Source organism: Coenobita brevimanus, chromosome 34 (assembly GCF_032717465.1).
Source record: "Coenobita brevimanus isolate Jiangsu-jjx chromosome 34, ASM3271746v2, whole genome shotgun sequence".
Classification (NCBI taxonomy): Eukaryota; Metazoa; Arthropoda; class Malacostraca; order Decapoda; family Coenobitidae; genus Coenobita; species Coenobita brevimanus.
In genome coordinates this window covers 6,684,370-6,756,458 of record NC_136987.1, presented here as the reverse complement: position 1 = coordinate 6,756,458, position 72,089 = coordinate 6,684,370, and the positions used below count along the sequence as shown (strand labels likewise).

Sequence of the window (72,089 nt, the reverse complement as noted above, 5' to 3'; positions counted from 1 at the left end):
CGTACTAATCACTACCGCGATCAGTTCTACCTGTGATGGTACATCTAGTTCTATTTCCTTGACTTGCAGATTTTTCCTTGTTAACATTATAATTCCTCCTCCTTTTTTTAAGTTCTTATCTCTTCTCCATATATTGTATTCCTCTAGGTTTAGTGTATCGTTTGATATCCTTGGTGTTAATTTTGTTTCAGTTAGGCAAACAATATGTGGTTCATTTTCTTTGATATAATCGTTCATCTCTAGTAATTTAGATACTGTTGCATCTACATTTGAGTACATCAAATGACTTGGGCCTATTACCTTTCTCCTTTTTATTCCCCCCTGTTTATGTACCACTTTCGAACCTGCAGTCCAATTACTTTGTAAAAAAATGTGTTCTTCTCTTCCTCCGATCTTCCCTCATTCTTTGTTTTTGCCTCCTCCCTCTTCTCTTTTAGTAATCCAAGTTCTTCCTGAGTTAGGCATCTCTTTATCCATACATTTTTGAAATCCCCTTTTTCCATAAGTTTGTTTGCATTTTTCAGTATTTCCTCCACAGTGTTTACACTCTGGAAGGTTACTTTCAGGGGCCTTGATTTATTTCTCTCTTATTTCCCTAGTCTTTTGTGTTCTATGTCTTTACTACAGATTTCCTCTGACACTTCCTTTAGTATGTTCATTACATTTGCCATGCCCTTTTTGTCTCTCGAAATCTGGTTTCTTATTTCTTCCTCCCCTATACCAGTGATTAATATAGATCTGTTGATGTCTGCTGAATCTTTGACCAATTTTGGATTGTTTTGGATTATTTTCTTCACTTCCTTTTTAATGCTCTTTTCTTCAACTCCTTACTTTCACCATTTCAGCGTGCCTTATGTGGTTTCCACATCATTTTTGTAGCTTTGCATCGCTTCATTTACCTGGGTTATCATCTCAATATCACTATCATGATCTATCAGAGTGCTTGCCTGCCTTGTCTCTGTATCATTTCTGAACTCTTCCATAAAACTCTCATGGTTGACAACTGTACTTGACATTTCACTAATCTTCCTTCTAAGTGTACCTACCTCAACTGATAATTCATCAATAATTTTTGTGTCTATCTTATTAACTCCCTTTACTAAATTTTCATTTTCTTCCTTCTGCATGTGCAACTGTTTTTTTAATTTCATCTATTTCGGTCTGAAAAGCCTTCTCTAGTCTGTGCACTCGCTCTGCCAGTTTATTATGCATCTCCATTTCCACAAGTTCCTGGTAGAAATCATTATCCTGCTCCCTACCTTCGTCCGTTTTCTTAACTCCTTCCAAAGGTGATTTGCTAAAGATGGTGGACATCTTCTGATAATAACAGAAAGATTCTACTTACAGTTTTGCGTTCCTCTCTGTCAAGAGCCAAAACAGTCAACACACTATCAGCTGATTTGTTTGTTCGGCAATGCTGCCTACTTCGTTGTATTGTGTTGCTGGAAGAACACTTTTACTTAAACTTCTTTTTTTATATATATATATTAGAACACTACTTAGTTGGACCTAATACTGAGCTTGACTCATATAAAAATACATTTTAGGTATGGCCATTTGCGGGCCGAGTTTGACCCGGTGCGGTGTGGAACGATGCGCGACAACGTCTTCTCGTTCTCGTGTCATGTGTGCGTGTGTGTTTGTGTGTGTTAAAAATAATTCAAACAGATTTTATCCAATTTCAACGAAACTTAGTGGAAGGGTTGGACGACAGCCCATGAGGAAACCTATTGTTTTTAGAACATTAGATCAAAAGGTCAAGGTCACAAGGTCAGGTCAAACACGGACCTGCCAATATTAACTTAAGAAGTTTTTACCCAATTTTGACCAAACTTGGGGGAGGGGTTCAAGGTTAAGCAAGAATGAAGTTATTTTCAATACTTAGAGCACTCAGTCAAAGGTCAAGGTCAAGTTCGACCCGTGTGTGTGACTGTTAGCAAAACAACTCATACGGTTTTGATCCAATTTTAACCAAACTTGGTGGACTGAGTGAATGTCATCAAAGAAGTAAACTTACTGTTGTAGAAAACAATAGGTCTTAGGGCAAGGTCACCTCAACGTGTTTATACTGTACAAGTTATATTAAACTTTGGAGGTGTTAAGGGTCAGGCAAGAACAAAGGGATTCAAGTTTGAGAACTAATCAGGGTCCCAAGGCAAGATGAGAGTTCGATCCGTGTGTTTATGTTTAACTAAATAACTAAAAGTGTTTCGATCTGAGTTGGATAAAACCCAGTGGATGAGATGAGGATCACCCAAAAGGCTTTTTTTTTTTCATTCTTTTTTTTTGACAGTTGGTCAGTCACATGCCAGTGTCAACTTAAACAGTTTCTAGTCAATGCAGGCTAAACTTTAAAGGGCTAGGTTTAACCCGCCCCATCCCGACGTTTTCTGGGCAGTGGTACGCCCCAGTCCCGACATTTTTGGACCTTTTTTTTTTTTGGCTCAAACATCCGCTTTTGGTGAGAAACATCGAAAATTCATAGAGAAATCGCTTACCTGAGGTTTAAAATACTCGATTTAGGAACGAGTACTTCCTTACCTGACTGGGTTTTCTAACAGGCTGGCTCCAAAGAAAACGAGTTCTATGGGAGGGTAACTATTTTATCCACTCATAAACAGTATTTATTTACTTGGTACGAATTTATATGTAGTACAAGAGTATATTGGTTTTCAAACAGTAATATAGGCATTATAAGCATTGTTTCACTCACTAACTCATCACCATTCATGACCTTTTTTTCCCCACATTACCTAATCATCATTTCTGACTATTTCTTCCTCTAATGCTATGTAACCTTTGTCCTCCACATTGTCATCGATTGGGGAATCACTCTGGCCCTGAATGTCTTTATTAGCCAGGTCACTGGTAACCGGTGAATTGCCGAGACAATGGCGTGTAGGGGGGGGGAAGAGGTTATGCGGTGTAAGGCATTGTCCCTGCTTGGCATCTTGTAGAGGAATAGAGGAAGGTGTCCCGTGTATACGTGCCAAAAATCACTCGCGAAATCACTCGCGAAAATTGAAAATTGTGCAAATTAGGGACCTTGCAATGTTGCTGCGTTAATTCACGTCGCCGGGACATGAGTGCACATCATGTGTGGACGTTAATTCACGTCACCGGGATGGCGCGGGTTAAAAAATAGATATGGAGGGTCAATGTTAAGAACAATTAGCCAAAGGTTTAAGTCACAGGGAGAGAGAGACAAAAGTAATAGTCACTAGGCAACGTCAGGGGAGGCGGTGGCTCACTCGGTAGAGAGGTGGCTTGTGGTTCTACCAGACCCAGGTTCAAATCCCCGTTGGAGCAGGGAACAGTTTAAGGATTTGAATTTCATGTAAAGCAGACTTTACCGATCTACCAGAAGACCCGCCGACATGTCGTAAAAATACCCCCGCTAATACCGATACACCAGCCCTGTATGAGCCAGCCCTAGCATGTATTCAATACGGACGGTGGGTGTTAGCGCCGAAGTGGTGACATGTAGAGGTGTATGATATGTTGGAGGACTACTGGGCCTTGGGAGCAGGCTGTGAAGCCCATGCCCAGAGTCGGACACATAAAAAAAAAAAAAAAAAAGAACCAAGGTTAATGTTTAGGCAGGAATGAAGTTATCCGATTTTTCGAGTAATCTGTCGAAGGTCAAAGTTACAAAGAAAAGTCATATATACGGCCCTGAGACCATCTGGTGTTCGACGATGTAGGGCTTCCTGATTGTTCCTTCTTCTTCTTCTTTTTTTTTTTTTTTTGCTATATGAAGCATCTTTCCTCTACATAATGATGTCGCAGACCCGGCTACCAGTGAAAGGGCGGGCTTGTCAGTGTAGGACTTATTTGTCCGATTCTCTTTAATATATCTGTTTATTAGTGTTATTCACATACTCCTTATTTCTCCAGCAAAGCCTACTGGTGTCACTCCTTTTATCTGAATAAATTTTGAGGGATGCGGGGGTTACATTGTCAGCTGAGGTGACTGACGGTACAATCGACTGATGAGATAGTTGACTGATGGCTGTGCAAGAATAATACAGGTAACACTGTATTGTAATTATATGTCGATGAAGCTAATGAAGGACAATGGTCACCTCGAATTCAAAACCCGTATTCTCGTCGGTTAGGGAAGTTCTCTAATACCTCTTTCTAAGTGATTTACTTTCCCTATTACATCTTGCCGTCTTCTGTGTTACTAAAATCAGTCTGACATTACCATATTCTGCATAAATACCGTACACAACGATATTAGCCAACCATATCAAAGAATAAATGGGTAAGGAAGATGTGTTAGGGAGCTGCCTTAACCGTCGGAATACGAGCCTTGGTGTGGCAAAAGGTGCAAAAAAAAAGACAGCAAAAGTAAATGATTGACACTCTATTTGTGAACTGCCTTTTCTGTGCTAAATATGACACCCTCTCCCTTAATGCATGCAGAGTGACGGTAATCTTCCAATCAGAGAGAAAATCACATCTACTTGTAAGCTAAATACACATTGCTCCCAAATAAATAGAAAAAAAAAAAAAAAAAAAAAAATTGAAATTAAACGACAGAGGAAAAATATGGCTGTGAAGATTACAAATAAAAATTAAGCTATATTTGCCTATATATATATATATATATATATATATATATATATATATATATATATATATATATATATATATATATATATATATATATATATATATAAGTTTCTATCGTGAAAATGCAAAACTTTTGGCCACAACTGTTTTGTCATGCCAGTATACAAAATGTCAATATGTGGGTATAGTTTTCATGTGAAATATTCCTCGGCTCTGAAATTAAGATACTAAACCGTGGATGTATTGCACGTGTTTTTTTTGTTTTTGTTTTTTTTTTCTACCTGACAAATTTCAAATCTCTTTCAGCCCCACTGATGGTCAGATGTAGCTTGAGGGAAGGGTTGTTCTGACTAGTAACCAAGGACTAATTTCTGCCTCATAACTAAGGCTCATCAAATTTCAAATTGTGGGAGTGGCCCGGCTCCGTCAGGTAAAAAAACAGATCATTATACGTACATCAGAGCCGTCACAGTGGTACAAGGAGGCCTGAAGCGATCATCAATTAAGCGACTGAAGGGACAGAGACCATATATATATATATATATATATATATATATATATATATATATATATATATATATATATATATATATATATATATGCAAACTAACCACAGGAGAAATGAAAGGAGCGACAGAGAGTACTTTCGTATATTACATCTTCAGACAGAGTGAGACAGAAACGTAAAGGGTAGAGGTCTTTTATGCACACCCGCAGCAGGTAGTGGCACACAGAACAATGGATGACCTGAGTTTTTACCTGCAGCTTAACTTATGGTCACCTGCAGCAGGGAGTGGAACACAACAAAGGATGACCTGAATCTAAAAATGCATGTGACAAAGGAGAAGGGATTAGGAGGGGAGGAAAGGGGAGTGGGGGGGAGGAGGGGAAGGGGGAAAGGGAGAGGGGGGAGGGAGGAGGGGATAAATACTGCTGCTTAACTTAAGACCTAGAGGATTAATGCTTGGTGTGTCCCACACAGGTGTGACTACACCACCAGGAGATGACAGGGAACAATAAACGTGTTAGTCTGGGGGATACTGCTTTAAAATTAATTCAGTTAACAATTTATCACACTTAAAATGACCATAGCTCATGTTTACATTCTTTTCATATGTGCCAGAAATTAGACAAGATTCTATTACATTTCTTTCATCTAAGCTTTTTGATCTTGCTAGAATCTTGGAGCCTGTCCAGTCAATATGGTGATCACTGGATGCTTTGTGCTGAAATAAACCACTTCTCTGTTGGGCTGTCCTTACGCTGTATTTATGTTGTGAGATTCTAGTTTCCAAATCTTTTCCAGATTGTCCTATGGAAAATTACAGCTTTTACACGGGATTTTCTAAACAACGCCTGAATTACTGAAAGGGCTGTTCTTGTTGAGGTTTTATTTTATGGTGTTCTCATATTTGAATACTACTTGTACATTGAGTTTCCTCAGTATGTGAACAACATCAAGAAAATTTTCATGGAAGGGGAGGACAAGGGTTCTCTGAATGTTCTGGCGATCTGACTTATCAGTTTTTCCTTCAAGGAATCGTTTCTTGGCTGTATTGTGGCACTGAGTTAGTATGCTTTGTGGATATTTTAGCTTCTTTCCAATATTCTGAATCATTTTTAGTTCATCATCTAAGAATTCTGGGTCTGAAATTCTATATGCTCTTAGGTACATGGATATGAACACAGATCTTTTTACATTAATATGATGGTTTGAATAGTAATGAACATATGACAATATTTGTAGGTTTTCTGTATACCGTAGTCTTCAAAACATTTTGGTCCCTGATAACTTTTACATCCAAAAATGGCAATTCATTATCCATTTCCATCTCATGAGTAAACTTAATCGACGGAGCTAACGAATTTAACTGCAGGAGAAATTCATCAATGGGACGACTGTTAGGCCAGAAGCACAGGATATCATCAACATATCGGAGCCAAATTATGTTTTGCTCCTTTATGGAGGTCAGTAAATGTTTCTCAAAGTATTCCATGTAAATATTTGCCAGAACTGGGGAGAGGGGATTACCCATGGCCATACCAAATTTTTGTGTGTAAAATTTACCTTCAAAGGTAAAAGAAGAGTTCACAATGCACAATTTAATTAGCTTGATAATGTTTTCAGAGGGAATACCATCAGTGTTACTACCCAGAATGCTTGGCAGGAAAGTTAAAACATCATCAACAGGGACATTTGTGAATAATGATTTAACATCAAAGCTGACTAATTTGTAGGGGTACATGACATTTAGAGATTTTAACTTTCTTACCAAATCCTCATTGTTTTGTACAAATGAATCAGATATAGTGCCTACAACAGGGGACAACAGTGTTACAAGCCACTTAGAGAGCTTGTATGTCGTAGAGCCTACAGAGCTCACAATTGGCCTGATGGGGTTATTTGGTTTGTGAGTTTTAATCAAGCCATACATAAATGGTGCAGATGGATTTTGCACAGAGAACTGTTTGATCAAGTCATCCCTTCCTCTTAGCCAGGTCTTGATTTCTTTATGGAATTTACTACTTTGTTTTTCAGTTGGATCACTTTTTAGTTCACTGTAGGTGTTGGTGTCATGCAACAGTTCACTCACTTTTTCCTTGTAGTCACATTTGTTCATAACCACTACAGCGCTGCTTTTCAGCTGTAGTTATATGCAGGGAGTCATCTTTTTTCAATTTGTCCAAGGCATTCACAAATCCATTGCCAAAACCAGAGAAGAAACAAACAGCAAATTTAAAATTTCGGACACCAAGAAACAGCGTATTAGAAACATACTAACACCGGAAAATCAACACATTGTTTTCTCTCACTGTTATCAAGTTCTCACCAATGAAACTATTAGTGTGAAACGTAAACATGAACAGAAATTAAAAGGACTTATTGCAAACAGTTATTGGAACATACATATGAATCCAGATTGCGTCATAAACCTGTCATCTAAAGAATTAGGTCGGGATACCTTATGTGTCCTAGGTTATGGTTTATCGTTTTCTTATGGCAAGAAGATAAACCTAGTGCAGGTTGGAAAGTCCTTGTTTCAATTGGAAAAACAATCAAGTGAAGATAGTGAGATTATTCGTGGCATTTTATATGGGGCAATGTTTAGGAAAAATAACAACTGTGCTCCTAAAAGATTTGTGAATGGCTTGGACAAATTAAAAAAAGATGACCCCCTGCATATAACTACAGCTGATAAAAGCAGCGCTGTAGTGGTTATGAACAAATGTGACTACAAAGAAAAAGTGAGTGAACTGCTGCGTGACACCAACACCTACAGTGAACTAAAAAGTGATCCAACTGAAAAACAACGTAAAATATTCCATAAAGAAATCAAGACCTTGCTAAGAGGAAGGGATGACTTGATCAAACAGTTCTCTGTGCAAAATCCATCTGCACCATATATGTATGGCTTGATTAAAACTCACAAACCAAACAACCCCATCAGGCCAATTGTAAGCTCTGTAGGCTCTACGACATACAAGCTCTCCAAGTGGCTTGTAACACTGTTGTCCCCTGTTGTAGGCACTAGATCTGATTCATTTGTACAAAATAATGAGGATTTGGTAAGAAAGTTAAAATCTCTAAATGTCATGTACCCCTACAAATTAGTCAGCTTTGATGTTAAATCATTATTCACAAATGTCCCTGTTGATGATGTTTTAACTTTCCTGCCAAGCATTCTGGGTAGTAACACTGATGGTATTCCCTCTGAAAACATTATCAAGCTAATTAAATTGTGCATTGTGAACTCTTCTTTTACCTTTGAAGGTAAATTTTACACACAAAAATTTGGTATGGCCATGGGTAATCCCCTCTCCCCAGTTCTGGCAAATATTTACATGGAATACTTTGAGAAACATTTACTGATCTCCATAAAGGAGCAAAACATAATTTGGCTCCGATATGTTGATGATATCCTGTGCTTCTGGCCTAACAGTCTTCCCATTGATGAATTTCTCCTATTCGTTAGCTCCGTCGATTAAGTTTACTCATGAGATGGAAATGGACAATGAATTGCCATTTTTGGATGTAAAAGTTATCAGGGACCAAAATGTTTTGAAGACTAAGGTATACAGAAAACCTACAAATATTATGCCATATGTTCATTACTATTCAAACCATCATATTAATGTAAAAAGATCTGTGTTCATATCCATGTACCTAAGAGCATATAGAATTTCAGACCCAGAATTTTTAGATGATGAACTAAAAATGATTCAGAATATTGGAAAGAAGCTAAAATATCCACAAAGCATACTAACTCAGTGCCACAATACAGCCAAGAAACGATTCCTTGAAGGGAAAACTGATAAGTCAGATCGCCAGAACATTCAGAGAACCCTTGTCCTCCCCTTCCATGAAAATTTTCTTGATGTTGTTCACATACTGAGGAAACTCACTGTACAAGTAGTATTCAAATATGAGAACACCATAAAATAAAACCTCAACAAGAACAGCCCTTTCAGTAATTCAGGCGTTGTTTACAAAATCCCGTGTAAAAGCTGTAACAAATTTTCCATAGGACAATCTGGAAAAGATTTGGAAACTAGAATCTCACAACATAAATACAGCGTAAGGACAGCCCAACAGAGTAGTGGTTTATTTCAGCACAAAGCATCCAGTGATCACCATATTGACTGGGCAGGCTCAAGGTTTCTAGTAAGATCAAAAACTTTGATGAAAGAAATGTAATAGAATCTTGCCTAATTTCTTGCACATATGAAAAGAATATAAAAATGAACTATGGTCATTTTAAATGTAATAAATTGTTAACTGAATTAATTTTAAAGCAGTATCCCCCAGACTAACACGTTTATTGTTCCCTGTCATCTCCTGGTGGTGTAGTCACACCTGTGTGGGACGCACCAAGCATTAATCCTCTAGGTCTTAAGTTAAGCAGCAGTATTTATCCCCTCCTCCCTCCCCCCTCTCCCCTTCCCCCTTCCCCTCCTCCCCTCCCCCTTCCCCCTCCCTCCCACTCCCCTTTCCTCCCCTCCTAATCCCTTCTCCTTTGTCACATGCATTTTTAGATTCAGGTCATCCTTTGTTGTGTTCCACTCCCTGCTGCAGGTGACCATAAGTTAAGCTGCAGGTAAAAACTCAGGTCATCCACTGTTCTGTGTGCCACTACCTGCTGCAGGTGTGCATAAAAGACCTCTACCCTTTACGTTTCTGTCTCACTCTGTCTGAAGATGTAATATACGAAAGTACTCACTGTCGCTCCTTTCATTTCTCCTGTGGTTAGTTTGCATACATATCTTCACGGTGAAGTGAAGTCTCTGCAATATATATATATATATAATATATATATATATATATATATATATATATATATATATATATAGATAGATAGATAGATAGATAGATAGATATATATATATATATATATATATATATATATATATATATATACAGTATGTATATATATATATATATATATATATATATATATATACAGTATATATATATATATATATATATATATATATATATATATATATATATATATATATATATATATATATATATATATAATTTCCTGTGGCACCCTCGGGGATGCATAGGGCCTCGATGAACTCACATCACCACATCCTACCTTGTGCAAACTCCTCAAGATCTCCCCAACACTCATCTCCAACTTCCCGTCTCATTGTCCTCACCCACGTCTCTTTTGGCCTTCCTCTACCTCTCCTACCAAGTGCCACCCACCCTGGTGTACCTCGTACTATTCCCTGTCTCCTATACACATGTCCTAGCCACTTCCATCGTGAGAACCTAACATATTCATCGACCGGCTTCACTCCCGTTATTTCTCTAATTCTACTATTTGGTATCCTTTCCCACCACTTAACTCCTAATATTCTTCTAAGTGCTTTGTTTTCAAACACCAAGAATTTATTTTCCATAGTCACTGTGCTGTACCAAGACTCGTGTCCATAAATTAAGATACTCCTAACCATTACCTTATAAAGTTTGATTTTTGTATGCACAGAAAAACTGTTATTATTCCAAATATTTTTAAGCATTCCCATTGCCTGATTAGCCTTCTTTAACCTTTCCTCGAATTCAAAGTTCAAAGAACCATCCTTGGCTAAATAAGTACCTAAATATTTAAACCTATCAACTTGCTTTACAACCATACCTCCAATTACACATTTCTGCGCATTTTCCATATTCAGATTGATTATTTCAGTTTTTCCACAATTAATAACCAAACCCACCTTGCGACCTTCACTCACCAAACAGTCCAACACTCTCTGCATCTCTTCTGGCCCATCACAAATCAAAACTATATCATCTACATAATCTAAATCCAAAAGTTTCCTGTTCTCTCCCCAAAGTATACCTGCACCGGTTTCTGTTCCAACGCGTTTCATAATGTAATCAATGACCAATATAAATAGTAAAGGCGATAGAACACCACCTTGAATTACTCCGGACTTGACTTCAAACGAATCACTCAGACAACCATCAACCATCACTTTACAAAATGTGTCCTCATGCATTTTCATAATGACCCTCACAAACTCCTCTGGTATTCCATAATGTCTCATGATCTTCCCCATAGTCTCTCTCGAAACACTATCAAAAGCCTTTTCAAAATCAACAAAACAAAGACTTAACGGTACTCTCATTTCATTAACTTGCTGCATCAAATGCCTAACTATAAAGATCTGATCATTGCAACCACGTCCCTTTCTAAAACCAGCCTTTTCATCCCTCAGAATACCCTCAACCACCGGCTCCAACCTATTTAACAACACTCTACTGAAAACTTTCAAAGCTATCGGTGACAAAGAGATTCCCCTCCAATTACCACATTCACTCAGGTCTCCCTTCTTCGGAACTTTAACAACTACACCATTCTTCCAAACTGATGGTAGTAACCCCGTCACCCATATCTTATTGAATAGCTTGGTCAAGATCATTATTAATCTATCCCCCTCCACTTTAAACATTTCCGGAAATAAACCATCCTCCCCTGGTGCCTTATTATTCTTTAACTGTTTTACTGCTTTCTCAACTTCTGCAAGCCTCAACTCTCCTGTTTCTATATTTAAATCTTCCTGAGCAGACGGTATATCCTCTGCTGGTGGTATTGGTCTATTAAGAACTGTCTCAAAATGCTCTTTCCATCTATTTTTAATATCTCCATCTTTGGTCAATAAATTTCCTTCCCTGTCTCTAACTGGTATTTCCTTGCGTTTACCTGCATTACCACTCAGTTCTCTAATCGATTCATATGCTATTCTTTGACTCTGTCCATCATTTTTGTTTATTAAGATTTCAGTCTCTGCAACCTTTTCATCCACACATCTTCTTTTATCTCTCCTAGCTAACCTTCTTACTTCTGAATTCAAACTCCAGTACGCAGCTCTTGCTAATTCAATCTCTCGTTCATCAACGCATTCCATCTCACTCCTCAATTTAGCCTCACCTCTCTTTTTTATCATATCCCACGTTTCCTCTGATATCCATTTCTTTCTGCTGAATCTATGTCTCCTTCCAATCGTACATTCAGCAGTCTCATGCAAAACTTTGTTCACATCCTCCCACATCTCATCTACACTTCTCTCCCCCTCTTCCAACGTTTCCAACACCAAAAACCTATTTCTGCATTCTAATCTGAATTCCTCCTTTTCTTCTCCTTCCCTTCTAAGCTTAACAATATCGTATCTACCAACACCAGATTTTTCCTTCTTCTGATTTTTAAGTTTAAACCTTATTTTTGCAATGCTGAGTTGATGGTCACTACCAATATCCGCTCCCCGTTTAACATGAACATCTAGCAGAGAACTTCTATGCCTCCTACTGATAGTGATGTGATCAAACTGGTTTTTATATTTTCCACACGGCGACACCCAAGTTGTCTTGTGTATATTGCAATGCTGAAAGAGTGTGCCCCCGATGACTAAGTCATTTGCTAGACAGAAGCTTCCAAACCTCACTCCGTTTTCACTCATCCTACTACCAACTCCCATCTTACCTATACATGCCTCAAATCCCTCATTTGAACAGCCCATTACTGCATTAAAGTCTCCAACGCAGATCAAAACATCATGTCTAGGTACCCTTCCTACTCCTTCTTGCAACTTTTCATAAAATGTGTCTTTCCTTTCATCGAGTGCATCATTAGTAGGTGCATAACACACAAACAGACTGATGTTGCCATGATTTGATTTAAACCGTGCGTATAACAATCGCTCATCTATAGGATCCCACTCACATAAAGCCTTATTTGCCTTACAACCCAGCAACAATCCTACTCCCTGATAATGCATTCCATCCTGTCGGCCAGATATCAATATATATATATATATATATATATATATATATATATATATATATATATATATATATATATATATATATATATATATATATATATATATATATATATGTATATATATATATATATATATATATATATATATATATATATATATATATATATATATATATATATATATATATACTGTGTATATATATATATATATATATATATACAGTATATATATATATATATACAGTATATATATATATATATATATATATATATATATATATATATATATATATATATATATATATATATATATATATATATATGTGTGTGTGTGTGTGTGTGTGTTTGTGTATTGCGCACCAAGTACCCCGATACCCTTTGGTAGACAATAAACAAAAAAAAAAAAAAAGACTACCCGCCATCTGTGAGCCAGATGGTCTGTAATAATAGTTAGATGAATCCTTGACTATTATGTATCCATCCTGGATGACTCCCAGTGCTGGCTGAGTGACATGTGAACTCAACTTGTGACTCTATACAACTCTTATTAATAACTTTTCCTTCTACAATCAATACTTTGTGAAATTTGAGTTCTCGACACAGACACACACAGATACAGTACATTTTGTACAAAAATAATGACCGTCAACTTCGTCTACGTGGCTCAATAGCAGTAGTAGTAGTAGTAGTAGTAGTAGTAGAAGTAGTAGTAATAATAATAATAATAATAATAATAATAAAATCTGCCATTCTCAGCAGAAAATCATAAGTATTTATAAAGCATCCCAAGCAAGTTACAGAATACACAAGAGTCCACAGCAGTTTACTATAGTCACCCACCATTTTTTTCCCCTGTCAAAATTCCTTTATTCCCCTGACCGCTTCTGTGTGATTTTCACTTCCCCAGATTCATTTCCCTCCAAACTTCAACTCACAGCAGTTCAAGTCCAACTGATACGGATTTCGTTTTATGAACGAAGGACTCGTGTAATCTGGTATATATATGGATTTTCTTTCTGTATTTAATTTTTTTCTCTGTTCATCTTCTGTAAAAATTATTTAAATTAAGTAATTAATTGCGGAGAGGATGGAGAGTAAGAGACTGACGAGGAGGGTGTATGTAAGTGAGGTGGAGGGGGGGAGAGGGAGGGGGAGGCCAAGGATGAGATGGAGGGATGAGTATAGAGGTGTTTGAGAGAGGTGCTGGGAGAGGTGCTGGGAGCAGGGCAGTGAAATGGCGGGGGACAGAGCGATATGGAGGCGATCTGTTTGTGGCCACACCGTACGGGATTAAGGCGTCTGGCTATAGATAGACAGAATTAATTGATATTCATTGTGATTTAACTGTGAAATGTATAGTACTTTTTTTTTTTTTTTTTACAAAGGAAGAACAAAAAAAAAAAAAAAATCATACGCCAGATTCCAGGTGTCTTCCAGTCATAAAAAATCTGTAACAGTTGGACTTGATTTGCTGTAGGTTGAAATTTGGAGGGAAACTAAACTAGGGAAACAAGTTCCAAAGAGAAGCAGTTCAAGGAATAAAGGAATTCTAATAGGCAGAAGTTCTGCAATATGGCAGTGTGATAGTCATGAGCGTCACCAGATGCCTACGTAGCACGGGGGAAGGCGTGGAGAGGTGGCATAATGGACGCAATTTCTTCTGAACATTTGCCATAAAAATTTCTGTAAAATAATGCAAGAGCCAACACCCTGTCTGTTGGGCAAGTGGTTCATTTGAGGCTGCAGTGTTGTTAATTATTCTTAGAGCATTGTTCTGAATTTTGTCCATTTGTATTAGTGCAACCTCTCTACATCCACTCCACAAGGGTGAGCAGTATTCCAGCTGAGAGTGCACATGACTCGTGAAAATTGTAGCCAACTGATTTACAAATACAAAAGATGTTATTGAAGTGAAGGGGTTCAGAGAATCTATTTAGTAAATACAGGCCCTAGTGTGAGGAAGCCACCCCTACCAGAGTGGTGGGGACCAGGCTCCCCACAGTACGAAGGGGACAAGCGTCATTGTGGGGGAAGATCGGGGACCAGGCCAGGCAAGGGGGTAGAGGGGCGGCCATAGGAGGGCACCAAGTGGGCAGCGGACTTGTGGACATGGGCACAGGCCTTGTCTTCAGGGGGGATGTAAGGTGTCGCTCTTGGGTACCGGGTCAGGTTCGTGGACGGCTGCCAGAGAGAACATCATTTAGGATAGAAACTAAGAGAGATACCGTCAACTGTACTGCTTTTACTCTAAACTAGCCTAAAACTGCCATACCCCCATTTTCTTTGCTGAGTTTAAAATCAGATGAACACTAAAATATGATGATAGTCACGAAGAGATTCTATGAAAGTAGACAGAGCCGTTGTAATGTCCGATTGTGCCATTGATCTACGCGAAATTAGCTGAAAAGGTGACGAAAATCTGTGCCTGGCTGAGGTAAAAAGGGTGTAGTATCAAAATGAGGCCAATATAATTGTTACGTTATGTTTGGTCAAAGGAATAAACATCATGCCAAGGCAAAGGGATTAGCAGTTTGTCAGGTCAAAGAGATTAGCAGCATAGTAGGGCGAAGAGAATATTATTGTCAGGTCAGAGGTATTAGTCTTCTATCAGTTAAAAGAAGTTAGCATTCATCCATCCATCCATCAGCATTACGTCATGTTAAAAGAATAAGCAATACGTGAGATCAAAGGTACTAGCACTAAGGATTATGTTGGGTCAAAGGAATTAGTGGAATTAGTATTGTTACCGTAGGTCAAAGAATTACTGTTATGTTAGGTCAAAGAATTACTATTATGTTAGGTCAAAGAATTACTATTATGTTCAGTCAAAAGAATTAGCATCAAGTCAGAGCGACTGATATAATATCAAGTCAACGGGATTAGCCAGTTATAGACAGACTTTCAAGAATTAGCAATATGTTAGGCCAAAGAGATTACAATGATCTCTGGACATAGGGACTAGCCAGTTAAGGGTAACTGGCAAAGGCTTACCTTCAGGGATTAGCATTATCTCTGGTCAAAGAGATTAATATTAAACTGCGTTTGAGGGCATGGTTAGTCAAAGGTCAAGACTTACTTTCATGGAGACACGATGGTTGTACAGGCACTTGGTGACGTGGTCGCCATGTGTGATCCTGTTGTTGATAAGCTGACGGTCGAGGGTGTCCCAGGGCAGCGAGTTCACCGCCTCCTGGTACCGCCGTCTTTCATCCATCTCGGAGTCAAATATATAGCCAATCAAGTCCAGGTTTCTGGAAGATGAAAAAGGGCAAGATCTATGCCTGATGATTGCACGATGGTCATTAACATCTTGAACCCGGTATTCTATTTGTAATTTTATTCTTGGTATCCCCAGGCAGTATTATTCATGTTAAGATAGGGGTTTTGAGCAATGAGATGCAAACTGCAGCTCTCAACCAAGACCCTCAAGTGATGTTACCGTAAGTGAGCCATCCGCCATGTTGTTACTCCCAGTTTAGCCGCACCTAGTTCAAACACAAGGTATAATGGGTTTCGCTTGTCTGCTAGTTCTTCCAAAGCACAGAACAGTTACTGTGTCACAATGATTCAGTGAGCGATGTTTTATAGATTCAATAATGGAAATACGTAAAAGAGATAAAAGGAGGGGCTACTGATGCCTCTGTCAGATCCGCTTTGATATACGAATTATATGACCATGTTAGTTATGGATTAAACAATCATATAATTTTAAGTCAAAGTAATGCCAAGCGTACCGTAATATCTTCAGAATAACTCACACAGAAATATATTACTCTCACAATGTAGCCAAAGGTATGCGGTGCTGTGTGGCGTGGTAATGTTGCAGCCGAGACATATTTGGCTGTGGTCTACGTGAATATAATCAATGTAGTTCAATACTGTAATACTCCAGTGTGGTTCGTTGCTATCATGATATGTGTCTGGCGCGACTAACGTGCACAGGGTTGATGCCTTTACCAGAAAACGTTGATGATGGATGTAGCCTAATATGCAAAAAGTTACCAAATTTATAATATAGCTCAAGTTCTAAAAACTTTCCTATAACAAATGTAGTGGTGTGTATGTGCATGATTATCTGTGATATGAAACTGCTAAAAGACTTCTACAACGATAAAGTTTATTTATTGATATATCCTGTACCACAAGCAGCATCAGTAGGCTACAAGTAGCCTTTGTAACTAATCTGATAGCCTTTGTAACTAATCTGATTCGTGAAAAAACACTATACAATATGAACTTATTCTAAAAATTCGTGAAATCTTTGAAACTGAGTACAGTACGCTATAGGGAAGGCAGTTCGATTTGAGGAGTGGAGAGAGTGGGCACATTTTGATGGCTGCCAGGTGAGGCTTGCTGGCATCACCGCTGGCTACATTCAAGGTATGGGACGCACGTCATAGTGTGTTTCTCTGTGGCTTTGAACTGGGTGGGTGGGTGAGATGTAGGCTTCATTAACTTCATAAACAAGTGGTACCCAAGTTAATGGCAGTGTATCAGGGAAGAGCGCTTACCACCTCCTGATATCGTCGCTGTTCACCCACCTATGTTCGGCTGTATATTGGGCAAGTTCAGGTTCCAAGTAATGTATGTGACGTGTGGATCATTGCGTGTGGCGAGGTGTATCTGTGTTTAGCATCTATCTGTCTATCTATCTATTGCCAGACGCCTCATTCCCGCACGGGGTGGCCACAAACAAATCGCCTCCACGTCACCCTGTCCCCCGCCGTCTCACTGCCCTACTCCCAACTCACACCCCCATCTCTCATATACCTCTCCACTCCATCCCTCCATCTCATCCTCGGCCTCCCCCTCCGTCTCCCCCCCTCCACCTCACTCACATACACTCTCCTCGTCAGTCTCTCACCCTCCATCCTCTCCACATGGCTAAACCACCTCACCGTGTTCCTCCTAACGCTTCCTATCACATCCTCATCCACACCACAATGCGCCTTTATATCCTCATTTGTCAGTCTGTCTCTCCATGTGACTCCACAGGCTCCTCTTAAATAACTCATTTCCACTGCACTCACTCTTGACTTGTGTCCTTCCAACAACGTCCAAGCTTCACTTCCATACGTTAGAGTTGGTATCACAATACTGTCATGTAGCAACTTTTTCACTTCCATGCTCACTTCCCTGTTTCTTATCACTGCCTTCAAGGAGCCAGCAACTTTTCTTCCTTGTTGTACCCTTTCAAGCACTTCACCCTCCAAACCTCCATCCTTACTCATCACACTCCCCAAGTACTTAAACGTACTCACATTTTCCATTTCCTCACCATCCAACCTCACTGTTCATTCATTGACTTCACCTTTCTCAAAGACCATCACTTTACTCTTCCCTACATTCACCTTCAGATTCCGTTTCTTACTCTCCCAAACTCATCCACCAAGCCTTGCAGCTCCCCCTCGTCTTCACGTAATAACAAAGTACCATCTGCAAACAACAGCACAAGGAGTATCCAAACACTACCTTCTCTCAGTAGGGCCCCTCCAACATCCACTGCCTTACCTTGTATCTCTTTTATTACCCCATCCATGTACAGATTGAACAATCATGGAGACATGAGACATTCCTGTTTCAACCCAACCTTCAAAGAGAAAAATTCAATCGATTCACCATCCACACACACAGCAGCCTTAGAACCACCATACATACTCTTCACAGCATTGAACATCTTCCCATCTACTCATTATATTCTTAATAATTTCCACAATCCTTGTCTATCCACCCTGTCCTATGCTTTCTCCAAATCCATGAAGGCCACATACAAATTCTTTCACTTCTCTAGAAACTTTTTCACTAAGAATCTAGGAATGAATATCTGATCTACACAACCTCTTCACTTCCTAAAGCCTCCCTATTCTTCTCCAACTAATTCCTCTGTTATTTCCCTAACTCTGTTAATAAGTATCCCACCATACAATTTTCCTATTACACTAAGAAGGCAAATGCCCCTATGTTTAACACACACTTCTTTTTCCCCTTTTCCTTTGTACAAAGGAATAATTATACCTGACTTCCAATCCTCCGGGACTCTACCTTCATCTCAGTCCAATCTGCACATCTTCCACATCCATTCTACTACTATCTCTCCCCCATGCTTCAGCATTTTACCACACACTCCATCAATTCCTGGAGCTTTCCCCAATTTGACTCTCTTCATTCCTTCCACAACTTTTATCCAACTGATTTCTTCCTGTCTTCTCACCTCCCTCTTTCTCCCAGCCATTCCCCACCCACTTATGCTCGCATTACTTCCATTCTCTATGTTCAACAATTACTTAAAATGTTCGCTCCATCTGCTCACTTTTTCTCCCTTCTCCACTAGTAATCTACCATTTTCATCTTTCACTCCCCTATTAACTTCACTGCCACCCTGTCTTACTCTCTTCACCTCTTTCCAGAACATTTTCTTACAGTCCCTTCACTTTTCACTCAAATTCCTTCCAAATTCCTCATCCACTCTCTTCTTACTCTCTCTTACTAATCTTTTCACCTCTCTCTTCCTTTCTATGTATAACTCTCTCTTCCGCCTGTCAACTTCTTCCACGCCCCTATTTCTCGTCCATTAATTGTATACTTTCCTCTTTTGTGTCACAGCCTGTCTCACCTCTTCATTCCACCATGCTGTTCCCTCCATGCCCTTTTGTCTTATCACCCCACACACCACATCACATGCTCCACATACTTCTTCTGCGAATGTCTAGCACACACCTTCCACGTCCCCCACCTACTCCAATTCATATTTACCCAAGCGTTCCTCCACTTCTCTCTTATATTCTGCCTTTTTCTCATCCTCTTGTAACCTTTCCACACTCCTTGGAGCTACTCCTTCCTCCCGTCCTTCTCTTCTTCTATTTCTCCATCTTACTTGGGTCTTGATTCTAGCCACCACCAAGTAGTGGTCAGAACGTCCACTCCCCCAACCTCTATAAGCTCTTGCATCCATTACACATCTTCGCATCCTTTCATCAACATACACATAATCAATCATTGCCTTCCTTTCATTCAGTTCACCACCCATCCTTCTCATCACTCGCCATGTATACCTGTGGATCATTTTGTGCCTGAAGAGGGTATTGGCTATCACCAACCCCCTCCCAGCACAAATGTCCACTAATGCATTGCCATTCTCATCTATCTCAGCAGGCACACCCCACTCACCAACTATTCCATCCACCTTCACATTCCCTACTTTACCATTCATATCACCAATAAAAAACACTGATTCCTTCCAAATTTTACCATGTACACTTCCACATTTGTCCAGAACTCTTCTCTCACTCTGCTTGCACGATCTTGCATTGGCATATACTTGCACACATTCGCCCACATTTGTATTCCAACTTTCAGTCGTACCCACACTATCCTTGAGCCAATTGATCTATACTCTCTTATGTTCTCCTTCCATCTCTTACTCACAACAATGCACACTCCTTCTTTTGCCCTCTCATTCTCACCTACTCCTGCACATGTACCCCATTCATTCGCCCATTCTTTTACGCTCTTTCCTCTCCATTTTGTTTCAGTTACTCCACATGCATCCATTTTCGCACCCTCAAGTACCTGGACAATTTCTCTCTCTCTTTCACCTCATCATTCGCACCCCTTACATTCCACTTCGCGATCCGTACCAAGTCCTTTGTCCGGTCCTTGGTCGTCATCTCTTCGTCAGTCCTTGTCCGAGGCTTCTTGTTCGTCTTTTTAGTTAGCTGTTTTCCGGGAAGGGGCACTAACCCTCCGCCAACCCTTTTAGTCGCCTCATACGAAAAGCAGGGATACTGGGGGAGTATTCTTGAAAACCCCCTACCCCCAGGTGTTAAGCATCAAGTCATAATTATTTGCCTACCTATCCGTTTCCTGATGCCTTGTCCTGTGAGATAAACAATCGTACACACTTCTTGGTTTTATGAGTATTAGAAAATCGTGCACAAATGAGTGAATTACGCTCCTATACTAAGACTGTGTTGACTTGCGAAGATACAAGAGCTTCGGCCCAGAGGAGGGTCTAAGTTGAGCTAAAACTGACCTCATTTAATGCACATTCAGTAAGTGGGGACCATTCATTAGAGCAACTCAGAGCATTATAACACAAAACACAATAAACAAATCAAATGATACACTCACTCAGGGAAGCTTTTTAGGCGGAAAACGTCCTTGAGAATCTCAGGGTGTGGTGATGAGTAGCAAACGGAAAGATCGAGGCGAGGATAGTGGTAGAGGAACGCAACGCACATCTCGTCCCGCGATTTCCACCCAGTGAACGTGGCATTATCTCTGGTGCGGCTGTCGTAGTCACACTCTAACCGGAAAACAAGTAGAATCAGCATTATCAAACCAGAGCTTTTTCCTCATCTCACTTAACCCATTTTGACGTAAAGCAAAAAAGGAGAATCATCATCGTCGCCATCATTTCCTGATCTTTCTTCCCACTTAACTTAACCTGGTCTAAGCAATCATTCTATAACCTAACCTGACCAAGCGAAATGAGAAAGAATCATCAACCTAACTTTCTTATGATAATCTGATCTAACTTACTCTGAAAAGAAGTAGAGAATGTACAGTCATCATCATCATCATCATCATCAGCAGCAGCAGCAGCAGCAGCAACAACAACAACAAGATGATCTCTTCCCCGTTTAATGATGGAATGAGGTAAAACCCAGACAACTAGTAAACGGAAAAGATGAAAGTCAAAGAACTATCATTAGCAGAAACTTTGTAGTACCCTAGTACGAAAGAAAAAAGCACACACACACACACACACACACACACACACACACACACACACACACACACACACACACACACACACACACACACAAGAAAAAAAAAAGAAAAAAGCTTGTGAAGTGAAGCCTGAATTCCGGGTTTCAGTGATGTATGAACGATCTGTCACATTTCACGGGGATGCCTGTTTTATGAAAACAGAAAACCCAGGACTGAAACCTTACAAAAACTTGTCCTTTCAAAAGAGATTTGAACAAACTCGAGAAGCCTGGACACACTGAGTTTATAAGGCTGGAGGCCATAGGCAGTGAGAAAACAGAATAAGAAAAACAATTTCAGAGCAGCATGAAACACTGGGATTACGAGTTAACTCTTTCATTCAGAAAGGGGGTAAGTGTGTGGCTAGACAGGTGCTGCATGTCTGTCATAATGGAGAAGGAATGCAGTACTTCTGATAAAAAATGACCAGAATAGTAACGACGAGAGAGAGAGAGAGAGAGAGAGAGAGAGAGAGAGAGAGAGAGAGAGAGAGAGAGAGAGAGAGAGAGAGAGAGAGCAAATTCCAGCAAAAAAAGAAAGTTCTGAAATGAAGAGCCTTTGTGTCCATCCTGCTTAGATGAGATGAAGAGCCTTTGTGTCCACCCTGAGTAGATTGGACGAAAAGCTTTTGTGTCCAGCCTGTTTAAAGCCTCTGAGTCCAGTGTATAGATGATACCAAGAACCTTTGACTCCACCCTCTTTGGAGCCTTTGTGTCCACCCTGTCTAGATTAGACGAGAAGCCTGTGAGTGCAACCTCTATACTAGGTATTGTGTGTGAGACACCCATCCTGCCCGCACATACGCCCTCTTTTGCGAGATGTATATAAGTGGCAAGTCTCCCCTCTCCTCCCCACACACATGACGGCTGTTCTGCACTCATGGTAAATAAATTTCCTGGACGAAGTCATCAAATGGTAAAGGCGAGGGTAGATGCCACGAGGCGCTTAGCCGAGATGCTCATCTCTGTAACATTGGCCTTTGAGCCTGTGGTACGTTATTCACCCAGTATCCTGGTTACCACAGTTACCTTCCAAGGTGTTACCCTAGGTACTCATTTATCTGCCAGTCCACAGAGTGTACGAATCGATACATTACATTTAATCTCTGCCTTTGCCATTAATAAAGCATATTGAACCTCGATATTATCATTTTCATTACCTATTCATGCAATTTATGTCAAATGACAACATTCATATATATATATATAGATAGATAGATAGATAGATAGATAGATATAGATAGATAGATAGATATAGATATAGATATATATTATATATATAAATATATATATATTATATATATAAATATATATATAAATATAGATAGATAGATTGATAGATAGATAGATAGATATTATATATATATATATATATATATATATATATATATATATATATATATATATATATATATATATATATATATCGGGTGCGACTTGGAAGCTTTTGTTTGGCAAATGACCTTATAATTGGTGGAACTATCTTTGAGCATAGAAAAATACATAAGACTACTTGGATTTCACCATGTGGTAAATATTGTAACCAGATTGACCACATTGCAATTAGCAGAAGGCATAGGAGTTATCCGCAAGATGTATGCGTAAGGAGGGGGGCTGATATAGGTAGTGATCATCAACTTGTTGTGTCAAAGATTAAAATAAAACTTAAGAGAAACGTTAATGGTAATTGTACAGGAGGTAATAATTATGATTTTGATGAGCTGAGAAGTGATGAGAGCACGAGGGAAAAGTTTCGGTGGGAATGTAGGAACAGGTTTCTAGTCCTGCAGACTTTGATGGAATCTGAAGACAATGATATTAATCAAATGTGGAAAGAGGTAAAAGAGGTTTTGCATGGGAGTGCTAAGGTTACTATTAAGAAAAAGGGAAAAGCGAGAAGGAAAAAGTGGATGTCAGATGAAACATGGAATGTAATTCAAAAAAGGAAAGAGGCTAAGTTAAGAAGTGAAGAACAACATGTTGATGGGCTGGTAGTTGAATTACTTAAAGCAAAGTACTGGAGTTTACATTCTGAAGTAAAAAGACTCGTTAGACGTGATAAGAGGAGACTATATGATGAGACAGAAATTAAATTAAGTAAAAATGACGGTCAGAGCACAAGAGCAGCGTATCAGGCCATAAAGGAGTTAACTGGGACTGAAAAGAGAAGGAAGGAAACCCCTGTACGAGATAGAAATGGTAATTTGATGACTAAAGATTTGGATATAAAAGGAAGGTGGAAAGAGCACTTTGAATCTGTTCTAAATAGACCAATCCCAGCTGAAGAGGACATTTTGCCAGCCGAGAGAGATTTGCAGATAGAAACAGGGGATATAACTTTGGAAGAGGTAGCAAAATCTATAAAGGAGTTAAAGAATTTTAAGGCTCCAGGTGAGGATGGAATATTCCCTGAAGTGCTTAAGGTGGAAAATGACGAGTTGATGAATGCGCTTTTGAAACTTTTTAATGTGGCTTGGGATAATGGTGGAATTCCAGTAGAGTGGAAAAATGGAGTGATTATAAAAATACCAAAAAAGGGAGATTTAAGTGTGTGTGGCAATTGGAGGGGGATAACTTTGACACCTGTAGTTGCAAAAGTCTTTTCCAAAATCTTGTTGAACAGAATAGAGCCAGTAATTGATAAAATTTTAAGAGAAGAACAAGCGGGATTTAGAAAGGGTCGAGATTGTAATGATCAGATTTTTATTGTAAGGCATCTAATGCAACAAGCTAATGAGATGAAAATGCCACTTAGCATGTGTTTTGTGGATTTTGAAAAGGCGTTTGATAGTGTTTCATGTGGAGCTATGTTGAAAATTATGAGGTTCTATGGTATACCAGAAAAGTTTGTAAATATTATTAGAAGCCTGTATGAAGGTACTTTTTGTAAGGCGATGGTGGCTGGTTCTTTGAGTGATCCATTTCAAGTTACGTCAGGAGTGATTCAAGGAGGAGTTCTTTCGCCATTGTTGTTTGTTTTGGTTATGGATTATGTTATGAAAAAAGTTGTAAGGAGAACAGGTGCAGGAATTAACTGGAAAGAAAATAAGAAGCTGATGGATTTGGACTATGCTGATGATATTGTACTGATTTGCGGAAGTATTTACGAGATGCAGAGGGTGCTTGATTGTCTGCTGGAGGAAGGAGAAAAAGTGGGATTGGTAATAAACTGTGGAAAGACTGAAATTATTAATATGAACGTGGAGAACCAAATCGATTGTGTAATTGGGAATAATGTGGTGAAGAATGTAGAAAACTTTAAATATCTGGGAACGATTGTATCATCTAATGGATCATTAAACAATGAAATTGAGGAGAGGATTAGACAGGCTTGGCGAGCTGTTGGAATGTTGAAATCTGTTTGGAATAATAATATGCTTTCGGTACACACTAAAGTGAAAATTTACAAGTCCATGGTTAGACCAATTTTAATTTACGGGCATGAGTCATGGTACAGTACAATTGCAACAGATCAGAAAGTATTAGGATTTGAGAATAAAATACTGAGAAGGATTCTTGGGGTAAAGTGGCAAGACAGAGTTACAAATGAAAGAGTAAGGGATATTACGAGAGTGGAACCAGTTAATAAATATGTGAGACTGTCTCGCTGGAAATGGCTGGGGCACATATACAGAAAAGAAGGTAGCTTAATACAGGATGTGCCAGAGTGAACTGCTAGAGGAAGAAGAGGTAGAGGTAGGCCGAGGGAAACCTGGTTGAGGACAATGAAAAAAGAAGCAGGAGAGGAGTGTTGGTGGGACCTGAAGGAGATGGCAGGAGACAAATATTGGTGGAGAGAGTTCATTGAGGCCCTATGCATCCCATGGGGTGCCACAGGAAATGACATATATATATATATATATATATATATATATATATATATATATATATATATATATATATATATATATATATATATATATATATATACTATAACAGTAGCTGTGTGTGTGTGTGTGTGTGTGTGTGTGTGTGTGTGTGTGTGTGTGTGTGTGTGTGTGTGTGTGTGTGTGTGTGTGTGTGATTTGGGCAGCCGAAACTACAGGTTCAAATCGCTCCAAAATTGGCACAGAAATTGCAAAAAATTTGTTGATGTGAAAAAACTTGGTCCCATCACGATTGAAAAACGTTTACTATATTTAACGAGTGATCACATTTTGATAAAAAAAAAGCGCCGGTCCTGGCGCCCGGCATGGGATCTCCGTAGAATTTTTTGTCCACAGCGCAACTAAAGTATTTCGGACTTGCGTTCGGACAACTTGGGTTCCATTCCTGAAGCTGCAAAAAACACGATCAATTGGTTAGCTGCAAAAAATCCAAGTGACGACATTACACTAGAACAGCACATAAATGCGAGAGCCCTCCGCAGGAACAAGTGAAAGGGGCCCGAAGGGCCCACGAGCACTCGTAATATACTATAAGAGAGAGTGTGTGTGTGTGTATGTGTGTGTGTGTGTTTTGGGCAGCCGAAACTACACATTCAAATCGCACCAAAATTGGCACAAACATTACCAAAAAAATTCGCTGATGTGAAAAAATTTGGTCCCATCACAATCGAAAAACTTTTACTGTATTTAATGAGCGATCATATTTTGACCAGAATACGTTGCTCCGGCGCCCGGCATAGGATCTCCTTAGAATTTTTTGCCTACAGCTATAACTAAAATATATTATAGCAGCGCGAGAGCCATCCACAGGAGCAAGTGCGAGGGGCCCGAAGGGCCCACAAGCATTTGTATATATATATATATATATATATATATATATATATATATATATATACACACACACACACACGATCAGTAGTATACATAAGTGCACGGTCTACCAACTGGAGGCTCGTACTAAATGATGATGCTGTGTAAAGTGTTGTGCAGAACATGTCAGAATTCGTTCGTATCATAAGTTGCATTACCAGTCAGTTTAATTTATAAACATTGGTTATATTTTCTAGTATACTGAATACAAATATAAAGTAAATATTTTTTTTTAATAACAATATTATTTTTGTATATGTATGTAATGTTTGACAGAGAGGTTCTGTTAAATTTACATACTAAATGCACATGCACGAGAACATGCTCGCCTCTCCTCCCACTGCCGCATGAATCTTGGTCTTGTTTCCTTAAAATCTAGACCTCTCACAAACTTCACAGAGTCCAGACCACCTTTAGACTTTCATCCTCATCGACCAAATCGTCCAATACCAGTCGTCACCATGTGAATACCTTCAGTATTTAGTGAAGCCTCTAAGACATTTGTTTAGGGTGCTATTTTAATGGATTATTCCCACAATATAATACCTTACCAGTAATTAGCCCCTTAGTGCCCAGGGCTCCTGCGTGAGGGATTTTGCTGGAAGGGTGCTAGGCGTACCGGCCCCCCTCCCCCGCCTGTTGGCTCATAGTCGCAAAGCTCATAGGTCCCCACCCCAGGGTTCCCTTCTTTATTAAATTTTGAAAATACCCAGTTCCGACCCATATCGGGGATGCAGGGAGCAAAGATGTTAAAGAAATTGACTGATTTGTCAGTGTTTAACCCCTTGGCACCCAGAGCTCCTGTGCGAGGTATTTTCCTGGAAGGGTGCTAAGCGTACCGCCCCTCCCACATGTTGGCTCATAGTCACAAAGTTCATAGGTCCCTACCCTGGGTTTCCCTTCTTTATTAAATTTTGAAAATGCCCAGTTCCCTCCCATATCGGAGACGTGGGGTGCAAAGAGGTTAACAAAAAAAACTTTACAACTCTGTGTTTCGATGAAATTTCCCTGTACCTCTCGAATTCAAATTATGGCCCTTCATACCTCACCATATGTCCATTGCTTTACCTTTTATGTTTCCTTTATCTTGCTAAAACCTGTTCCCTCTCCACATTTGGTTACTCTCTGACTACATTGTTTGGTGATAAACACCAGTGACCATCATTTTCCATTTCTTCAGTCTCCCATTTTCCTCATACTTCCTGTTAGCTTTCTCTTTCATTCCGTTGGTGCTGCAGGCAGAGGTGTAGGTAAAGATTTTTTATTTTTATTTTTACCACCAACTTCATCCATGCCCCAGTTGCTGAGTGGCCACTCTCAACCACAGTTATGTGGCACATTTCTACATAGATGAACCACTGTACCAATGGTTTATTCTCATGATTTTTGCGGCACCAAGAGCGTGGGTGACTGACTTAAGATCGCAGCCATATGGACCTAACTTGCCTCTCACAGTTCTCGGCAGTAACAAAATCGATGAACAGACTAAACTAGTTCTGTTAGCTGGGGATATTGCTTCTCCGGCTGAGGAAACAAGGAAGAGAATCAGAGCGGTTGCCATGTTGTGGGTACTTAATCCCGTCTGAGGCTCGGGGATGTAACGTCAGCTTGATATAACACCATAAAGAATGTAATCAACAGGTGTTTGAGAAGGCAGCCATTTACGAAGGCATGATTCCACCCAATAGAATTTACATAATGATGAATTAGAGTGGGACAATGTCCACCTAAATATAAGTTTCTCAAGACCTCTTCATGCACCTGACTAATATTGCTTGGGATTATTTCGAGGTTTAGGACTAGGAAGTAAGAGTAGAATAAAATAAACGTAAGTAAGGGAGTAGATGTAACAGCTTATTTGTTAGTGGGTGTTACAAAACCTTTCAAGCCATTTAAACTACGATCTGTATACTTACCTACTGTCAAGTGATCCCCGGGCATGACCTTAACCTCCTTGGAGAGTGTGCGGGACTGCTGGAAGTCGACGACGTAGTTCAGGTCTTCCATGAGGGGCGGCAGCTCCACGTTGCCCCGGAAGTGACGAACTCTGATGGCCCGTGCTGCAGTATCACAGAGGTTGTAACAGAGCTAATGTCTCAGGAAACAGTAAGTTACATTTTTCAAGAAGGGTTTTCAAACCATGCATTTATGGAAGGAAATTTAGAGCTGGAATTTGAGATAACTTTCCCCTTTATTTATTTATTTATTTATTTACTTTTTGCTTACAGGAGATGGAGTGTTTAAATTATCACCACCACCAACAACAACAACACAGCCAGATTCTCAGATATACAGTAGATGTAAGCAATGGGAAAATAGTTTCAGCAGATCGGATTTTAAGTAATTTCTCCCAACCCTTCCATGCTGGGCTGTTTTTACCGCCATTGCCCTCTCAGTATGGGCAGTTTTCCCAAAGTTCCTTGTTTTCAAACCTTAGTATCTCAACAATTGGAGAAACAAATGATAAACCACATTAGTCACCAACTTTTCTTCTTGCGAATAAAACCATCCACAGGTCTGTCAGTGGTCGCGTTCATAAGTAAGGATGTGAAGAATATACTTACTTTTTGGCAGTAAAGCACGCTGTATTCGTGCATGTGCGCGTGACACTGACTTTCGCTTTGCTCTGGACACGATAACTTCTCCAGTACTATATGTAATAGACACAGTTGCATTCAAGACACGCCCTATGGTACTATCACTTAGCCCTTTCTTAGTATCCCTAGAAAAAGGCTTGGCAGGGGTAGATGAGGCAAGAGTTCACTTAAGGCAGGGATGGAATCAGACGAGAGACTTAAAAAAAACATTATCCTACACCCAGCAGAGTTACAGAGATGAATGAGGTATGCTTGCCCTGGGTGTTGAGAGACTATTCCCACCCTTTGGTGATGAGATCAAGTGGAGGCCACTTCAAACTGTGACACGAAAACACTTGCAGTTATAGTCGTCCCCTGGCACCCCTGATCCACCAATTTCACGTCGGATATATCCGTCACCCGGCACTTAGATGTTAGTAGTGACTTAAAATATTCAAGGAGAGAATGATGATATCCTAAGACGATCCATATATGAAGTTATTTACAGCACCTGGTTCCTGTTTTGTCAGAGTGTGGTGATTATGAGTCTCTTTCCTGCCCTGTAAACATTTGGACAAGAACTACGAGTATAACAGGTTTGTGTCTGTCCACTTCACCTATTTTGATATTATGAACCGATAGATACTCGGTATCAGGAAATTGGACTGATTCTTAGGCACATAGAAAATTGCACATTTTGTTGCATAGACCTACCATATTTCCCTGATTAGCTGAGACAACCTTACTTTTGAATGCTGGTGCCAGCATTCCAGTCGGCCAGTAATTTTATCCACAAATTAAAAAAAAAAAGTATAATGAAATTAAGCGGAATAATTTGTTCATTTCAAGGGTATATAATGGGTGTGAGGAGAAAAAGTTCAGACACATCCCCAGTTATCCTGATAACAGAACCTTAGCATAAAAAATCAGTGGCTTAAAGAACAGCAGGTAAATTCTTCCCACCAATGTATAGCATGAAATATCAGCCACTGCATTTTAAAGCAGTCACAGAGTCGGTGAATATTGTAGCTGAGTGAAGTATTAACTGACCGAGGTAGTGCCCGTGGAGTAAGATGTTGAATATGTTGACACCCTGGGTTGGGATGGCTATTGCGGTGCATTCAGAGGCACAGTGACCCACTGAACGCCAGAATGGGGTGCTAGGCGGCACCGCCAGTGAGAACACCATGGAGTGACCCAAGGAGAGGTTACCAGCATCTTCCTCTCTGATGGCACAAACAGTTATTATTTCCACTGCTCATAACATTGACAAAAAAATCTGAAAGAGCATTAACGATAACATGTAACAATACATTTACCCTACATGTTTCAAGACGTTGGTCATGCTAGCATGTGAAGCCATGGTCAAAGGATGGCTGCTGTCCACACTGCTCAGTCTTTTGCTGCACCTCCAGTTAGCCCCATTACTCAGGGGTTTTTATGTAAGAACTCACACCATATCTTCGTATGTCTTCCTGTTAGCACTTTTCCTTCACCATTCATATCCATACTGCTCGTCACCCAGTAAACCTCTTCCTTTGTTCCTACATATCCATAAAACCTTGGTTTTCTCGTTTGCATGGCATCTTTAATATACTTTATGCCAAACTGTTCCTTCATTGCTGCACTGTGTAACCTATCCCTCAAGGATAGAATATGCATCCATTTCACTATCCTCGTCTCAGTTTGCTATGGCTGTGTTTCACTGCCTTACAACACCAAATATCTTTCAAAAAATTAGTTCACGGAGATGTTATGAATATATTACATTGCCATTGTTTCGTTAAAAATTTCTGAACAATACATGAAAGTGGTTTGTTCTCAGAGGAAGACAACATTATACTCTCTGCCTGAAGGTAACAAAACTACAGTATGTAAACCTTCACCTGTTGGAGATTTTCGTCCTCCGGCAGTTATAATGTACGTCCTTTCCGTGGCAAATTTTGTGACTAGCACCACATTCTGGTTGTGATCTCATGCTACAACTCAGCATTCAAGATGGAAAGGTGGCAATTTCAGGTGATGTTAAAGCGAAACTTCCTATCGATTCATGCATTATGTCATTCTATTTCTACTTCATCTTTATTTGGAAGATACTTCCCTTGTCACTCTCACCACTATCAAGCCCAACATTTCTTTTTTCTCTAAAGCTGCTGCTGTGTTTTATTGTTGTCTAAACCATGATAATTCAGTTACTGAAGTGAGTGAACCCAAGCAGGCGCATTTATCTCCCCTTAACATTTACCTTTGATTAACTGTAGACTGGCAGGGTTCTCAGCCACTGCAGCTGAGATGGGAAGGGAAGACAGAGGCAAGTCTCAGTGCACAAATTTCAACTGCAAGATTTCAAACTTACCACAAAAAGTTTGAATGTACAGGGTACTGAACTCAGTACACACCACCGAATAGCCAGGAATGTACCAGGTACTGAAACCAGTGCAGAGGAGATAAAGTTATCTAGAGGTAGTCTCAGTAAAAGCAAGCGTACATCGTCATAATGGAGTGCTTAAAAAACTGAGACGTGTGTTTTCCCAAAGTAGTTATATATTTCAAAGGAAATATTTGTTCTCTGTTTCTTCTTGGTATATTTCTCAGAGGGAAGATTTGTTCTCTGTTTCTTCTTGATGTATGCGTTCTTGTTCTTACCAACTTTTGGTGCCATTGTATCATGACTTTATTTCTGAACTGATTGGCCATATCTCATGACAGTGACTCAGATTTATTTTATCTGCTTGGATAATTACAGGACTGTAGAAGGCACAGTAACTTAACCCCTTCATTTTTTTTTAAATTATATTCTTGCTACCACTTGACGGATTCATTAACCCCTTAACTGCAGGGCGTCACTTTCATGATGCTCAGGCACAATGGATCATACCGCGGGGTGTCACTTTTGTGATTCTGTGTTATTTTGAATTCTCCCGGGCTTACAAGTGGTGGCTTGTATCATCTATCAGTACTGCCAATGTCCAACACTAGTCAGCACTCCTAATCTTATCTGTACTCCCATCCATTGTTGACAATTTAGTCATTTTTCCCCGTTCAGGACTCCCCTCCCTACCTCCCCTCCATTACCCTCCCCTCTCGCCTGCTCGGCCGCGCTGCGCTAAGCAAATCTTCCCTGGAAATTTCCACTGATTACATCCATTGAAATAAGCCCTATGCCTTTTTCTTATACAAAATAATATATACAAAAAAGAAATAAGGTAAGGGATAGTGCCATACACCTGGAATTGGCTAATTATCACCTGAGAACACGTCACGTGCACTCGTTCGCTAATTTCCCCCGGTAATTTCCCCTTGAAATATACCGTATAATCTATTCTCGTAATAAAAATTTATATATGAAAGGAAGGGAGAAGCCTAAGTGATATTTACGTTAACCTGGAACTACCTATTTTTTTATGTATTGTCGAGATTTCCTACCAATCATTTCATACCATGTAAATTAGCAGCTGTCACCCTATTGGCCTTGTGAACCCTTGCCTGCCCATATACGCTGCGGGAATCAGTTCCTTGCCGTCCTCTGAGGTGAAATCATGTCACAATCGCGCCCCGCCATTTCCGCTGCTTCTGTGCCCATTGCAAAGGGCCCTGTGACCTCTACCCCTAGAAAAACTCGTGTGGGAAGCAGGAAAGGACTTAGTGACTTGGCAGTGGAATGTGAACTGGCACAATTATCTATGATAATGATGGATAGTGACTTTAATCCTTCGGGTGAATTGTGTGATGAGCCTGGGGAGGAAATCGTTACAGAAACTCCTAGTACGAGTGCTTCAGTGTCCCAAGTTATACCTAGCTCCAAGGGAAAGGAGCTCTTAGTGCAGCAAGGGAAGGAATTTGGGAAAGGAGTGAAAAGGCGGCGGGTTAGCCCCGGAACAATGGCCCCACATGACCCAACCCGCCATGAGTCCCGAGGTGAATCACCTCCCCGCTCCCCCAGCCCCACTTCACTAATTTCTTCCTCATCTTCAGCGGAATTTTCTTCTGAATCTTCATCGTCGGAGTCTCCACCAGCATCTGCAGTGAAGGCAGGCTGTAGGGGAAGAGGTAAATCCCTGACTCATCGTAAAAGTAGAGTAGCAAGTACGGTAAGGGCTGCTAGTGGTACACGACAACCTAGGGTCAGTGAGAGTGACCTTGAAACAGCCCAGTCTGCCTCACAGCCAACCTCCACCCTCACCCACCCTACACCGCCATGACAGGGAATCCTGAACGCCTTCGTGTGGACGGATGGTTCCAATTTCATCCCTGAACATCTTAATTTTGACGAGAGTTCCTCAGGGATACAGCCTGCCTTCACTCTTGATGAGGATGCTGAGTGTGTGGACTTCCTTTTTGCTTTCTTCGATGACAGTCATGCAGCACATATGTGATGAGACAAACGGGTACGAATCACAACGTGCTGCAAGTGGTGCAGGTGCAGCGAAGATGCAACAGTGGACCATGCTGTGAGTGCAGGAGCTGTACGTGTTCTTCGTCCCCATGCTTCTCATGCCACACTCAAAGAAGCATGAGTTGGAAGAATACTCGTCCATGGACCCCTTACTACCCTCACCCACCTTCGATAAGTACATGGCCAGAGATCGCTTCCGGAACATCATGGGAAACCTGCACTTCACCAACAACGATGTACCTTCCCAAACCGACCCACACTGGAAGATCCGGGAGATTCTGAGCAGAATGAAGGATAAGTTTATGTCATTCTTCCACCCCTTTCAGAAGGCTGTCATAGACGAATCTTTGGTTTTGTTCAGAGGACGTCTTAGGTTTGTACAGTACATTCCAAGCAAACGCCATTGCTTTGGAATCAAGTTCTTTGTACTGTGCAACAAAATCTTCCACAGGTATACCCACCAATGTTTAATAATATTCAGCTTAATCCTGCATTGTCCTTGAACATGCTTGGGGTTTCACTTACTCGGGACTTTTCTTGGAAAGATCATATTGCATCTCTTGTAAAATCTGCGTCTAAGAGATTAGGTGTGCTAAGCCGACTCCGTTCTTTCTTTACTCCTGCACAATTATTGGCTCTATACAGGGGTTTTATCTGCCCCTGTGTGGAGTACAACTCTCATGTGTGGGGAGGCTCCCCACATACAGCTCTTCTCAATAGGGTGGAGTCAAAGGCTATTCGTCTCATTAACTCTCCTCCTCTTACTGACTCCCTTCAACCTCTGTTTCTTCATCGCACTGTTGCATCTTTATCTCTTTTCTATCGCTACTTTAATGGTCACTGCTCCTCTGAACTGTCTGCATGCATTCCTCCATCTCTACGACGGGCGTATAGCACCCGCCTAGCAGCAAACTCTCATCCCTTTTCTGTCCAACTCTCTAATGCAAGAGTTAACCGTTACTCCCAGTCCTTCATTTATGCAACAGGTCAACTCTGGAACTGTTTCCCTCTGTCTGTATTTCCTGCTTCCTATGATCTCCAGTCTTTCAAACGCAGTGTGTCCAGGCATCTCGAAATGATCAGATCTTGAATTTGGCTCTCTATTATATTTTGTTTTTCTCTTGGAGAGAACTGTTATTGCGGGCTCATGGTCTTTGCTTCCTTCTTCCTCGCATAAAAAAAAAAAAAGACGGGGTACATCCTTGACTTCGTCATCTATTCAGCCAACACTGTCGATCTGGACAAAATACATCCCCTTGGCTTCTCAGGCTGTGTAGTGAAAGTGCTGCTTGAAAGGTATTTTGGTGGGAATCATGTGCTGTATACTGACAATTATTATACATCACCGAAACTTGCTAAATATCTTTCAGAGCACGGCATCGGCTCCTGTGGCACTGTGAAGAGCAATTGTGCCCACTTCCTCAAATTCCCAGAGGCAGGAAACTCGCAGCGAGGAGACGTGCACCTACGCAAGTCTGAGAAGATGCTGGCAATACGGTGGCATGACAAGAGGGTTGTGCACATGCTCACCACCGTACACAAGGGGGAAATGAAAGACAGTGGCAAGGTCGACCATAGGACAGGCGAACCTGTGAGGAAGCCTGATTCTGTCATAGACTATAATATCAACATGTGGCTGATGAACAAGTCCGACATGATGATTGGAGAGATCGACTGCCTCAGGAAGAATACTAGGTGGTACAGGAAAGTTTTTTTGCATCTCATAGACATGACGATGCTGAACGCCTTCATCCTGTATAAGATGAAGGTAAAGCCACCCAAGTCCTTCTCCCTGAGGTTGTTCACCAGGACTTGTGTTCAGCAGCTGCTTGAGAGATATGGTAGGGTGACAGCAGCAACCCCTAGGCACCATGCAGTAAGACTTCCCCGACAGACTTGAGCAGAGGGCGTACATGGATCGGCACAGACTGGTGCAAATGCCTGCCACAACCAAGAGGAAGGCTGTGATCTGCAGGTGCCAGGTATGTGCACATACCACCTGATGCACACCTGAGCACAAACGCACCTCTTGGCAGTGCACTGAGTGCCAGATTCCCCTCTGCATTACCTACTTCTTTGATTACCACAGCCTGAAACAGTTCTAAAAGTGCAAGTGGAAAATGTAAATAATGTGTAAATAATGTGTAAATAGCAAGTGAAAGCAATGGATGTAAATATGATGGAACAGTGTAATATAGTTTTATAAGTTACTGCATGTGACAGTGCATTACATAGTGTAAGTAAAATAGAAGTGTAAATATTGAAAATACAATAGAAAATGTAAACAGCAATGTAAATAATTAGAAATATAAGAATATGAGTACAAATACTTGACGTTATGACAGTGAAAGTAAAACAATGGCTCTCTATGTATTTTACTGAAAGAGAAATTGAATGCCTACAGTGACAATAAACTACTATTACTGAAGGAAACTTATGGATAAAGACTGAAGATATATATATGTGTTATATAGTAATAGGAATATAAAGTGTGAGTGTTTTTCTGAAAAATAAATGAGAGAATACCACCGGCGAACGAGCGCAAGTGTGAAGGTCACACGTGCTCTTAATTTTCATTGCTTTCACAGTGTTTTTTTCTTGGAGTATGGATTCCAAACTATTTGATAATCATAGAATAGTGTTTCTAGTGATAATATCAGGCTGTGGTAATCATATTACGGTTGTTGGGAAGTGTAAAGTGGAGACTTCGTTACCCAACTTCAGAGGTCTCCACAAGTCCTACGGTACTCGACGAAGGCTCAACGAACATCCCAGGAGAAAGCTGAAGGTATGTGGCATAAGCATATATAATTTTAATATTCTAGGACTAATAACTGATTTTTGGCAAATATTTTTAGAAAGTCTGTCGGAGCGCGAATATCCCCGCGGGACACGCAAGTCAAGCCAAAACAACCACGGTTTAGGGGTTAAGCCTGTAGTGGCTGTGAACTGGAGTTTAGACAGCCTTCAGTAACATCCTCCAGTACTAGACACAATTTAGAAGTTTAATAAAACCGTCCAGAGTGGCAAGAAGAAACTAAAACAAGAAGGAGGATGCAGAGAGTGCAACGCCCACCCTCTACAGTTGGTCTAAGGGCCTAGCATTTAACATTGCCATGTGACCTTGACCTTCGACGATTGATTGTCCTCAAAACTGAACCACGCCATTCTTGCCTGACTTTTAACTCTTTCACCAGCTGAGGTTCAAACCAGATCAGAATTGTTGCAGTTCCATCATGCCCTTTGACCCATCGTTCTCAATCCTTTTTTGACTCTTAATTCTTCCTCAGAGTTTGTTTCATATCGAACAATAGTTGAGTAACTGCGTCGAACATTTCACCTTGCCCTGTCACACTTTTAATATCTTCATCCTTCCCTAACCCTCAACACTTCCACCAAGTTTGATCTAAGTCGGATCAGAGCTCCTAACGTGGGCCTTGTCGTGTGATCAACTCTGGTATTTCCCTGTGATCTTGACCTTTGACCAATTGTTCTCATAATCGACTAATTAAAATGGAGTGAAGAACGGAGGATGAAATTTAATATCAATCAATCAATCATTTCCTGTGGCACCCTCGGGGATGCATAGGGCCTCGATGAACTCACACCACCACATCCTATCTTGTGCTAACTCCTCAAGATCTCCCCAACACTCATCTCCAGCTTCGCGTCTCATTGTCCTCACCCACGTCTCTTTTGGCCTTCCTCTACCTCTCCTACCAGGTGCCACCCACCCTGGTGTACCTCGTACTATTCCCTGTCTCCTATACACATGTCCTAGCCACTTCCATCGTGAGAATCTAACATATTCATCGATCGGCTGCACTCCCGTTATTTCTCTAATTCTACTATTTGGTATCCTTTCCCACCACTTAACTCCTAATATTCTTCTAAGTGCTTTATTTTCAAACACCAAGAATTTATTTTCCATAGTCACTGTGCTGTACCAAGACTCGTGTCCATAAATTAAGATACTCCTAACCATTACCTTATAAAGTTTGATTTTTGTATGCACAGAGAAATTGTTATTATTCCAAATATTTTTAAGCATTCCCATTGCCTGATTAGCCTTCTTTAACCTTTCCTCGAATTCAAGGTTCAAAGAACCATCCTTGGCTAAATAAGTACCTAAATATTTAAACCTATCAACTTGCTTTACAACCATACCTCCAATTACACATTCCTGCGCATTTTCCATATTCATATTGATTATTTCAGTTTTTCCACAATTAATAACCAAACCCACCTTGCGACCTTCACTCACCAAACAGTCCAACACTCTCTGCATCTCTTCTGGCCCATCACAAATCAAAACTATATCATCTGCATAATCTAAATCCAAAAGTTTCCTGTTCTCTCCCCAAAGTATACCTGCACCGGTTTCTGTTCCAACACGTTTCATAATGTAATCAATGACCAATATAAATAGTAATGGCGATAGAACACCACCTTGAATTACTCCGGACTTGACTTCAAACGAATCACTCAGACAACCATCAACCATCACTTTACAAAATGTGTCCTCATGCATGTTCATAATGACCCTCACAAACTCCTCTGGTATTCCATAATGTCTCATGATCTTCCCCATAGACTCTCTCGAAACACTATCAAAAGCCTTTTGAAAATCAACAATATAGATAAATCAACAATAGATATAGATAAATGTAAAGTACTGCACCCTGACAACAAAAACATCATATATGAGTATTGGCTGCTTGATATCCCACTGACAGTAGTAAAGGACGAAAGAGATCAAGAAGTTATTGTCAGTAACGATCTGAAATCCTTTAAGCAGTGTGCAGTAGCGAGTAACGAGGCAAACAAAATGCTCAGCTTCACTGCACGGAACTTCCAGCACAAAACACCCGGTATAATCTCCGAACTTCATGTGTCACAAGTTGGACCACACCTACAGCGTCCCCGAACCATATTAAGGAAGAAATATTCGAAAGACTACAGCGAAAAAACAATAAAATGATAGCGTCACTGCGAAATTACCACACGAAGAACGTCTAAAGAAACTCTCTCTCTCTCTCTCTCAAAAAAAAAAAAAAAAAAAAAAAAAAAAAGACTCAAGGAAGACCTGATACAAGTAGTTAAAATTCTTAAAAAATCCAACGACGTAAGATATTATGAATTGTTCGAAATACATATGTACTGTAGACTGTGACTAGAAATAATGGGGTTAATTCAAAGGTAAGCGATGCAGCACTAAAACAGTATTCGCGCAGCTGAACAGAATAAACTGCCAGCAACAGTAGTTTGTGCAAAAACTGTAGATACATTGAAAATTCAGCTAGATAAATATTTCGAAACAGTAGGCCACAGTTAAAAGAGTGTTTTTTAGTTCCAGACTGACGTGTATGCTGACGACAGGTAGACGATTGCTTGGTTATGAGAACATTCTGCCATCGTAGATGCATTTTTTTTCTGATCTGAGGTTAGAAATTTTTAGAACATAACTTTTCTGCCTCTTTTCGTATGAAAATTTCCATGCTTATTCTTTCTAAGAAGCATAGTGTTTCCTGGTTTTCTTTCCTGCTGTTATTTTACTGAATGATGTGGTGGGTGAGGGAGAGCCCTCCTTTATGCTATCCTTTTCTCACGTTTAAGTTTTATCGTAATATATATATATATATATATATATATATATATATATATATATATATATATATATATATATATATATATATATATATATATAATGAATAACCTCGTTATGGGGCAATAGCCCTTCTATTATCTGTACTTCCTATGTACTTGTATGTACCGCCTTTGTTCTTACCTTACCCTTAACATTTCCATCTTGTTTGGTTTTAATCGGATAAAACTGTTTAAGTTGTCCATGTCATGTAGCTTTGACCTTTTGGCTGACTCTCAACACATTCAGGAATTTTCATTAAAATTGAATTAATACTGCTTTAAGTATTATGTTCACACACACACACACACACACACACACACACACACACACACACCACGATCGCGCGCGTAGAGTAAATCGTAATACTCTCACATCGTAGTGAAGATTGCAGAAGAAAGAAATGAACATGACAGGATTTTTGTCGAACAGTTAACATATAACTATTATCGCGGCGCGCGACTCTGAGGTTGTTATTATCGTGCCCTGGCAACCCACCCCTCAACAGTGCGTCCAATTTCGTGTATGAGACGCATGTGATTCGTGTATATGGTCGTGTATAATAATCGTGTATGATATATTCGTGCATAGTAATATGATTCGTGTATAATATGATACGAAATCGGAGGCACTTTTGAATGGTAGGTTACCAGGGTACGTTAATGACAACCTGCGAGTCGTGCGCCGCGACTATAATAAAACATCAGTTTTAAACAGGAAGAGTTTACTGAAATATCTGATGGAAAAATAAAATACATAATTTTCCTAGGTGGGAATTTAAACGGATTTATTATCAGTAATAGACTCAAAAACTCAAAGCGTTGTATAGCAGCCAGTAACAAGGCAAACAAAATGCTTGGCGTCATCACAAGGAACTTCAGTCATAAAAAACCTGATGCAATCCCTTAAACTTTATACGCCATTAGTTACACACCGATAATACTGTGTGCAACACTGGTCCGCAAACGTTATTAAGGACGAAGACAAATTCGAGTGAGTGTAGCGCAGAGCCATAGAAATGATCTCATCGCCTCGAAATTTACCCTGCGTTAGAGCGACCAAATATACCAAATATGTTTTCTCTATAAAATCGACGAGCCAGTGAGGTCTAAGGATGTGTTTAAGATTCTTAACAAATTCGACGATATTAAACAGGATAATTTGTTCGAAGTACAGAATGATACTGTAACTTGAAATAACAGAATGAAGCTCAAAAACAAGAAATACAGCACTAATATAGGTAATTATTTAATATTTGCGTAGAGGACTTTTGAAACAAACTTCCAGCAACAGTACTTATTGCAATAGCTATTTATAGGTTTAAAATTCGGTAAGACAAATATTTCGAGACTATAGGCCATAACTAACTGAATGTTGTTATTTCCATGTTAGTGTATGCTTACGACAGTGAGACGTTTGCTTAATTTTGAGAACATTCGGCGATCGTGTATGCTTATTCTACTACAGATCTGTTGATTGGAAATTATATGATCATAGTTGTTCCGCTTCTACTTCTCCTTATAATTTTTTTAACCCCCGTTCTTTCGAACAAGTATGGTGTCTTTTCTTTCTATCTTTTCTCTGCCGATTTTACCGGATGGTGTGATGGAGTGAGGGAAGAGCCTTCCTCTTTGCTGTACTTTACTCATACACGTTGGTTATAGCTGAGCAGAATTAGCTTTTTTGCCAACAGATAACCTCGTCATGGGCCAATTGGCCTGTTATCTGTATTTCTAACGCTATGGGCCTGACAAGTGAAATTTGGGAAATGTATTCACTCTGGACTGGATAAAAACTCAGGTGATGAATGTTGCCCGTGAAACAAAGCTTGTGGATATCCTAAGCTTTTAACTGGTTAACACACACACACACACACACACACACACACACACACACACGTCGACATTGCACCCTCCACTTTTCTACCCATTTTCCGTGCTTCCATCACAATCACTTCAAAAAATAGTACCTAACATTCTGTGGATATATATATATATATATATATATATATATATATATATATATATATATATATATATATATATAGGTGGGCAGTACCGAGGTGCAAAAGCACCGAGTGATTTACATTACCGAGTTAAAATTCACCTACCGGTAGCAATAGTGACACTACTTTTTTCGTCATGTACCGAAATTGGTTCCGACGGTATATTTTTAAGCATATTTTGTCGGTACTCGGTACCGGTACATTTTATTTATCTATATCCACTCATCGTGTGATAAAAAGAAGGTGAGGAGAAGACCTACATGGTAGTGCTGCTGCCGACCCTGGCCATGTGCCTCAAGAAGTTAAATGAGGTGAAGGCGCTTTCGCCGATCTGACGGTGTGCTAGCCTCTAATGAACGCAGTGATTGAGGGTGCGGAAGGCATGTTCGGCCATCGTTTCGAGGACATTGACTGCCTGCTTGCTACTGCCTTTCATCCCCAATTCAAGCTTCCGTGATTGGCGTGGTTACCTGAGTCTGCCTCCTACGACACAGAGAAAATGAGGAGGGTGGAGAAGAAGATGGTGTCGCTACTGGAGAGCAAGCTAGAGGACGCGGAGTACAGCACCACTGATGATGACGGGGAGGATGTCAAGGAAGAGTTTTTCAAACTCTTCTACGTAAAAGCGAGGAAGAAAAGGGAGACTGGGGTAAAGCTAGTAAAGGAATTTTTGAAAAAAAAAAAAAAAAAAATCAACAAGGACTGCCTTCCATGCAAGGTTTCCAGAGACTTTTTTGTAACTTACAACACGCCAGTACCATCCAGTGCTGCTGTGGAACGTCTGTTTTCACTGGGGAAGGACGTGCTTAAACCAAAACGGGCGGGACTCAGTGACTATCATTTTTAAGTGCTCATTTTCCTCAAGGGGAACACTGGAAAAGAAAACTGATGTGCACTGGGTAATTATTAATCAGATTATTGTGCATGTAATGACACGATGTAGTCATAAAATTGTGTTTATTTTGATAAACACTAAACAAGGTGTATAAGAATGAATTACAGTGGCCGGTTAAAGTTTAGCGATCTATGTATTGAAAGTAAAGGACTGAACGGTCGCAAAACCGTATGCTTTAGTCACCCCATAGTTACTGTCACTGTGACAATTGTCTGACATCTTTCATCTTTTTTGTATGGTAAAAAAAAAAAAAAAAAAAAAAATCCAATCCTGAGCAAGTTTACTTTATACATATTCATGTACCGAGTACCGAGTATCGAGTCGGTACTCGGTACTTCATTTTTTTTGTGTGTGTGTGTGTATTATGCAGGTACCGGTAGTGTCACTACAGTTTTAGGCAAGTACCGGTACCGTTACCGACGGTACTTTTTGTGTACCGGGTGCCCACCTCTCTCTCTCTCTCTCTCTCTCTCTCTCTCTCTCTCTCTATATATATATATATATATATATATATATATATATATATATATATATATATATATATCACGCCGCGTTTGTGCAAAACTTGTTCTTTCCGATGTCTCAAAACACTAATTTCCTCCGCCTTTCTACTGGCCACAGTCTTTCACATGACACCTTGCCTTCTACCACACAAAATTCTAGCTTTCATCATTATTCCTATTATAAAATTATTATTATTATTATTATTATTATTATTTCTATTATTATTAAGTAAATTGATATTCTTTATTTTCCATTCAGAACAAGCCTATTAGCCTATTACTCAGGGGAACGTTGTCGCTGAAGGCAGAGCAGGAAAAGAAACGTGAGAACAAAGGGTTTAAAGGTCTAAAGAATACTAGGTCAGCCCTCGCTTCACTCCCCTTCCCCCCCCCAAAAAAAAAAAAAGTTCAGCTCCGCGCATGATGTCACTGGCAGTACAAAGACGATATCACGGGATAATTTGCCCAGAGAAACGCTATCAAAGTTTCTCACTTTGTTTTCCAACGATGTGTATTTTTATTGTAATTTTTTTTTTCTTCAAGTTAACAGCAAGACATGTGCATTAAGTGGTGAGGGTCGGGGTGAAGTTCGTGCTATAGTAAGATGATTTTTTTTCTCCCGGTTTCTTAAGAGTGAGGATCTTTCTCTTAGGGACAAAAGTTAGTCTGCTGCTCCACTGTATATACGACACGCTTGGGTCATGTCTGTCACTCTCTTCCCTCAGTGAGAATAATTTGTGGACAGAGAAGTATATCAAGCCTCTCTTGGCCAAGGAATATTAGTTATAGAGGTGAAAGTTCAGGTTAATATTAGGCGGCAGAAAATAAGTAGAAGAGACAGATATTAAGGTTAATCTTAGTTTCCGACCTTACTTCACACTCCATCAGGGCACAACAAGAGAAAAATGAATGTGGTGAAATTTTTAGTCATCTGTAGAGAAAGGTGTAACAATATTCATAATATTCATTTTGACTGTGGGTACAAGCAGAGTATATAAATCAATGAACTTTATAAACATGGTCTTGAATCACAGCGAGGCATGAGCTGATTCCTGAATATCTGAATTAATTACCTCAGTTTGTTCGTGTAGTAGATGTTCATGGTCCAGTCCACGGTAATTCCCCGCTTGAGCATGTAGTTGTCATAGTGGGTCTCGAACAGCAGGTAGGTGGAGCCCCCGTGCAGGTCACCCATGGGAACACCAACCCTCTCTGGCAGCATTTCACCCTAGGAACACACGTCACAGGCGTTATTAGTTTTTTTTTGTTTTTGTTTTTTGAGAACAGGGAAGGAAAAACAAATAAGAATATCTTTACACAAGATTACAGGTGTCCTCTCCTCATAAAGTATCTGTAACAGTTGGATTTAGATTGCTGTAGTGATGGTATATAAGCTTTAACCTCTTGGACCGTCCTCTTGTTGGCTTGAGGGATTCGTAATATCTTTTCTAGAGTTATTTATTTTCTCTGAGCTGTATTTCCTTTGGCCTTGGCTACTTTGTAATTCCTCTTCCTCAGCGATTTATTGCCAGACCTTCCTAGGCTTTGGCCGAGAAACACCTTTGTTACCGAGTTACGTACTGACTTATTTACTTCCAGGCTAAATTGCAATTAGCTTTTTGAAGCCTCCCCAGAGCCTCTAGGTCAGTCACAGAGGGTTTCCCAGTCAGGAATTTTTATCAACAGGAAGACTGTTTTTGAATGACAAATTAAATTCAGAAAGTGCCTTTTAAAGCCCATTGTTTGGTTCAGGGCTCGTATTCAGATTTCTAACTCATATTTACAATAAATTCTTAAGCCATGCTGATGAAGACTCTTAGACTAAAAGTTTTATAAGTGATTTAGAATCCTCTATGTAATAACTGATCTGAAACTTAACAAATTAATCACTGGTCTTGGCCGTGATTCGATCTCACGACCTCGTGCTTCATAGGTGCACATGTTACCATTGAGCCAAAGAGAGGATTCCTGCTTTGCATCAATGCAGTACAGGCTCATATACAGGTAGACCCCATTACATCACTCTTTTCTCCCCTTGGTGATTAATTTGGTGATTTTTGAACATGGTGGTGTAGCATCGAAGGGCACCATTGTGGACGCTGTGGACCACACTGAACAGCTCATCCCTGGGATGTAAGGACTAGGACACTGTTAGCTAACCAACAACATCATTGCCCTCCAAGCCTTGCCTCCCATCCCACACCGCTGCCAACCAATGTAATAACCGAAATGAAACTTAACAAATCAATAAACAGTCCTGGCCAAGGTTCGATCTCAGGCCAACTGTAAACTTTCATTTTTGTTATTACATTGGTTGGCAGCGGTGTGGGATGTGAAGCGAGGCTTGGAGGGCAAGGATGTTGTTGGTTAGCTGACAATGTTCTAGTCCTTACATCTCGGGGATGAGCTGTGTCTCAATCGGTAGAGAGTTGGCCTGCAGTCTTAACGGACCCGGGTTCAAATCCCGCTGGGGCAGGGGACAGTTTAAGGATTTGAATTTCATAAATATCAGACTTTACTGATCTACCAGAAGACCCTCCGACATGTAAAAATACCCCCACTAATACCAATACACAAGTCCTGTATGAGACAGCCCTAGTATGTATTCAGTATGGACGGTGGGTGTTAGCGCCGAAGTGGTGACATGTAGAGGTGTGAGGTACGTAGGAGGACTACTGGGCCTTGAAAGAAGGCTATGAAGCCTATGCCCAGAGTCGGTCACATAAAAAAAAATAACAGTATAGTGCATGGAAAACTTAGTCAAGTAAAACGTATGACAGTACAGGGACTGTCGTATCAGTGCAGCTCTACATGTTACGGGCCATTAGTCGTTGGGAAATATGCAAAAAATCTAAACTGTTTTTTTCACCTCTGCCTTACATACAGTATATACTTGAGATTGTTTTGATGTATAATAAGACCAGTTATTTGCTTATAAATAGGTTCTTTTGCCATTCACACTATGCATGGGTCGTTTAGGACAGGCCTCGAGTCAGTGGAATGTGAAGCTCAGAAACAAAACTTAATAGAAATCTATGCTGAAGCTACTATTTTAATGATCACATGTGGTGAGGTAATGTTTATCACTAGTAAAAGCCTAGTCAAGACACAAATTGCATATCCCCCATTCAGTATTCCATGCAGCCACCAACATTTTCCAGTAAGGTATATAGCATGCATAGTGTTAAGTGCGCCACTTTTGTAATAAAAGTTTCATACTCATACACGTTTTCCTTCAGCGTAATAGTACTTCTGTGTCAAATTTCATGTGTCAAGGAGAATTAGACCAGGCGATAAGGCAAAATGAGTTGTCCTCTTTCAGTGAGCCATCCTTTAAAAATCTGGTTTAACTTAGCTATTTATTGACCAAAATTTAAAAATATTCCACCCTCATAATAGCATTTCCAAGTCAAATTTCATGTGTCTAGGTGAATTAAATCAGAATATGAGACAAAATGTGTTGTCATCTTTCAGTGGGCTGTCCTGAAAAACTAAGTTTCAATACAAAATATTCCATAAATTGGCTATTTGTTGATCAATTTTGTTTATTCCAAAACCATTTTACTCAGAATTCTGGGCACAAGAGAAAAAATGCCTTTTTAACCATTTAAATTCTCCTGCTTATATGTACAACACACATCTTGAACTTTTAGAATTTAAGAATAAATAATTTCTCGCCCAAAACATGTTGCGTAGATGAATAATCACAATTAGATTTTTTGTCTTTAAATTAATGAATAATCACAATTAGATTTTTTGTCTTTAAATTAAGAGTAATTTACCCTTCAAATGAACAACACTGCAGCATAAACAAAGAAGTAACAGCAATTTTATTGACACGAGTAATGTGTGCCATGACAAACGCCCCTTAACAACGACTGTTAAATGGTTGGCCTCGCTTTATGACCAAATAATATAGCAAAGAATGAAATTTTTAAAGTAATCTACTCGAAAATTATTTTAGTAATAGAAATTTTAACATTAATTCTCTTATTCTAACCCATTCTTTCCCAGAGCTTAAGGAAGTCGACCGGTGGAAACAAAAATGGAACACAGAACGCCATAGTGCTGAAGTGGTTATTGAGGATTGTTGCTAACATATTCAACGCCAGGGATTCTCTTATACTGAATACATATTAACCAACTATAGCAAGAAGAAGGTAAAATTACACCATCATATTTAACGGGCTAAATTTAGATCAACAAAACTCTACCCTCTTTATTCTGAAGTGACAGTATTCAGATAGGCACTACTAGACAGGCGCAAGGCTGTAGATAAAGACTATAAAGATTCTAAAGTATGGTTATTTACTGAACCCTTAGACGACGAGAAGCCACTGCTAAGTTGAGTATAACCATCCGGAGAATATAATAAGTCAAAATTTCTATCCTCGTCACAAGGTTTAGAATACAGTATACCAATAGCAGTTTTCAGTCATCTATACAAGGAGTGGTCAACTAAGGCGCTCAGAAACGAAGACAAACTAGACTCATAAAGCGATATTATAACGTGAAAACAGAGAAAAAGAACCAGTGTTTCCCACTTATGTTTTCAGCGCTTGTCTGCCTCATTTCTGTTCGCCTCAGATCATTTACCTCACTGCCGATGGTCCAGACGATGAGGAAGCTGTTGCACTGGTAGAAGTGTTCTGAGGAAGAATTCATAAAGGGTATTATTATTATTATTTTATTATTATTATTATTATTATTATTATTATTATTTTCAGGAAAGTCTCCAAACGCGAGGAATATCAGGAATATTTTTTTCGTAATTTTCATTCTAGTCTGGTTATGAAGGTGCTTCGCAACTGTTTATCATGTGGAATAATTGTGTGTGTGTGTGTGTGTGTGTGTGTGAGTGTGTGTGTGTGTGTGTGTGTGTGTGTGTGTGTGTGTGTGTGTGTGTGTGTGTGTGTGTGTGTGTGTGTGTGTGTGTGTGTGTGTGTGTGTGTGTGTGTGTGTGTGTGTGTTCCTTCATTTACATCTAGTGTCGCTATGAAGTGTTTAGTAGCTGTGTGAATGAAGATAAAAGCATAACAGTAATCTTGCACATAACTAAGGACATGTGCTTAAAGTTTTAATCGGAGACGGGAAGGCAAGACCCAAGACTCTAATTTATGACAGATGTTTATAGAATACCTGTGATAGATATGATTAGCCTGCATCCCATATTACAGTGCGCAGTCAGCAAAGATATGGAAACGCCACATACGTTCCGGCTGGTCAGACTACTTCACTACGCTTGTTTTCACATTGTCCTTGTTCACCCAGTATTACAGATGGGGACCTGGAGGCAAATAGAAAAGCCAAAGGCTGGAAGATTGCAGAAGAGCTGTTCTTTACAGAAGAACAAAAATCCATTTTAAAAAGCCATTCATTTCGAGATGCTTGGACACTTTGCGCTTAGAATACTGGAGGTCATAGGCAAAGGGAAATGCACACTAACATAGATCCTGGGGCGACCTTCTGGATACAGGAAGGACTGAAAGTATCAGAAAATATTTTTCTTTTACTGATTGGGGAGAAAAGCCCGGTGAGTGCGTTGCTAAACAGATACTGTGTACCTGCAATAATGGATGCGGGATGCAACTAGCCCCCCCCCCCCAAAAAAAAAAGCAGGGTCGTGCTCTGGCAAAAACTGAGACAACAAACACAGACTGTCTGTCACAGGAACCCTCGAACAGTTGACAGGTATAAATCTAAATCTTCGTCATCGCCATTCGTCATATGGTTCAGAAAATATCGTCAAAGATCTGGGGCTTGTCTTCTCTTTCCCCATTCAAGTTTTAACCTCTTTAGCCTGAGGACGTCTTTTTCTACTCTGTTCGTGCTACTGCCAGGCGACTCAGGTTAGAGTACCACAGATGTAAACCAGTTCGTGAAATTTTATAATAAAATCTTTCCAGCTTAAAAAGTCTTTCCCAAGCTGAGTAAAATCATTTTCGGGTTGTAGGAGTTAGGAGTCTGGCGTCTTTCGCTAGTTTTAAATAACTGTGAGACAAAACTGTGAAGATAAATGATTTCTACCTATAAACATGAGCCATAGTTCTGCTAACTCTCTACCCGTAACCTTGACTGCAACAAAAGTCAGATAGTGACTGATAGCTTTTCCAGACTGCATGAGCGTCAGTGCGAGCTGTTCCTGTTTAGCAAAGTTTCTGACTATCACCTTAGCACTGAACAGCAGGTGTGGGATTCACAAACATACTTGCGACTGATTCCTTGCCGTGGCAGGTTTATTTTTGTAAAAAGAACTATAGGCAAGAGAAGGCTAAGCATTCTGTTTCCATGTTCTCTCTGCATAAAACAGATGTAGCCAGTGATATTTTTTTCTCATAATGAATGTATGTTTTTCGCAAGAGAAACAGGATACTTGGGAGGACTCATAACTCTTCTTTACCTGTACTTCCTTCTAAAACAAATTTTGTTCACAACAATGAGTCGATCGTAAATTTTTTCCATATTATTATCCCGGGTCTTCCTTGGGTGTGAGACTCTGGCTACGACTTCCCTCTAGACAGTGGCAGGATTAGACGTTGAACAGAAGCACTGGCACACAAGTGTACAGTCAAGGACAAAGCTTCTCCTTTTTCTGCGTTACTTTTCCTCTGCTGATGGATATTGAGAGACACATGTATGTTTCTCTGTCCCCAGACGATTTACTTATGATGTGTTCCCTCTCTACAGTGGCAGGATTAGACGGTGTGCACAAACTATGGCACACAACTGTACACTCAAGGACAAAAGTTCGCCCTTTTCTGCGTTTCTTTTTCTCTGCTGATGAATATTGAGAAACACATGTGCCCACAGGCGATTTACTTATGATGTGTCAAGGAGGAAAGTAACGGACATATCATAGGTGTGAATCTGGCCTGGGACTGAGGCCTGGCCTCCATATCGTGGCCTCGGACGCGACCTTGGCATCTACCTCCAAAACTGGCCCTGGCCTCGAGGCCAGCTGGAAAGTGTACAGGCCTTGTGACAGTTCTGAGACCTAACCACAGTTATGGATATAGAAGTGAATCCCAGAACACACACACACACACACACACACACACACACACACACACACACACGGGGGGGAGGAGAATCAGCCCAGTGATATATGCCTGTGGGTTGCATAGCTGCATTGAATATAAATAATAAGGTATGTACAGTAAGGTCTTTGCCGGAGGCAGAACCCAGAATTATAGAAATTAAATCCCGGTGAGTGTTGAGTGGCCCATCTTCGGTGACAAAGTATTTTTTAAATCTAGGTCTTTCTCTTCATTTGTGGGAGACCTTGAAGCCACACCACTTACGTCTGAAGTTGTGTTATGAGGCTGGCGATGTTGATGAGATATAGTTTAACAGGTTTGGAACATACGAGTACTGCAGTCCGTCTGTCATATGAGAGTGCACCATCATGTCTAGTCCCGAACAAGAACAAGATTGCAATGCCAGCACTATCTTAGGTACGTCAAGTGTGTGAATGCGAAGCTTAATCCACATCCCAGTATTGTTATTACCACAGAAGCCAAAATTATTTGTGATGGCATCTCTCAGCTTCTGAGTTCGTTAACAGCATATATGGTTGTTAAATCTACTGTGGTTTATGTTTCACTGCTACTCTGTTACAGAGTACGTCTGATTAATTAAATTATATTTGTCCCAGTTTCTGTTCGTTATATCAGACAAGCATCCAACAACTGGTACAGAAATACCTATGAGCTATGTGGATAACATATTCACCATATATGTTTAAGTGATATGAAGGTATTTACATTTACCAGCCATGTAGTCCTATGAATGTCCACAAAACTTTATTTTCTCTAGACTAGCAGCAGTTGAGGTAATTCTGCCGCACTGTCGATGGCTTCATTCCCTAGTCCTCGTGCGTGACTATCTTTTAAAACTACATTGCTAATTACTGCACATGGCAAAGGCATCACTCCACACAAATGTAAGTGCTTTACGTGATTATCATCAGATGTAAATCAAATTCCCATCCAAATATTGAAGCTGATATTTCTGGTAACTTAAAAATGATCAAACCACTGCCCCATCTCACCCTCATAGCTTCTCCACCCCAGTTCACGGTCCACTGATGCACGCAGTTACCCGTATGAATGTTTTCAAAGCGATGCTATCTGCTTCGTGTTTATATACCTTTATTAATGATGTCCAGAAATTCAGTTAAAAAAACTTCCTGTCAATAAAAGACATGATAATAATTAAAGGGAAAAAAATTGTTTTTTATTGTACTTATATATCTGAAAAGTAATCACTGACCGTACAACGTAATGAAATACAGTTTGTGTCTTAGGAATGGGTAGTATTTTGGTGTTTTTCTGTTAATTATTAAAGCTTTAACAAGGAAATTAATAATGATTATTGAGTACAAGAAATGAACCCTCTAAAAAGGGGTTTGTGTGAACACTGAAATAAAACGGGGGACGACTTTCCACCACTAATTTGTCTGAAATTCCATAAGGGAATACTTATTGGAAGGTCGTTAAAACTGGACAGAGAATGGCGAAGCAAATTCCATTCACAGCTACATAACCAGTAAAATAAAAAGTTCTGAGACAATGAGCATGACCCTGCATTCAGACCTTGACCTTTACCTCCACCTTGACCTACCAAATCTGGACAAAAACATGATTACTTCTTTGCATCCCCACACACAATTCTCCATCCGAGTCCAAGGAGGGCCGTTGTCCAGAAATCTCGTTTATCAAGGGTAGTAAAGAAGATGCTAAACTCTGTTATGAATTCAGGTTTTTATGTACGTTTGTAAGGTACATGTGAAACCCTCCCCAATGAGTCAAGAGGTTGGCGTTTTTACCATTGAACAATGCGTCACTTACGATGGTACTTCTTTAGCGTAACTCAGATGTGGTATTTTTAGACACTGGCCCTCCTTGCACACAGCCGGAGAACTCATGTGCCAAGTTTGATTCAGATTGCATTATTGATTAAGAGATAATCCCACTCCCTGATGCTGCACCTACAACTTTGGCCTTGACCTGCTACCTTAGATTCTGCTCATTCTCTTTCAAAATCAAATAAGTTATTCCCAAACCACTACACAGTGTATATGCTAAATCTGATAAATAAACGGAAAAGATATGAGTGAGGTAGCTACGACACTGTACCAGGAACTTTGACCTCGGCGCTTTGACCTTGACGTTTGATTGCCCAGTACAGAAAACGCATTACTTCTTTTCCAAACCCACCCACAGTATATCTGCCAAGTTTGATTAGAAGAGGATCAGGTGTGCGTGAAATAACTTGTTAACATTATACAAATAGACTCGATCACCGAAGCTACTGCCATAAAAAAAAAATGCAAAAGAAAAAAATGCATTGTTTAAAATTAATGAAAAGGTTGCCGGAAGGTGACGCTTTTGTTTTGCGCAATTTTTCAAAACCCGAAGAATGTCGTTTTCCAGTCCTGTACCCCACGCATCGCTTAGCAAACATGAGTCGTGAAATGGTGGTGAGGGTGTTTTCTGCTACGGTTAGGTGTTGGTTTATGCAATACTTTTCTCTAGCTTTCATGGATCCACAAAAATCATAGCAAGTCAGTGTGTTTCATAATAGTCTTCATGAAAACAAACAGCGGTAAAGCAACTCTCTCGCTCTCCCCTCTTTCCCTACCAGGAATCACTTCTGCTCCATGCTGCCCTCAGCTCATCCTGCCATCATCCCCTTACTACCATTGTCTGCTTTCATCTTCCTCACCCTCATGACCCGTCGGCAAGAAGCAACCAGATGTGCTCATACTAGGGACAGGGCAGTGTCACTGTTTCGTCGGCAAGGAGTTGTACAGTAGCTACCTGGCATATTGGGTGTGTGGCACTCATAGCCCGGGTGTCCCACATACTGCTCCAAAATCCGGCTTGAATCAGTCCCGTCCCGTGTCTGGCACTCGAACGCCGCAATGTGATGAAGGTTACTGCGAGCGTTCTTCCCGTATTTCAAGTTGAACTGTAGAAATAATGAAGCCATGAACAAAATACATGCATAAACATACAGTAAATGCACCCATAAATAAATTATGCACCCATGCACCCATTAACATCCATTCAGCAGTATTCATATTTGCTTACATTCATTCTAGTCATTTTAAGTAATTTAAATAAGTCTGGGCACAATCAGGTTAATTTGTTCTTCAAGGTTACCTCAGGTCAAGTGCATAATCAGTTCAGGTTAAATGTATTCAATGAAAGCATTTTTATTAAAATTAACTTGACTTACTTCAAGACCGCTGTTTTTAATTAACTTCTGGTCTACTGAGGTAGCTCAGTGTTCAGCAAACCCAGTCACTGAGCAGGCGAACCTTACTCGTATAAAGCCAGGAGCAAAAAATTAGCCCCATTCATACTAAACTTTCCAAGCTTTTTTTTTTTTTTCCTGCTTCGTCATCATCGTCTTCTTCGCTTGCATTGTGGCACGTAAAGTGAACCTATATGAGCGCATTGTGCGATTCTTTTCTTGTTGCCCCTCCCGAGAGGAAGTGCTTTGTTACATTTCCCAAAGCAATGTTCTTTTCTTTGTCTTTTTGGTGTTACTTTTGTTGTTCTTACCACCATATGTTGCCATGGCCTCGTTACTTTATTTCTGGCCTGATTAGTCTGAAAATTACTATGCATATACTGCATCTGAACCTGATACCTCGAGACAGTTTTTATATTTTCAATTTGAACCCTTGAATGTATTTTATATCCTCCAGTGTGTACAAAGACAGGTACAGAACACCAAAAGTCGAGCGTGAAATCATCAGACACCAAAACATCCAAAGTCTGTTGGTAGACTTTAAAAAACACCCATCCCAATAAAAGGACGGGTTTCCAGAGATAAAGTCTGAGGACCTAAGGAAGCTGAGCCGGGATGAGAGTTTCCCGTCCGTTCTTTCGTCCGTGCTCTAGAGGCCGTTGTCAAAGGAAATGCAGTAATGGACCCATTTAGAAGACCGAGGTGTTGAGTGAATCGTCTCCATCTGACGGTGTGTGCCTGTCGCACTGGTGGACATGCCCATAGTCACAGTGACCACAACTGTCTCTATAATCTGTAAGGGATGTCAAAGTGCAACAATTTATGCCCTCATCACAATTTTGATACAACCCACTATAAACGGGCAATCTCCAAAAACTTTAAATATCGGCCTGTATCGCTGCCTCAATAAGTGGTGGAAGCAGTAGAGCTGTGGGAAAGTCTGAAGGTGGAGAAGTATGTAGGCTTGCAGACAGGGAGATAAGGAGGTCGGGAAGTAGGCAAGTAGGGAGTTAGGGGAGGGGAGTAGGTTGGTTGGTAGGTAGGTAAGGAGGTGGAGTGGGAAGCAGACAGGGAGGTATGTAGGAATACAGGTTGGTAGAGGTAAAAGGAGGTAGTAAGGGAGGCAGGCAGGGGGGTAAGGTAGGAAGAAGGGTAAGTAGTTAAAGAGGTAGGTATGCAGGAACAAGAAGTGCAATTTATCCTTTATATGGTGAAGGAATAATTTGCAGCTTAATACCACAGTGTAAGAGAATGGCTTCATAACCCGAGATCAACGCAAAAAAAAAAAAAAAAAAAAAATACACTGTACACGGCAAGGATCGTATGAGACTGGCTTCGAGACCCTATCGTGGTAAAACGCAGCTAGCACCGTATTTCCGAACGGGTTATGGCAGAGGTGAGTACAGCCTGAGTATGCCTCCTACTCTGATTGTTCTATGATTCTTTCCATATGAGTTACAAAGAGATACATGTATATGTGCGTGAGTAACAAACTTTGGGAACTATCATGAATTTTCTTGCAAATGTTGCCCCTCTTTTCATCATTAATATATATTTTTTAAATTTTCTATTGATGCATTCGTTCATGCATTTACTGAAAGGCAGGAATTACGAAAAAGTGGGGCTGGGTAACTCAGATTGGATGGGATGAAAGAGTACAGCCTGTGAAAGCGGGCATTGTACTGTACACGAGGTAACGTTAAGTGAGGAAAAGGTTTAAATCAAAGTTTTCGCCCAGAAGAAGATAAAGAACAGGAAGAACACGACAGTAACTATACATTGCTCTCCAGTACTTTTTTCAGAATGTAAAAATATTTCTGTATACTCTGATTTTATTGCGGATTGAGACACGGGCTTCTGTTGTCATGCGTTCCACTTGTGACTATACAGCGACGGGACTCACCCCAATGTAATGGTGTTTCTTTTGCCACTTTGGTATCTTCTCAATGTGGCACCAGTAGAATGTGTCCTGCGTGTGTGGCAAAGTGGCACTCTGACTCACCCGCCACACTTGCGCATCCTCTGGCACCGTCTCCTGGTAGAATGGCAACAACACATAGGCAAACCTGATGAAAATAAAGGCTTATGAGGGCACACATAGGCAGGCAGGGTATGCAGGTCTAAAGACAAGGTAAAATGTACAAAACATTCATTGTAACATAATACGAAGAAAGTTCACAAAAATGCACAAAACAACAATTATTAGCATCGAAGACTTAGGGCAGCAGTGCATATAAACCAGGAAGACAGAAACAAATGTATACGATTATAGTGAGGCAAATTTTTCGGGCTCTTTGGACCAGTCCAGCTGGATCTAAACTGTCGGGGCCTCTCTAGATACTTGTGAGAATGGACTGAGACTAGTCCTTTCCTGAATGTTGCTCCTTTTGAATGGGAGAATCAAGTGGGAGCAACGAGGAAGCAATTAATTATGTTATGTAAAAAAATAATGAAACATAATATCAGATGATAATTGTCAGTTAGTAATGCACGGTTGCTTCTACTTTATAATAATTTGGTAGTTGTTCGCCATCATTCATAATACTGTGATTCTTACCACACCCTGTTAGTGCAAGAAAGAAACAATTAACTTACACCAGTGTTACAGTTTTCATCCTTGAGAACTTACTACTGAGAAATACTTGCACTGCCGTTTTTACTTTTTATATTCCTTTGAGATTAAAAAATTTATGTTTTTCTCCAGACATGATTTTTCCACTACTTTAGGAATAAATGATTGGCTTCAATTTAGGTCTTAGTGAGCATTAATTTCATTAAGAATCTGCGTCATAATTATCACCTTACCACATTAGTACTGGCTGTCAGTTAGGTGAAATCCATTTTTGTTTTACCATTTATCTTTTGAACATATTGACAGTCTTTATGCTATCAGCATTATACCCCCCACCAAAAACTACCCTTTTCGCCTGGTGCTAATGTGCAGCTTTGTGTACAAGCAGCAGTCGAAAATAATACAGCTCAGCTAGGGAGACGGAACGAGTAGTCCAGTCTGGAAAGGTTGGGCTGCTTCACCAGAACTCCCATGAAACTGGCCCAGTCAGCCTGGACAGGTTGTGAAAATGCACAATACTTTGTTTACTCTAACTTGGCCCATATTTTCATGCTTTTGAAGCAAATTTCGCATAACTCAGTGGTATGAAAATCCAGTGCTACGGTTCTACATTCCTTCCATAGCGTTTCCTTGTGACAGGCATCATATTCTAGTGCTAATGTATACTTACAGTTCGGCATCCATTTTGGAGATATGGAAAGTTTCGGCCAAGATAGTATAACCTGAGTATAGTTGTTGGCCAAGTGACAAACACATGACATCAGTGACGTACCTGTTTCCCCGATTAGGACCGTGGTAGGAAGGGTGTTCGTCACTGGGGTCGCTGTCTCCCCACGCGTACAGCAGCCGCACAGTGTCATTCTGTCATAGAAAATTTGGCACAGCGTCTAGTTCCGTCAGTCCAGTTATATCTTTTTTCCGTTTTTATTCTTGCTCGTTTATTTTATTCAGATTAGGAGGGACGTTTCTAAGAAGACGGGTTGTATATTGCCATCGTTAAATCTTTTAATACAAGTGGTCTTTCCTAAACTTAACAAAAAAAATCGACTGGTGATAGGAATAAACAAAATTAAGAAACATTAAACAACTTGCTTAAAACTGAATGCCCCTGCTCAGTGCATAACCCCTCACCCACAAGCAACTCAGAAACACAACTAGAAAAGTCAAACAGTCAAACAGCGTCACACGAGCAGGTTTTCTGGCGTTTTTTTTTTTCTAGCAACACTGTCCTGGCAACATCTCTTGACAACTTTCAAGGGAATATTTTAACACAAACTTTCACAGCCACAGGCAATCTATGGAAAGCTACCACCATCATCGAGTTACCTGAGAAAACCTGCCACAAAACTGCTCGTGTGGCACCTCCTTAACTCTACAGGTGACACATGTACAGTATGTAGTGCTACACCCCAACTATACAATATAATTACACACTGTCCGACATTCATACAACAGAGACAGCAACACAGCATGTCAAGTGTGCTCGACTTTGTACTGATGTTCGCCCAGGCAAATCGGTCTGGTATCTCCTTACCGTGGGCCTACTCAGTCCCTTCCATTAACTGCAATCACATACTTACCGTAAGGACGTAGTCGTGCGGGTCGCAGGTGTTGATGTCCCTGGCCACAACAAGGACGGTGTGCGTGTTGTTCTCTCGTGCGTGCAGCGGCCGCCAATCAGCGTGGTCATCGAGGGACGGTGTGAGTTCACCCACGCCGTGGCGGTCCTGCAGGAACAGTCGCCCGTCCTTCACCCAGGCGGTGACCATGTCCCCGCCAGTCATCCCGCCATTAGACGAGAACCCGAACCCCAGCCAGCCAAGAGTGCGAGCATGGATCTCCCATACCACCTCCTGCATCGGAACACTGGTACTTAGGAATACTAAAAGAAGCGTAACATTGACACAGCAACATTGTCAGGGAAATTATAACACACCAGCCATCCCGACATAGGCCGGAACCATGAACCCTAGCTAGCCACGGGTGCCAGCATGGATTTCCCACACCACCTCCCATCAGCGATAGAGACACTTAGCAATACCAAAAAAAAAAGGCATAAATTAACACAGAAACATTGTCAGGGGAAACGTAACACGACAGTCATTATTCTGTTCGACGAGAATATGAACCTCTGCCAACCACAGGTGCAGGTATGTATCTCTCACAATATACCTCCAGAGAAACATGGACACACCAGAAACTGATTTGTCTGCCTTAACCATTCGACTGTTGGGATGAACAAAATCATTTTGTGTTATCCTAATTTGATTCTTTGGCGTACCAAGAGTGGAGAAATAGTCACTCGAGATGGTTTTCGAAGCAACTGCTAGGATTTCTCTCCCAGCTGAACAAAATCGTCTGCTGTTAGGCTGAAAAAAATGCTCAAGTACGTCAGCGACAAGCATAATATTAAATTATATGCATGCCCCTGATTTCTACGGTCACTTATGGAATACTTGAAATTGGCCGATGTGATTAGCCTGCATCCCACATTACAGTGTAGTCAGCAACGTTACAGATAGTTCAGAACATAACAGTGTAGTCAGCAACGCTACAGAAAGTTCAGATGTGTTCTGTCATCTCGTGCATCAAATATTACTATCAGTAACTGAGGGCTTTACCACAGTTTTGTCTTCATAGTTCTAATATTTTGGTCTTGACCCGTCACGTCCCGAGGTTTTCCCCACCTCCGACATCCCCCAATCCCGAGGTATTTTTGAAAATTTTTTTTTTGGCTAAAACCTCCGCTTTTGGTGAGAAACATCGAAAATGCATAGAGAAATCGCTCACCTGAGGTTTAAAATACTCGATCTAGGTAGGAGTACCTCCTTACCTGACTGGGTTTTCTAACAGGCTGTCACCAAAGAAAACGAATTCTATGGGAGGGTAACTATTTCACACAAATCATAAACGGTATTTATTTATTTACTTGGTACGAATTTATATGTAGTATGAGAGTATATTGGTTTTCAAGCAGTAATATAGGCATTATAAGCATTGTTCCACTCACTAACTAATGACCATACCTGACCTTCTTTTGCCACAGTACCTGATCATTATTTCTGACTGTTTCTTCTTCTAATGCTATGTAAACTTTGTCCTCCACATTGTCATCGATTGGGGAATCACTCTGGCCCTAAATATCTTTACTGGCCAGGTCACTGGTAACAGGTGAATTGCCGAGACAATGGCGTGAGGGGGGGGAGGGGGGAGGTTATGCGGTGTAAGGCATTGTCCATGCTTGGCATCTTGTAGAGGAATAGGGGAAGGTGTCCCGTGTATACGTACGAAAAATCACGTGTGAAAATTGAAAACTGTGCAAATTAGGGACCTTGCAATTGCACGACGTACCAGTACGTCGCCGGGACTGGCAAATGCAAAACGTTGCAACGTACCCATACGTCGACGGGACGGGGCGGGTTAAGACGTAGTTGTTGTTATTGCTGCTCAACCATTATCCGTCTGTTTGAGCAGACCCATCGACTGCAGGTAAGCAGCTTGTCCCTATGGGGTTGTCTTATAGGTGTCCTACACCTGTGATGTTGTGTCTGTGTCTTAGTTTGGCATGTGCTACAGTGCTCCATTATGTGTGTTATGTTGTGTGGTCCTATTCTACAAGCAGTCCACATGTCATCTGTGATTCTACCCAGCCCATAGCTGACCTGGTAGGTAAACAGGACTGGGTTATGTCCTCAACTAAGCCTAGGTAAATGATCTCGATCAGATCTGCTGAAGTACACCACCAATGGGTGGATGTTAGGATGCTGGGCTTGCAATATAGCATTCTGATCAAGGTGCGGTATTGCCTTCCACGTGAGTATAAAGTGTAGTGTTTCTTCACTGGTGGTGTTGGATTGTCAGGAAATGTGATATTGTTGTAGAAGGTTTGATATTGTATTGTCATTGTTTTATGTGCCAGGGTGTGTTGTGTGTCTCTGCCATGTAATGACAGGGGCGTAATGTATTGGCACAAAATGCTACATAGAATTGTGTACATACCTCTCATATCAAGGTAATCTCTGAGAGGCAGGACTTTAGTTTCAGAATGCGAGCTGTGGGAGTGGTTTTGGTGCAGCCAATGGTGATGTGTCGGGCGTGGTTCTGAATGATGTGCAAGGTGCTGCAATAAGTATTACATAGTATGGGAGCCCATGCCTGGAAGGCATATGTCATCACTAATTTAATGTATCATTTGTAACGACAGTGCCTTTTTATTGCCCAAAGTCTGGCCCTGTAGTTGTCCTGAGTGCACTGAGTCTGGGGATGCATCTTCTCTTGATATCTTGTTCGAGTCCGGTGTCATATGTCACTCCAAGTATCTTAGTGGAAGTTGTGTGTGGCAAACATTGTCAAGTACAGTGCGAGGGGAGTACCTCTGTTCATGTTTACTGCTGGTGGTGAGTGTTGTGGTGGATCTGGCTTAGGCGGTCGTTAGCGGGTTCTTCTAGACCCGAGTTTGCAGCGTGTTGAGGTAGTCCTGTTGCAGTGTTTTTTTTTTTTTTTTAATGTGAAGAAGAAGGAAACCAAAGGCCATGACCCTGCAAAACTGTTCCTTCCAAGAGAAAAACAAAATACAAGAGAGAGCCAAATTCAAGATCCATTCATTTCGAGATGCCTGGACACACTGCATTTGAAAGACTGGAGATCATAGGAACCAGGAAATACAGACAGAGGGAGACAGTTCCAGAGTTGACATGTTGCATAAATGAAGGACTGGGAGTAACGGTTAACTCTTGCATTAGAGAGTTGGACAGAAAAGGGGTGAGAGTTTGCTGCTAGATGGGTGCTATGCACCCGTCGTAGAAGTGGAGGAATGCATGCAGACAGTTCAGAGGAACAGTGACCATTGAAGTAGCATTAGAAAAGAGATAAAGATGCAACATTGAGGCAAAGAGACAGAGGTTGAAGGAAGTCAGTAGGAGGGGTAGAGTTAATAAGATGAAAAGCTTTTGACTCCACACTATTGAGAAGAGCTGTATGTGGGGAGCCTCCCCACACATGAGAGTTGTACTCCTCACAGGGGCGGATAAAACCCCTGTATAGAGTCAACAATTCTGCAGGGGCAAAGAAGGAACAGAGTCGGCTTAGCACACCCAGTCGCTTGGAAGCAGATTTTACAAGAGATGTATTTCCAAGACAAGTCCCGAGCAAATGAAACCCCAAGCATGCTCAAGGATGATGCAGAATTAAGTTGAGTATTATTAAACACAAGTGGGTATACCTGTGGAAGATTTTGTCGGGTTGATAGGTGCAAAAACTGAGTCTTTGATGCATTAAAAACAACCAGATTATTTTTACCCCAGTCAGAGATACGAGCCAAGTCAGACATTAGGTGTGCCATAGCCTTATCCCTTGCCTGTTGAAGTAACTGCTGAGATGGACGTTGTGGGAATCAAATGAAAAGGTGAAGGGTGGAGTCATCAGCGTATGAGTGGATAGGGTTAGATGTACAGCTTAGAAGGTCATTGATGAATAAAAGGAAGAGAGCTGGTGATAGGACAGAGCCCTGAGGAACACCACTGTCAATAGATCTGGGAGATGAACGATAGCCGTCTACAACAGCGGCTATAGAACGACCAGAAAGGAAGCTAGAGATGAAGGCACAGAAAGAAGGATAGAAACCGTAAGAAGGCAGTTTGGAAATTAAAGATTTATGCCAGACTCGATCGAAAGCCTTTGAGACGTCAAGTGCAATGGCAAAGCTTTCGCCAAAGTCCCGAAAGGAGGATGACCAGGAATCTGAAAGGTAGGTGAGAAGGTCGCCTGTGGAGCGTCCCTGACGGAACCCATACTGACGATCAGAAAGAGGGTTGTGATAGGAAAGATTCTTTAAATTTGTTCTATTAAGAATAGACTCAAAAACTTTTGAGATACAGGATGTTAAAGCAATTGGGCGATAGAGGGTTGGAAATGGTCACCCTTCTTTGGGACTGGCTGAATGAGAGCAAACCTCCAGCAAGAAGGAAAGGTACAAGTTGGCAGACACAGGCGAAAGAGTTTGCCTAGGCAGGGTGTAAGCACAGAAGCACAGTTCTTGAGAACAACAGGAGGGACTCCATCAGGCCCATATGCCTTATTAGTACTGAGGCCAGCAATGGCAGAAAATACATCAGCTGAAGAAATTTTAATGTTAGCCATGAGGAAGTCTGAGGGGGGAAGTGATGGAGGAACAGCACCAGAATCGTCTAAGGTGGAATTGGAGGAGAAAGTCTGAGCGAAGAGATCTGCTTTATCAGTAGAAGAAATAGCTACAGAGCCATCAGAGTAGAAAAGAGGAGGGAAGGATGATGTGGTAAAGTTGTTAGAAAAGTTTTTGGCAAGGTGCCAGAAGGAGCGGGGAGAGTTCGAGTTGGAGAGTTGAGAGCATTTTGTACGGATGAAATTATTTTTAGCAGAGCGAAGAACAGACTTAGCACGATTCCGGGCAGAAATGTATAAAAGATGTGATTCAGGGGTGGGTTTGCTCCGGTACCTTTTATAGGCCCTCTCCTTGTTGCGGACAGCATTAGAATAAGCGTGATTAAACCAAGGCTTTCTTGCGTTAGTCAAAGGATATGAGAAAGGAATGTATGCTTCCATGCCCGAGAGAATAACCTCCGTAATGCGCAAGGCACACCCAGATGGCTCCTGGCCATGAAAGCAATAATCATTCCAGGGAAAATCAAAGAAGTACTGCCTGAGGGCCTCCCAATCCGCAGCTCTAAAGTGCCAGAGACGACGTTTTTTTGGAGGGTCCGCAGGCCGTACCGGAGCGATAGGACAGGTTAAGGTGATAAGGTTATGATCGGAGGAGCCCAACGGAGAGAAAAGATTAACAGTGTAAGCAGAAAGATTAGTTGTAAGGAAGAGATCAAGTATGTTGGAGCTCTCTCCAAGGCGGTCAGGGATACGGGTAGCGTGCTGTACAAGCTGGTCTAGGTCATTAAGGATAGAAAAAGTGTAGGCTTGTTCACCAGGTGGATCAGTGTACAGGTTGTGTCTGTAGTGCGATTTGTGGTTGTTATGATAGCGGTATCTGAATATGAGACAGTGTTTGTGGGTGGCTGGGGTGTAGGAGTATCATGCATGTATAGCCCTGCGGAGCTCCGTTAGGGAAATTTCGTGTTCGTGATGACTTGCCATGGAACATAACATGTGCTTGTCTACCAAACAAATAGTTGGCAATTTAGATTTAGCAAACACCGATTGTCTACCTTAATTATTATCATGTAGTCGATTGGTATTAATGGGAGTCGACATTATTACAGAAGAGGACAACATTTAACTATTTGAGTCCAATGACATCTTTCGTATTTTATTCTTGTTATCCCCACCGTTATTGCATATGGTGGGGATATAGGAATCGTCCGTGCCCGTCCGTCCGTCCGTCCGTCTTTCCGTCTGGGCCTGTATCTCGGAAACTACCAGGTGGATTGGCTTCATATCACACAGAAAGATAGAGTATGTGTCGTAGTTGATACCCGTATATGTAAAATTGCCAAACTGTCTGTACTTTACGAGCCATGACCATATAAGGAAAAATCGGTCTTGTGTTATCCGTCTCTCCGCCTTTCCGTCCGGGCCTGTATCTCGGAAACTACCAGGTGAATTAGCTTGATATCACACAGAAAGCTAGAGTATGTGTCGTAATTGATACCCACATAATTATGTGAAATTACCATATTGTCTGTACTTTGCGAGTAATGACCTTATAAGGAAAAATCTGTTATGTTTTGGAAACCCTTTGCTGGATTCTCTTCATATCTCACAGAAAGATAGAATATGAATCCTAGTTTATGTCCTTGTATATGAAATTGCCACATTGTATTTACGAGCTATTTCCATGTCAAGAAACGAATCTGTAAACAGCTGAGTCTTGGAAACTACTTGCTGGGTCATCTTCACTTCTTAAAGAAAGATAGTGTACGAGTCCTAGTTTATGCATCTATATATGAAACTGTCATACTTATTACTGCATATCTATATATTTTTTTTTACATAATGGTGGGGATGCGTCTTTGCTAAAGGCTTGTTTTTACAGGTTTTATACAATTTACCAAAGACCTTTCGAATTGGAGAGGTTACATGTACAGTAGTTTAAATTATCCCCGTCGATACTAGAGATCCTTTCTAAACTGAGTGAAATCGTCTGGAGACAGCAAGAATATAACATAAATGAAGTCGTTTAGGTGAAAGGATAAACATAATGTGGGGCTTAACCAGTACCAACAAAAGCATATCATTTCCACAGTAACAGGAAACACATAACACAGATACAGTAGCACCAGCATTATCTTAACCCTAATAATTATACTGTTTTTAGCTTAGGTTCGTCTGAATGTGGACGCAGTGGACTACAGGCTGAAGTGCAGACCACCATTACACTCTCAGGATACCATACTCTCTTCAGGACCATACTAATCCTGAATCCCACTAAATAACAGAGTAGGAAGGATTCTGGAACAAGAGAGAGAGAAAGCTTGAAAATAGGATAAATACCTAAAATGATCAAAGAAACGTTCCATGCATATATTCACTAATTAGGAAGGCAATAACTAGTTCACAGTAACAAAACCACAACACACTTTCCTTTACAGGGTTACTGTGACTGTTTTATTCTTTAATATTGACAGTGATAGTGAAAATATGTTTCCCATCTATACTGCCATGATGTGAAGACTTCTCTCTCTCTCTCTCTCTCTCTCTCTCTCTCTCTCTCTCTCTCTCTCTCTCTCTCTCTCTCTCGAGCTGAGTCATGTTACTGCTGAAACAAACTGCACTAGGTGAGTGGATGGGTATGTGGGTTGGTAGGTGGGCTGGTGGGTGGAGGGGGTGAAAGGTCCATTAAGGAATAAGTCCATGGGATAAGTAGGTCCATGGATGGAATAGGTCCACGTGGGAAGACATGTCCATGAGTGAATCAGTCCTTCAGGGAAATGGGCCCAAGTGGAAACATAGACTTAACGGGTAAAATATATCCATGGGAGAAATTGGTCCATGGCAGAAAATAGGTCCATTTGGGGATTCGGTTTTCCCCTGGAGAGAAAATAGGTGGATGAGGGAAAATAGTCGGAAGAGGGAAATAGGTCCTTCAATGGAGAACTGGTCCATGGTGTAAGTAGGCCCATGGAGAAAGTAGGTCCATGGTGTAAGTAGGCCCATGGGGAGAGTAGGTTCAGAGGGAAAATAGGCCCATGGAGAAAATACGTCCATGGTGAAAATAGGTCCATGGTGTTAATAGGTCCATGGTGTAAATAGTCCATGGTGTAAATAGGCCCTTGGTGTAAATAGGTCCATGGTGTAAATAGGTCCATGGTGTAAATAGGTCCATGGTGTAAATAGGTCCATGGTGAAAATTGGTCCATGGTGTAAATAGGTCCATGGTGAAAATTGGTCCATGGTGTAAATAGGCCCATGGGGAAAGTAGGTTCAGAGGGAAAATAGGCCCATGGTGAAAATAGGTCCATGGTGTAAATAGGTCCATGGTGTAAATTTGTCCATGGTGTAAATAGGTTCATGGGGGAAATAATATGTTTATGAAGGAAAACAGGTCAGTCTAGAAGATAGGTTCATATGGGAAAGTACTGTACGTTCTTGGCAAAAAATGAGTCCATGGGGGAAACTGGTCAATGGGAGAACAGATCCCTGAGGAAAAATAGATGGGCTGTGAACTGCCCCTTAGGGGGTGTAGTTGAAGACAGGCGTAAGTGCTAATGATGTTGACACAACGTCAATGTTACTGTTAGTATGTTGTGCTATACTCAGTGTAGCAGGTAAATCAAGTCTTACTGCAGTAATTCATATGAATAAAACAAAGACATTACATATGTAACAAAAGAGATCCAGTCATCACTGTCGTCGTCCTGAACTATTTTTCCACTTAAGGATGGGGTGAGGTAGGATGCAGAAAACAATGCAAGGGAAAACAGGAAAGTGGGAGAACTGTTAACTGCATACCTAGTAAATTGGGTCGGAAACAGTCACTGTGAATTAGTACTATATTTAACTTCTCTGGAATAAGCTGGGTATCCAGCCAGCTTCACTGAGCGGATTTGTCCCACACAGCTGCCTGGGGGAGATATAATATCCAAAATAAATCATTGAGAAAAAGATACTACTAAACCTCCGTTGTAATTCAGACAACGACCTCTTGGCCCACACACCTGCTTGTCAAGGTCCGGTGTCCAGAACACTGTGAACACGCCGTCAGGATCCAGCACGGCCTGGTGTGTGTGGGCAGCATGGTGGTGGGCGGGCAGGGTACATAGCTGCACTTCGGCTGCCACGTCAAGCCTGGGTCTGTCGTGTCTGTCCGCCTCACTGATGCCAGTCATAACAGCCACCACCGCCACCAACCGCCACATCAGCCCTGTCAGACACATACCTGTGACACTGGGGAGGGACAAGAAAAAGGTTTTGATTAATACCTATTGACCACACGAGGATCATTAAATTCTTCAATCTATTAACGAAGTTTTTTCTTATGTTAACTTCAGACAAGTACATTTAGTGCCTGTCATTCAATCATTTGTTGTAATACTACCATCAGGTGACTCTACACTGAGTGTCAAGCTTAACGGTTTTCCTTAATCCAGAAATTCTTTAACTACGATGGATGGTAACATTACACCCTTTCCCTGGGGAAGGGAGGAAATATTGTCCTGTAATCTCTATGAACCTGAAGGCAAAATGGGAGAGTAGTGGGGCTAGGAGTCCTCAATTTCTACCTCTGGGAAAGGTATAGGAAACTTTGGACCTGAGTACTGTGCCTGCCCATGGCCCAGTAAACAGAGAGGTTCACATGGCTGTGTAGGCATAATATGTTATAACACAATGATATATGTAACTACAGTAGGTAACTATATAGCTATAGGTTATGTAAAACAGGTAGTTATGTCTGAGTTCTCCAGGAAGAGACAACTAAACACCCACCTTGCCCTAGACTAATCAAGAATGGCAAACACCCCTGATCATGTGCCGGAAACGTGAACGATACACACACACGCACATAAGTACGCACACATACGCCGACACACTTTAACTGGAAGCTGGGAGGGGATATAAGTCCGATATCACATGTAGGAGAGTTAGCAGAACAAGTCAGACAGAGTAGGACAGGAGAGAACAAGAGTTAGACAAGGAGAGAATAAGGAAGTAGGAGAGTGAGAGTAAAGTAGGAGGACAGCAGCTAGCATAAACTGCTACTAACCATAGGCTACACGGGTTATGCCAAGCTCTTAACTTTTATTCAAGTAAATGTCACAATAAACTCCACCGACCCAAATTTGCCCATTTCATCATCCCACTTAAAATACGAAAAGAATAATGGAACAGAGAAGGCCTACACTGACATATACAACGCCTCACCATTACTCTCTCCTAGTGACTCTCCCATCGACGATTCAACCAAATAACCTTCTCTGTGGAATTACACCCCTCAGCTACGTCTACATCCATTGGTGGCAACAGTAAAAACGAACCTACTACGCTCACTTCCATTGGCAGCACAGTAAACTACGACAAACTATGCCTTACGAGTTTGCACAACGCTCATTTATATTAGTTTATATGTTCATCGATATACACAGCAGACTACTCTCCTGAACCGCTTGTCATGGGGGGATGTGAATTTAAGAATAAAATATGTTTGATATTACTCGAAAGTAGAGACAAGGAATTGACTTGTGAAAATCAAGTAGTTTCACTTTATGCCAGCTTACTTCGCCGATTCTCTAAGGACGAAAATTTATAAACTTTCTCAACAGTACATAGCAGAGACTAATTACTCACGAGTGCTGTTTGTTAGTACTGTTAGCCTCTTGAGAAAGTGACTCCACCCTTGACAATCAATAACTAATGCTAATAATAATGGACAGGTTCTTACCGGTACTTAACTCCTGGCTGGCACAACAAAGAACTGGCCTAAGTACCAGTTATGAATAATGTAAGGAGTTTGTGCAAACTAAGAGCGGCAAACTAAAGTAAGCTTAATGTGGAGAAATAAAACACGATTCTAATTACATTAAGCTCAAAGAAAAGAACTGTAAATTTATTGATTACAATAAAATAAATATGTTATTTGAATCTCAAAATGAATTCAAAAGGGGAATCCATGGTCACAGAGGGACTCATGAATTCAAATAACAAAAGAAATACACTCACTCGCTCATTCAAGAGCTAATCGAACTTAAGCCTAGAAAAACGAACAGAAATACTGGTCAGTGGAGGGACGGAGCCGAAGCTACGAAAGACTGGGCGTCTGAGTGTCGAACACCAAGCTCTGCTATTCGTTGCTAAGTTCACTCTGCCGATCACCGTCTAGGTGGAGGTCCAGGAAATCGCCGTACAACGGAGAGGCTGCTCTCTACGCTGGGCACAAACTATCCTACTCTCGAGGCGGTCCAAAGCTAAGTTCAAACTGGGAAGGGGGGTAAGAGATGGCCGTGTTCGCCGGAAGTAGGGGTGGCCTAACTTCAACGGTCAACAGATTACAGGGATTTAATCCCCGAGCTAGGCAACTATGGCCATATAGCCCCGCTAGGTTACAGGAGCAAGCTACCACTCCCGACACGGCAGTCCTGGGCGAGGCTCGAACTCGCAATCGCCCGATCATGACTCCGATGCTCTGCCACTTAGCCACCGTGCCCTCTCAACGGTCAACAGAGAGAGGGCGAACGATATACACCTGCCATAAAATCACTCAGTGAAAGCACTAATGTCATGCATAAGAATGGTCACTTATGAAACAGTGACAAATGTTCTGAAAACCATCCCGATCGAAGTGCATATGAGGATGGTTGAACTGAGTATAAATACACAATCGCGCAAATTCGTGACACCGTTACAACGGTAAACTACGATAAACTACGTTCACTGAGACTGACGGGGTGCGGTAAATGAAGCTGATAAACGTCTCAGTCAACAATCAGAGAGCAAAATTACAATCAGAATAATCTACGACTATGCTTAATTTGGTGACTTCACGCAATCAAACAAAAAACAAACAAGCAAAGCAGAGAGCAGGAGCTAGCCATGCATCTACGCACTTTAACTTCGTCCCTAATCGCGCCTAACCACCTCAGCCACAACTCCTCGATTAAGAAAAACAATAGCAGCGACAATATACGTCTACCATCAACTCTACAAGCCTACAAGTTTATCTCAACAAGTAAAGAAAATCAAACGTACAAGAAGAAGAAACAACGAAAGTGAGTGGAGTGTCACCTGGATAAAGCACAACAGAGCTGAATTTCCCCCACCTACCCCACCACCCCACAACACCCCCACCAATATTCCCCACCACCATCATCTCCACCACCAGGAGGAGACAAGCGAGTGTCTTGACCCCAGATGTGATGACCAAACGATGCTGACGTGTTGATCTTAAACAACATCTCCCTCACCACACCTTACACCACGACTGTATCACCTCTGCTGTTCTAGTGAGTTCTATCTATCTATCTATTGCCAGACGCCTCAATCCCGTTTGGGGTGGCCACAAACAAATCGCCTCCACGTCGCCCTGTTCCCCGCCATTTCACTGCCCTGCTCACAACTCACACACCCCTCTCTTATATACCTCTCCACCCCATCCCTCCATCTCATCCTCGGCCTCCCCTTCCCTCTTCCTCCCGTGAGTTGATTTATTCTAATCAAGGTTGTACTAGTTAACACTTCATCACATACATAACTATCCATAAGATACTAACAGTTAACGAACCAAGCAATTATATATATATATATATATATATATATATATATATATATATATATATATATATATATATATATATATATATATATATATATTCATCATCATAAATATTACAAACTACACAGTGAGAGACAATTACACGATTCACACTGACATATGTGTTTTATAATTTTATGAGCAATCAAGAGATAGATAAAATATAATTGTGTTATTCCATTATGCTAAGTAGAGTTCTACAATTAGTGCCTGAAGGATCAACATTAACAGTGACAAATACCCTGACACAAACACCAGAAAACGATCAACAAAATATAAATTCCGAAACACCATCAGACACACAAGAACAAGCAGAAAACCAAACTCAGGAAATAAAACATACACTGGATAAAGACCAGCAAACAGATTCAATTTACGCTGAAGTAAATAATGATGACACCTGGTCAGAATTTTCAGATGTAGATAGTGAACGTTATAAAAATTTACCTTCAAATTACTATAACTTAGCCCATATAATATTAAGGTCAGGAAAAACTTATAAATTACCTGTAAATGACGACTGCAAGAAAAACACTGTAAAGATGGCTAATTTAGATGCAGCAGGCACCAGTGCAGTACCTTCTTCACAAAATTCCAGTAATAGTCCACTTCTAGTGTATATTTGTCGTGAAGACAATGACCTCCCAAAATTCTCTGGTACTGAAAAAGGCAAGATCTACATAAACACACTTATTGAACAGTACCGGCAATATTTCATTAGGAGACACATTATAGATGAGAAAGGAAAAAATAGCTGTTTTTTTTTTTTTTCAGCTAAAATGAACCAAGAACGATGCCCAGCTGGCAATTTGCTCGTCAGACAAGCTGTTGAGAGAACATTTGAGCAATTTAAGACAGAATTTCTCAGGAAATTCTCTGGAGCCAGGAATTTTGTTGGTGGTATAACACCCCAGAATTAAACAAAATCGTAGACCTACTAAGGCAAACACACTCATGCTCAGATGTAGGGGATATAACAGCAGATATTTCCACTATTAAGAAAACCTTGTTATCTAGCCTAGAAAACTCAGACTGGGTCACACATGATGGTAATATGTCACCAGTGCATGTCGTTGACATCACTGGCTATAAATCAGTCCTATGCAACTTTCCTGACAGGGTGTTAAAGACTGACAAAACCATCCCGTATAATCCAGGGATGTGCTCACTTGATTTAATTTATGAAGTGGAATTAAACTGCAGTAAAACTAGCGTGACTGATACATCACAGGCCAACAGGACAGGGATCAAAGTGCCAGAAATTGTAGCGGGGATAAATAAGTCAAATCCTGGCAATGGACTCGTTCCCACACACCAGGTAACAGGGCGGTACAAAAGTATGACTATTGCGCAAGTCCTGGTCACATAAAATATGAGTGTTACATAAAGAATAAAGAGGACAGGTATGAGGCAAAAGGGTTCGAACTGTATTGCAGACTGAACTTCGGTCACTGGACCTCAGACTGTAAAACAATAGAAAAATTGGTATCCATCTATAGGTCGGGGGAAGGTCGTACCAGCACAAAAGAAGACAACACATAAAACACCCAAATAAACAAATAGTCAACATAGGAAGTCTCTTTGGAAATGAAAGCATTTTGGTCTCTGCTTTATGTGAGGAGGGAGAGATATCATGATTTTTGGATTCAGGTTCACCAGTGAATTTAATAACGCAAGATAAGCTAGAAAGAATTTTTAGAAATAGAAGAAAAGTGACGTTTTTGGAAAATTCAGACTTAAATTTATACACAGTGGAGGTAAAGAAATACCAGTTATTGGTATGATTGAGTTAAAGATGAAATTCACAGAGACCAGAAAATCATCTACAACCATCTTTTACGTAGTAGAAAAATTATCAGTTAAAGGAAACATGCTGCTTGGACTGAACACCATGAATACAAAATATAATATTGATGCCCCATTTCAATGGAATTAGCTATGACAGCGAATTCATAGAGGAAATTTCATCTCCTGATACTACCACCAACAATTATATAAAAACTAGAGTCACAAGAGCGATCACTCACAGCTTAAAAAAGGGAGAGTCTACCGTACAATTTCTCAAAGAAAATGGGCGCTTAGACCAGCCAGTACAGGCCGACTCACTCACCCACAATCCAATCGTGACTCGCTCACTCACCCAGCAAGCTTTAATTACGATATAAATTTACCACCAAAATCTTTCATGCAGGTTACTAGTGGGAGTAAATTGAGAAAATGTAATGTCATTGTATTAGACGAGACTGTTAGAATAAATGGCCTTTTGACAGAAAGTGCCCTATGTTCGATGAATGACAAGGGTGAAATTAATGTCATTTTAGCTAGCACCAGGAATGGAGATGTGAAGATTAAGAAAGGAACCTGTATTTGTAGGTTAGAAATGTGCCCAGGTGCTATAAGCGAAGTGACAGTAGCGGGAGCGTCTAGCAGAGTGAACTTGTCAGACAGAGAGTGCATAAAGAAGCATTTGGTTTGCTCAGATAATGCTGATGTGGAAAATGATTTATTAAATGTACTGGAGAAATACTGACAAGCTGTCGCATTACCTGGTGAAAACTTAGGGTGCACAACTTAGAGTGTGGAACACACCACTCTTCTTTGTACTTAAACAAAACGGGGAAATGGGGGCAGTTGTTGATTATCGCATATTTAATCAGGAAACCATTCCCGGCAGGTTTCTCATGCCATTGTTAGGTGATGTCCAGCACAACACTGGACCAGAAAATATGGTCTTTTCTACGATCGATTTACTAAACAGTTATTATCAGATAGGTTTAGATGTAGAATCCCGCAAATATACTGCTGTCTCTACAGACAGTGGGCATTATCAGTATAAGAGAATGCCGATGGGATTAAGGACAGCTCCAGGCACATTCCAGCAATTAATGAATAGCATATTGGCTGGAATATTGGGTAATGGTATATTTGTCTACCTGGACATAATCATTGCAACACAATAGAACATCTACAGAAATTAGACCAGCTCCTACACAAGTTAGCCAAAGCAGGTTTAAAAATTATCAGTCTTTCATGAAAGGAATTGCTAATGCTGGTAACGGAAGGATCACCATTAATCTACTACCCATTCATAATCTCCGTCAAATAATTAGTC

General features: G+C 40.6%; 1 protein-coding gene across 1 annotated transcript; it reads right to left on the bottom strand.

Annotated features, from left to right (window-relative positions):
• Positions 1–14,888: 14,888 nt before the first annotated feature.
• LOC145396091 (DBH-like monooxygenase protein 1 homolog) lies at positions 14,889–65,583 on the bottom strand. The gene is made up of 12 exons (XM_080269557.1): positions 65,391–65,583; positions 56,829–57,101; positions 56,021–56,109; positions 54,580–54,742; positions 52,238–52,388; positions 47,013–47,065; positions 43,490–43,644; positions 30,024–30,199; positions 28,314–28,457; positions 21,000–21,174; positions 15,946–16,120; positions 14,889–15,050 (listed from the first exon to the last, which is right to left on the bottom strand). The coding sequence occupies exons 1-12, from the start codon at positions 65,559–65,561 to the stop codon at positions 14,889–14,891; spliced, it is 1,887 nt and encodes a 628-aa protein (XP_080125683.1). The 5' UTR covers positions 65,562–65,583.
• Between the last annotated feature and the right edge of the window lie 6,506 nt (positions 65,584–72,089).

Bases quoted from the DNA above. Each gene is read 5' to 3' on its own strand.
- LOC145396091 (XM_080269557.1), bottom strand. From the start codon at position 65,561: ATGACTGGCATCAGTGAGGCGGACAGACACGACAGACCCAGGCTTGAC. The intron at 54,743-56,020 runs GTACGTCACTGA...TATTTTCATCAG, and splicing joins GGTCCTAATCGGGGAAACAG to GTTTGCCTATGTGTTGTTGC. The intron at 21,175-28,313 runs GTAAGTATACAG...TTTTCCGGTTAG, and splicing joins CGGGGATCACTTGACAGTAG to AGTGTGACTACGACAGCCGC.